Raw genomic sequence first — 52,288 nt, 5'->3', positions numbered from 1 at the left:
CCAAGTCAACAATTTATTTAAAAAAAAACGTAACACCAGAGTAGGTCCCCTAGTTGGCGATCGCGTGATCCCATCCCATGCGGGGCTTCGCAACGCCGCGTCCCACCTTGTGGGAACATTACTCCGTATGAATGGAGATCCAACATTAGCTCTACGACTATCGGAGTAAGGTATCGTGGAACAAGATTACTCCATATTAATTTAAGATTTTAAATCGAGATATAACACTAAATCCAGATTTAAGATTTGGTCGAAGTCGCCCTTAGTATTTTATTAAAAGTCTGTATTTACATGATTTTTGTCGATGTGTTTATCGGTGGTTTCGAACGTTAATAGGATCTTTTTTTTAATTATCTTAGTCTATCTTACGGAACACCTCCTATACTTACTATACCTTTGTACAGTGTGCACTGTGCCTAACTCTATTTGAATAAGGCGTGAGTATGAATGTTGATCATCTTGATAAACGGCCTTAAAAATAAAGCAGCATTATGCTCCTGGACTTGGTCCTTTCGACTCGCCAGTAATTAATAAGAAGTCGTTATTACACAGCTCAAGAACAAGTGGGACTGATTTGGCGGCTTTTTGCCTTTGAGCTTTGTTGTGTACAAACGAGACTTGCGCATAGCGAACCGACTTTTTCTTTTTAATTTCAATGAAAACTCGCATGAGCACGGACCAGTCTTAAAAACATGACATTCTTTCTCGCCATTAAAGGGGTGGGTTCCCGGAATATGCGTCCGAGGAATGCAGCTGGCGGACCACTTCATTAGGGTTCCCGCACGAATCCTGAGGAACCATAAAATTTATCATGAAAAGTTTCGGTAATACTGAATCCTATGTATTTGTAAAGTGTTATTAATTTTAGAACGTTCTTTCAGTTTCTTCACTAGGTTAAAAGTGTGTATTTATTAATAGTTTTTAACGACCCACTTCTACGCAACGTACGAAATAGCTGAAATACTGAAACGTCGACGTAAATTACGGGACATTCTAGCTGGATAAAAGTGCGTGTCTCAACACTCTCCACTAAACGTTTTACGATGCGTACACTATTCCGATTTAAACATGATTTGTGCTCGGCGGGGAAGAACGTGGCCGGTCAGGCTTCCCACGGCCGGGCAACTTATTAGCTTTTATTCTTCTTGTTTCACTATTATCGAAATAGCATCTCTCAATGTGGTTCAGAGGTTGAGTGACTCACGCGAATACCATCCCCGCGGAGCGCTTTGAAGCCAAACGACGAACTAGCAAAAAGAAATTGCTAACCGGGAATAATTCATGCCGTGTGCTTAGCGCTTTACATTGAATGCTTTCGAATCGCACTACAATGAGTACGCAGCATTCTGTTTTTCATGTTTCTTTTTCTCATTTCGCCGTTTCCTTTTCTGGCCTTTTGCCACATGTTTTATTGATGGCCAGTTCATTGATATTGCTGGCTCGTTCACTGGTGGGTGAGTGGCCACTTACGTGTACCTTATAAGGCCTAGCCTTGGCCATATGGGGAGCCGGGAGCGCCGCATGCATTCATGCGCGAGTGGAATCAGATCGAGATAGTGTGGACGTTGAGGGCTGCATTTCTTATTTATTTGCGTTTTTTTCCGTACGTTTCCAATAAGGACGCGGTTGTATTATTTAGTTCTTATGTCATTTATTGCTTTGGCATTCCTATCGCCAAACCATCCGGTTCGATCACAACTAGTTACAACCAAGAAAATATGTATATTGCGTAATAAACTGAATGAATAAGTAACTTGGTAGATGTATTAAAGAATATTAAATATTCAAACAAAATATTATTTTCGAGTATCCTTAACCTTGTTTGCGCTACTTTATCTCGAGAATGCCGCCCACTCTCGACAAGGTTGCCTTCGTTTGTTGGTAAGTTGATAAAAACGGGTCGTCACATTCAGATGTATGGCCCGACGGTGCGGCGACGGGGCGGCGGCTGGTGACCATCTCTAGCTAACAAAAATTAGGTTTCAGAATGCTTCTGCGGTAACCACGACTTTATATCGTGGTATTAAACGTACCGATAGCATAACAGGTCCCGTTTATATGTTTTTGTGTAGCTGGAGTGACCCTGCGCTTGCGCAACAGCGACCGGTCGTCGGCGCCAGCGCCACACTCCGCGGACACCAGTATCATGAGCCAATTTAACTTTAATGTAGCCTCAGACTTTTTTGTACACCGTATCTGTTAATTGATGCTCTTAGGCGAAGGAATGGAATCTTTAAGAATACATTCCGAGTCGAAAAGCTTGTTGAGGCAGATAGTGACGTTACATAAAAATCTAACGTTTACTCGAGTAGCTTCGAGTTGACGAAAAAATTGGCGCCTTGTTATTATGCCAAAGTACAAAATTGTATAGCTATTTAAAAATCTGACCGTATTTAGATCTAACCTGCCACGCCTATACCGTCAATGAAATACCAAGGAAATCTACAACAGTATTGGTTCATTATTGTAGAGTGTAGGTAAGGTACCTAATGTCACTTTACTAATTAACTTTAATGGAGACAGGAAATAGGATAACTGGATCGGGAAAACAACTTTATTTTTATAGAAATAGAAGTGAAATAAAATATGGCATCGTTAGTTACTGCGCTACTAATGGTACTATTGAGAGGGGGGATGTTTTCAAGGAAAATTATCTGTTATTTTTTAATTCGAATGGAAAATTTACAAACAAGCTCTACACCTACAGACGGAATTCTGATTAGGGGAATTGAGCTTGAGGGGTTTTTAGTAAGCTCCTTATTCATTAATGAAGTATTTATTTCTAAGGAGGGGAGAGAAGTAACGAAAAAAGTGGTTGGACGCCTCACAAGACAAATAATGAACTATCAAAACACTGGAATTATAACTTAAACCCGACACAAATTCTACAGTACAAACAAATAAACTAAATAGCGTCTCTACAAGACTATTTGATCAAGTTGCGCTAAAAAAACACTCCATAACTTCGTGATAAGTGATAAATAAGCAAATCTACTACTGTAGTACTGTATTATTTACTAAGTAGTAAGTAAGTACTCATAAATATTTAAAAAGCTGCTTTCCAGTCGGCGCCTCTGTACAAGCGAGGCGAGATCACCACGAGCACTCTCTGTGAAATAGTACGCAATAAAACGAACCTTCTACGTAGGCAACTAGGCACTTAAGTAATACAATTGAGGGATTTTCATTCGTACAATCCTTCATTATGGATATATCCTAAATTTTTGTGCCAATATACCCGAATGTAAAACTTGTAATAGTGGCCGGACCTATTTTCATCCTTCGGTAGGCATTCAGGATAAGGGGGACATCTGCTCCGCGAATCAAACCCGGGGATGTCGGCTCTTTAGTCAGGTTTAGTCTATTTGTACTAACCACTATATTGTTTATTTAAAAATATCCGTCATTGGCTAAGTATCTGCGTCGTCTTGGACCAGGTGCTTCTGTTTCGATTTGTTCAATACAATACTGTATTCGTGGGCTGGTATCACACATTCATACAATCTTTATTTCTCAATACTTAGCTAAATGCTTCCAATCGTTTAGATCGTTAGGAGGAAAGAGACATCTCCAGACAATCGCCAGAGCCATTTCCTCTTTACTTAGATCATACACAGTTGAACCAAAACTTCGGCAGCTTAAAGCACTAGTTTCCTCACAGTACAGTGCGCTCGTGTGCGCTTACAACCATCCCGGCGTTGTATTCTCATTATTATTTCACTGGCCGGCGCGTAGTACACTAGACTACTACACTGCTGCAACCTTACCCTTGTTTCTCCAAAATGGACTTTAAATGTATGGGATTAAAGCTGTGAGCACAGCACAGTTAAGTTGGCTGGAAGGTATATACTACGCACGTGTTACTCAGCTGGAGAGGAATAGTAGCCTCTTCCCCGGGCCATAGAGATGCGATAGATTGAATATCGATGTTAAAAATGTTGAAAAACTTTTCTTTCACTCGCTTTTCGCTTTGTACTCACGTGATAAGTCGCGAGACATATCGCCGATTTTGAATGAGTACAATGCTGAATGCACCTAGGGTACACATCTAGGATCTAGATGTGCAGGTTTCTTCACGATATTTTCCTTCACTGTGAGCGAGGTATTCATTGTACTTAAATTCTAAAGAACTCATTGGTACATGTCAGCGCCGGGATTCGAACCCGAATCTCTGACGTGAGAGGCGGGCGCTTACCCGAGCTTACCACAGCTCGCGATCACACTAAAGTATGAGTTACATAGCAACAACAAAGTCAACCTGAAATATACAGCGGGGGCGGGGCGGGGTACAAGTCCCCCCCGCTCCCCGCTCCTGCACTACATCAATATAGTCTGAGCTACAATAACAAAAGAAAGTGTAATCGTTACAGCCTATCGCAGGGCTCCCTGCCCTACGCGCTGCACGTGCCTCGCGGCCAAGGCTGATCTGTGAAAGCTCCGTGTAGCGACACCCACGCACCCACACAGCCGCACCCACACTTACACACTTAACAGCTGAGGCACTCCACGCCCGAGCTGCTACAACAAGCCAATATGCTCCTAAATTAGTAGAGTTTAAGAGCTGTTGTAACAGCCGTAGGGTCCGCAGGGATTCCACAGGCTGGTTGCCAGGTCCGAGCGCGGGTGTGTGCGTGACTACACACTTGACACGTCTGTGTTGGTAGCTCACGACTTGTTTGGTGAACAAATTCTGAGAAACACGCTAATGTCAGAGGGTTTACTATACGATACGCTCGCCTCTACATGTGTTAAGTTGGTCGTCTTGAGTCTTGAGCTCGAGTCATTGTACTAATCTTGAAGCTCAACACTTTCGTACGTAAACAAGCGCTGTATTGCTAAGGCTTCGTTTGAGTCGATCAATCAATGTCGATGCTGTGCGTTTATGATATATAAACAGAACAAACGCTTTAAACGTTTTCTCTACACGAAGGGGAAGACAGAGGATGAGAATTCCCAAGTAAGGAAGTCGAAGCTCAGATACCTACTATATTAGCTAGAAAATAAACTCCGACAAAAGATTCTCCGGCATATTGAGAATATTGAGACATAATATAACAATTTAGATATAGGTTATTTTACTTGAACATGCTCAATTTGCTTGGAAAATTACTAGACGTCTTGAAACCCTCTAAATAATAAAATAAGATGCTTCTTAAACAATAAAAAAGGCTATGATGAAAAAACAGTATAATCTCTTAAAAGAATAGCAAATGAGAAGCTTAAAAACAAATTATAAGTGTATTACTTATATAGACATAGGTAGATAGAAATAAAAGAAAATAAGATAAATAAATGAAAACAATATAATGTACATAATATTATAAACGTAGTAGACATAATAAATAATAAGTACTTTACAAATATCAGAAGAAAAATGTAAGTAGCTAACTAGGTATAATGAACTCTGAATTAAATTTGCTGATCATCCAGTGATCTTTGTAGTAATCTTTCGGCTTAGGTAAATAATAAATAAATTATAATTTATCCGTTTATATTTTCTGAAAGAAATAAGTGTGTTTTCCCTACTCTTAGTAGCTGCTATGCGGTTACATACCTCTAAGAAAAACAACCCTCTAAGACCAGGAAAAGTAGCCGCAAAAATTCCACAACCACCAGGCTACGGGGAGCTGCTGCTTCTAAGACCTGGGTTCTTGTTATGGGTCATTCCTAAATGGTTTTAGGAAGGGGATAGGGAGGGGTAGGCCGCTCTTACCTTGCATCTGGGTCACGGGGCCATCATCTCCGGCTGTCGCGACCTGACCCATATTCTCCCATGCAAATATAAGTCGTATTTATTTCGCTCAGTACTTTTTGGGTCTTAATGGATGAAGTCATAGAAGAAGATAATTTAAGTACCTTAAAAATATATAATAAAATCCGTAATTTAATTTATGTACTTGCAACAACTCGTTATTTAATTCCAGTGTATTATATGTACATGTGCATTACACCCACGGATTTTACGCTAGCTATAATTATTTGGCTCGCAAAAGTAAATATATGGGGAACCGGTGTGACTTGAATTTGGCTAGCCTGAAGCGTGAATCCAAATTATTTGTATAATAAATATTAAAAGGATCTCAGGAATCGATCGGGTAAATTATTTCTGTGAAATAATACATAAATAAGAATGTTTCCTGATCAAAATGCGGTACTCCGCGAGGGAAAATTGTGCTGAGTTCCATAGAATTGAGCTTTCATATTAAACCATTATGTATACATGTACAATATACATATGTACGGTGGCCTGCGCCTAAAAGTATACAGGCGGAGTTTTTAAAATAGCAATCCCTGATGATGAAGGGACCAGCTACATCTGTTATAAATCCGGGGATGTGTTGTGTGTGATGTGTGTAGCAGTGGTGTTAATGTGGATGTGCTTGAGAAGCATGTGAGCTTGAGATCGTTATTTTAAAAACTCCGCCTGTATACTTTTAGGCGCAGGCCACCGTACATACATTTTTACTCCAAACATATCGCAGGGGGTGCACATAAGGAGCCTCTAAATCCTTTCGCCACAGTGATAAACCCGACTATAGTATAGCTTTTGAGTTTGTCACCGACATTGGGAAACTAAGAAACATAACTTTTGTACAAAAGTTGTTCTTACTTTAAACTTACAGTTACAGTCTTTGTTAAATAACCACTGTTCTATCGAATATGATTAAAAAGATTTAACATTGGTAAAAAGAATAAAGCTATGTACCTTGTATCACTCTCGTGTTTCGTTATTATCTGTATAAGGCTTCAGGGCACAAATAGAAATAGAAGCCAGACGGCTGACCTTTGAACATTTCTGTAATTATTACATCAGAGCATTTTCTGAGGCCAACCAAATCAAAGTTGTTTTTAATGTACTTCGAAAAAAGGAGGAGGTTCATGTGTAAATATGTATTTTCTTAAACATATTGTCATTAGTAAATATGAAACAATTTATTCATGCCAAGTAAAATTATACAACTAAGTATTCATAAATATACAATTTAAATCTACTTATACGAAACTACCTAGTATATATTTTACAAATAAAGAAATAAATAAAAATAATTAATAAATTATATACCTACCTACGAATTTATCTAATCCGTTACAATTTATATTGTAACATTATTTAATGGGCAAGACTTTATTGAAATTAAATTTGTAAAATTTATATCGAAATAACTATGTAAGTTATTATGTGTATTATGTTTATGTTTATAATGTGTGAGTCACGGATTTCCTGCAACAGATTCTCCATTACGCAGACTATCCAGTACTAAATAAAGGATGCTAAATAAGCATAATTAATCTATGCCGATTCTGGCCTCGCAACTAAACGACAAATACTTCAGAGGTTCTCAACATTTTAAAAGTTTTATATCGGGTACAACGTAGAGTAGTAGGTACAACTACTATACTTTATCGCATGGTATATCGTTTTTATGTAACAGTAACAGTAAAAAATACATTTATCATAAAAATTATAGTCGATAGTAATAATAGTACTTAATGTATAATCATGTTAAATCATGTATCTTCATAAAATACATAATTTTGAACTTATCACACTTCATTTAGTTATGCAAAATGTATAAGTAAATGCTAGTTTATTTAATTTAAAAAATAATACTTAGTTTACGAGTACCAAATACAGCGTAAGAATAGAACCTTACAGTGTGATGGTGTATACTTTTGTAAAATTGAGTGTTTTATCTTATCAATAAAAGTCTTTGAATTTGAAGGGCTAGTACGGGTGCGCATTTAAGGCGTTACAAGAGTTTTGCATCGCGCAGCCTCAGCCTCAGCGAGCGTGACGGAGAACTTTTTTCATGTCTTTAAATGTGCCCCGTGCTAGCCCTTCTGAGTCTGAATCTATAATCTCTATCTATAATCATCTCTACAATGTGTTTTTTTTCAAACCCGACAAACTTTAAGGGTGTATTCTACGAGTGATTTTATCGCGAAAACCCCCCATATGTGGGGTCAAATCTCAATATTCTAGAAATGGCGGCCATTTTAAAGTTTTAGATCCTTAGTTTTCATAAAAATCATATCTCGAGATTCAAACGGCTTACGGACATGAAATAAAATGCTATTATCCGCAAAAAGTCATTTCTATCGAATAAATATATGCAAAACTGCTAAAAAGTTACATAAAATAAGTTACAAGCACCTACCCCGACCCCACATATGGGGGTGTTTTCTCGATGAAATCACTCGTAGAATACACCCTTAAAGTTTGTCGGGTTCGAAAAAAAACACATTGTATAATAATCATCATAATCTGTATCTATTATAGCACGAGGGTTGCGTACGCGCAGACGATTAGTGGCGAGTCAGGGATTAACGACACCGCGCTCCGCCGCACTTCTGATACGTGGGGACTCGCCTGGACATTTGTGCAGTTGTAAATACGACTGGGCCACTCCTTCATGTATTAGTATTATTTAATTATTTATTGTACAAAGTATATAGGTACTTACAAAGGCGAACCTAGCAGAGCGGTGGTAGCTCAGTCGGGTAAGCGCCCGCTTCTCACGCAAGAGATGCGGGTTCGAATCCCGGCGCTGACATGTACCAATGAGTTCTTTTAACTTAAGTACAATGTATACCATCGCTCTTACGGTGAAGGAAAACATCGTGAAGAAACCTGCATATATAGATTTAGCACATCTAGATATGTGAACCCACCAACCCGCAGTGGACCAGCGTGATGGGAAATGGTCCAAGCTTAGGAAGGCAGTTTAGACCTTGGGGATATGCACAAAGGTTCCACTCGAGAGAGCCAGGTGCAGGTGCTAACACCCCCACAGAGAATAGAATAGAATAGAAGGCGAACCTAATGCTAATAGCATTCTCTACCAGTTAACCTAGGTTATATGGTGATGTTGAAAAAGTGATTGGTAGTGATTGGCTTGAAAGATAGAAGATGGTCTATATTGAAAAGCTGAAATATTAACAAAATATACTTAAACAATATAAATATTACATACACAAAATACCTACATAATTAAACACATGTACTGTAGCTCAGTGGGGAATTTGGATATTATTCACACACAATATTCTATGTACTTTAAATAAAACACTCATTGGTTCCCCCTATAAAGTAATTAACCCATAAACATCTATAAAACTAGATGTGCAGGTTTACTCACGATGTTTTCCTTCACCGTAAGAGTACCTTATTTATAAAGAACTAGCTGTTCCCGCGAGCTTCGGTATACCAAATCTCATTCAAATCTGTTCAGTAGTTTTGGCGTGAAAGAGTAACAGACAGACAGACAGACAAGCAGACACAGTTACTTTCGCATTTATAATATTAGTTAGGAAGATAGCATTAGGATTAATTGGTACATGGCTGGACTCGAACCCACGACATAGTCGAGATCGTTACACCTAAACTACTACGGTTCTATACATACTTATATACTTAGGTAGGTCCTTATACTTCAATCCAAGAAAGGAAAAGGTTTAGTACGTTGAATTATTTATTTAATTAGATTAGAAAAGTTCAGACCCGACCAACATTTCATTAAAGATTTTATTATTCACTCTCTCTACCCACTATGTGTTTATTAATTTAATGTGATTAGCCCGCCATAAACAATGGGGATCAATAAGGAAACGCCCCAGGTTATCTAGGACTTGGCAAGACCTAGGTCCAGACTAGCCTCATTAGTTGTGACACGATGCTCGAACAATAAACAGAATTAATTGCACTCTACAGATAGACGGATCAAAGAGAAGTAAACTTTCTACGAATAGATGTGAGACTATTTACATTGTTTGCGAACTATATTGTTTTGATTCTTTATTTTTTTAACACATACTCGTGATTATTAAAATACTAATTAGGGTTTTCAGCTATCGAAGACTTGTATTGATTATTAGGACCACCATTTATTGAAATACATTACTGTTCCCTTAAATAGATTACTGCGTAATTGTCCGTTTATATATAAAATGACCGATAAGTACGTACACTCACGGGCAATGAAAAAGTTCCATTGAGAAAATCAGCAAATTATTCCTTAACGGAAAAAAACTAACTTAATGTCGCCTTCTGCAATATTTAAGTACATTTAACGATGGATCAGTATATTACCAACTAAAAACGTTAATAATTTGTTCAAATTTCTTATTAAATCATTAAAAAATAGGGCTTATTTGGTGGCTGAATTTTGTAAGTGGAACTGTTTCTTTGCCCGTGAATGTACGTACTTATCGGTCATTTTATATCTAAACGGACAATTACGCAGTAAGTAGTTACTTGAAACTGGCCATAATAAGATTTAAAATCTAGTTATTACACAAACCGTAAGACCGTACGTGTACCCTCTGATCATAATACTGTATTATTTATTGTAAATTTATTATTAATACATTGTATTTTTGCGTCTTAAGGCGAGTGTCGTGTCTGCAGCTAGCTCGCCTCGACTCTCGCCTGGCGGTCGGCAAGATTGTAGTATTTTACTCACATGACATTTGTCCCAATCAATTTGTGGGTGAGCGTGGCTCAAGAATTTGGCAGCGATGTTCCTGCAATATATTACCACTCCGATCCAAAAACAAGCAATAGACGGCATGGAAAACGCAATCATTAATCTTAGGAACGGATGGCTTAAAGTAACATTGATTACGTATTTTGTGTAACGAATTGAATCCACGTTACTTAGCCATTTGTTAACGTATAAATAATTGTATTTGTTTCAGAGGATTTTTTTTTTATTGTAGTGAGAATCTTTTACGGCACCTGAAGCATTGCGCATTGTCTAGTTCAGCGGACACAGGTGAACGTGCAACAAATTAAGAGCTTCAAATGTAATATAAGCTGTTCCTAGAGCAAATTCCGTTTCGTCTGGCTTCACAAGTTGCAATTAAAATAACTAGTAATGAGTGACACATTCCTGCTGAGCGGCGAACTGCGCGTCAGGGGATTAACGGACGTACAAACAAAAATAGGGTTGTAGGAATTTGCTCTTTAGCCTGGTTAAGTTAGTGGTTGTTTAGTTTAGCAGGAGTCTGCGCGCAAATAGCCTGTGTAAAACAAATAGTGCAGTGCGATGCATGTTCTAATGAGCTGGCACGGGGCTCTTTGAGCCGGTGTCTATTTCAGTCGGAAGACACGTTACTTTGTCTTCTGGGAAAAATAAATCTTCACACCAGCCGGGCTCTGTTTACTACACCGATGTAGGTATACATATTTTACAGTACACAGCGCGATAATGTGTTGCTACTTTCGCCAAACATCTAGACGTAACTGTTCTATTAACAACAGCCAGCTAAAATTATGTGCGAAAACATGTTGGCATTCACAACAAGACCGGACGGAAAAATGTAATTGCGAGCATTATTTGGCTAACAAATAGAACTGAGTGAGTGCGTGGGCCGACCCCGAAATAGTTCACAGCCCAGACCGACCAACATGCGCTAGGGTACTGCTGCTGCTGGTTGGTAGGCCGCGTATTAATAATTCACTGAAATGTTGAGTGTCTATCCACTGAAATTTATCTCTCTATGGCTGGGAGTCGCTGTGGAAAAAGTTAGTTGCTGAATAACTGGGACATACAAGTTAGAAGCATAGAGGAATTCGAAAACTACCCGAATACGAGCCGAATACCTATACAACTTTTTATTACTAGCATTTAAATTAAAATGCCCAATTCTGTTGTATTTAGGTATGCTTCACGTAAACTGAGCTGTACCAGCTTTGCAATGACAATTTTGTCTAAGCTGAAAAGGATTCATCAACATTAATGCATCCCCGGTCTTTGAATCCAACGAAAGATTATACACTCGATCGCGGGTCTCGCGAGAAATGAAAAAGTTTCAGTGACATAATATAGAACGGCAATGACAGGTGGATCTTTTTCATTGCTCGCGAGTAGGTAAAAAAATAAAATATTCCTTTACGGAGAGATGTATTTTTTTACTAAAATATTTGCTTTATTATAGTTGTGTTTGTTCGTTAATTTGTGTAGTTATTATCGTTGGGAGCGTGGGATGCCAGACGTCTGCAGCGACAACCGATTATCCCACCGACTGTATAATAGACACGACAAGCCAGGCACATGCCTGAAATACAGCTAAAAATACGGAAACTTTGTCATAACATAAACAAATATATTGCGAGCTTTGCTATGCGGCTATTCCATAATACTTTATCTCATTTGAATTCCTCGATAAAATTAGCCAGTAAGTATCATGCTTCCGCCTCAATACGATTTTTACACTATATAATCTCTTGATTCAGACATAATAACTTACACTATTTCGTATTGTATGGCATATTTATACACTTATACACTATATTTTATTTATAACTTAAAACAGTTCAAGAAAATAAATAAATAAATAAAGAAAAAATCATCCCAGTGGAAAGTAAGAAGTTGTAAACTCGAAATCGACCCATAGATAAATCACGCCACTTCGACTTATAAATAATTTTTGAATACCTAGTTTACAAACTGTACATTGTAACAACACAACATCATTAACATGGGTTCATGTTCATGAATGATTTGATGACGCCATGTATTTGGCCAGTGGCATGAGTCGCGTACAAACAAAGTACGCGGACGCATTAAATATAGGCACATTTACACAATACATAATGAATGATATATACATAATATGCTGTATGTAGAGTTATCTATACCTACCGCGGGTCACGCGCCGCTGACTGCCGAATCAAAAACCTCATTAAGACATATCTGTGCACAAAATCTGCACATTTATAAACCTGTGACTATTTTATTGCCATAACCTTCTTTCGCCTAGCAACACTTTACGTACCTACTTGTAAATTGATTAAAATATGCCACATTATAAAGCTACATATGCGATTGTCTACGCCTTATACACGTGTTTTATATTGCTAGCGCATGAAAACTTAAAAAAACAAATAGTAAGCGTATAAAATCGATAATTTCGGTTGGAGGTAGTAAGTATGATATGCAATCAAATGATTACGAAATATGTCACATAGGTACCTATTTATATGCAAAAAATACGTAGGTAAACATAAATAACATAAAGCGTTTACCGTAGTTGTACACTGTACAGGTACAGGCGAATACATTGTAAAATATGACAGAGTTAGTGAGGCTTGGTCCGGCGCTGCGCCGGCGCAGGCGCGGTGAACGGCCGTGACCCTACAAAAGAGTTCAACGCGGACGCAATCTCGGGAAAAATCAAGTTCTACGCCCGGTTACTATTGCTATTAATGCCGGAGAGATCGCCTCCGACTGTTTTGATGAAATAATGTCCGTATTTATATAACACGTTTTTAACGTTCTTTCTTTCATGTTTGTCAGTTCGATGGAAACACTTTTTAAAATCGATTTCAAGAAATTGATGAACAAAAGAGTTCAACGCGCAAAATATCTCGGAAATTATTAAGTTTTTTGGCTGGAAATAATTTAATATACATTTTAATTATTTAAGCATAACAGTTGTGTGAAGGATATTTTTTAAAGCGATAACGCTCATTCAATGAACTTCACTGAATCAAATACATACTAATAAACTAAACAAGAACAACTAACACTTAAAGGTCTAAAAGCTTTTCGGCATTTTATAAGTCTCCGCCAAAAGTACCGTTTATTGTAAAGGAATACTTTTGGGAAACAATGTACATTTTTTACAGTACTTGTAAGCTACCGGCTTTTACGGTGGTCTCTTAACATTGGGGATAATCTTAAGTGACTATTGTTAGTGCTTTTAGTTCTTAGTTGGCGGTAGGTAGCGTTTTCAACAAACGATAACGATTTCATGAAACTCTACATGTATTGCATTGTGGGAATTTGCCGTTTTTGTTACTTTTAAAAGTGTTTCAGATGATACAGAGATAGGTGCTTTTTATTGTGTCTTTAGTGTTAACTGCTATGGGTCCATTAAAAGTATAAAAGGGGACAGACATTATTCAACTAAATGCGTTTATACCATTTAATTTGAATCCCGGTCTAGAAGGGATGAATTAAGCATGAAGTTTGACAGTATATCTGCCTGTTATAATTATAAAATAGTTAGGTGGTAGAAGGTGCCTATTTTCAAAAACGATGAACCTATATATATATTAATGTTTTTATAATTATTAAGAAGCATGCATAATTCGCTTCTTAATTTTATCTAGGAGTTTGGTATTATGTATGTGGTTTTGTGTAACTTTGGATAAACGTTAAACGTGCATGCCAACTATTATGTTGATCAACAATTAAAAATATGTACTTAAATACATCATCAGACTGATGTCAGGGCATCTCGAATTCAGCCAATAATCCTACATAATAATAATAGTATCGTGACGTCACAGAAATACATGTAGTAGAGCCTCGGAACCGGTTCCGAGGCGAGCTCGAGTGAGATCGGGGAAACCCTGAGCATGTAACCAGTATACAGCGCTGTTACCACTCCCTGCAGCCTGCAGATCAAATTATTGAGTGGAAATGATTGCGCTTTGCGGTAGCTCGGTCTCACATTGGATGTGGCCGTTAATCTGGTTGGCAACATTCGGTAGCAGGAAATAGCGTGTAAGTGAAAGATGGAGCTCGAATTGGTGTCGATGTGCGGTTGAACGCACGCGCAGTGGATCCCGCGGCGCGAGTGTCCGGTTTCAGTCTGGCACTGCCTCCGCGCCGACTGCATTACTATTTATTTATGTATCGGGACGCGGGCGCGCTTACTACGTGATTAATCTCCCCTCCCCCCCTGCGGCGTACGACGGCCGCCCCCCGGCCAGCGCCCCCCCCCGCCCCCGCACGGCGGGTTTCCTCGTCCCCGCGCCTCACGGCCACTCGCTACGCACGCTAGTGAGCCGGCTCAGTCGCGCCGCGACCGTCGCTCGCCACACAACTCCGGGCGTACACTATCCGTGAACATTCTCCACAGTTTACACTGTTACCCTTTGATTCTTGACCGCAGTGAAGTTCGACGCGAGTGATTCTTTTTTTAAATTTCCTCAGCTGAAAGTTCGTGGACTTTTGAGTGTTTTGAGAGGAGCTGCCGGATTGCATGAGGTGTCGGAGCGAGCTGCGATCCCCGGCGATGCACTCATTGTGACGGTCCACCGACAGTGACACGAAACGTAAGAATAAGAATCTCTTCATTGTAGAGCTCGCGTGCCTCGCCTTCCTATTTGCATGGCGCATACGAGTGGGTTTTATTTTCGTCTCGGCCGGTATGTGTGAGTGCGCACACAGGGAGGTGTGGTTGTGTGTGTGTGTCTGCGTGTATGTGAGCGGTCCTGCTTTATTTAGGTTGTTTCTGAGCGGCGGCGGCGCTCCCGCTCTACCTGAGACGACGTGTCACTGCAATAAGCCTTTTCCTCAATCACTAACATTCAGTTTTCACAATCTATCTATTGATTACTCTTGATACTTGGCACAGCTTTAGTAAACAACTCAAAGCATGTTTCATGTGTTGCGTACCTACCAACTGTATCTACTTGGTTATGGCAATCCAGCATAGAATGTATAGGTGGATACTTTTTTGCGATAGTGTTTCAGAACATTAATAGCTTGAATGTTACGTCATTGAGTTCGCCGACGCGACGGTCCGGGATTCGGTTCCGGGCTGAGCAGATGGGTATTCTTGGGCCTTTCGGTCCGAGTTGCTGATGCTCTGATGCGTGACCGAATTATGGTAATGGATTCACAAATTATTACGCTATCAATATGGACGAATATATGTAATGGAGATAAAAATCAGGCGAACTTATTACCTATGTACCTGTACTGGTGGTCGAAGGTAGGTACCTACCTAAAAAAATTGATAATAGCTATTTTTCTACGAGAGAATCCAAATAGCTTTACTTATAAATAATAAACCTCCTTTACTTTGATCTTTCATAAGAAAATTTACTTAGGAATTCAAAGAAAAGGAGATGAGATTTAAATATAAATCCTCGATAGGCTTTATTGAAATCATGTTTTTACAAATAGAGAAGAAATATTAAACGTGGATTCTGGCATTATAGAAGAATTCTGAAAACCTACCTAAGCTTATTATTTTTATATACGCTGCGAATAACATGTCTTGTGATAATGTCAAATGGTTGCCCAAAATGTTGATGCAAAATGGAAATCAGTAATTTCATTTGGCGCCCCAACATGGGCCTTGCATTTTTTTAAAGCGAAAATAAGTTCATATCAATGCGTTCCAATAATCCAAACAATATACCTAAATTAATATGTTTTAGTAATGAGTAAATGCATTTACTAGACTAGACATAGGCTTTCTAAATAAATATACATATATTCTGAGGAACTACAAACGCTCCATAAAAAAATCTAGGCCTTATAACATTGGCGTTGGCGCCCAGACAAGGGGCTATTTATATTAGGCTGTCTCTTAGTTACTCTCACCTAAGATAAAAATGTTTGCGGAACATTTTAAAAAGTCGTTTTGTATTTGTATTTCCATCGGTATTTTCCATACGAGTGACTCTTTATTGGGTCAATAGTTTCCAACATACAATTTAAGCCAAAACGTGGTCATATTTCATTATCTAGTATCTAAGAAATTAAATAAATAGGCCTACACTGTATCTACTCTATATTTCGTGTACACAATTTATATGTCAAAGGTTATCATTGCTGCTCAAGGAATTATTTATAGACACTACAATAATATCTATCAGCAAGACTTGATGAAAACATCTTAGGGATTTCATCTAGCTTTGTACTGGTCAAGACTGGATTAAGTAATCGCCCGGGGCTTTCAGTAACAAAGACGTTGGATGTCTAATATGATTCACTGTAGCTAAAGTTGGGATCTTTGTGTACCTAAGTAATCGTCTTCCATACAACTGTTCTGTTATTACAGCAAAGTGTTGTCACTTTTAGCTGAACAATTTACTTGGAATCAAAGTTTAATTCAGTTCCTCAGTCACTGTTTCTTTTGAGGCAGCAGACATGCCGTAAATCTACTACTAATCTGTTGGGTCATTAAAAACTTCATTACACGTCTTTCCGTCGTTTATTCCACTTAAACACTTATTACAAACCACTTGTTTGTATTAAGCTTTTGGTTGACATGCCTACCGACTAATTCTTTACATAACTCAGTATCCAGTACACATTAACAAGCTTGTTTTCTAATTAAGGCCGCCAACGTAGAGATAAATTAACTTATCACACTACCGGCCTCTGCGCTGCAAGCTTTGATGTATTTAGAACGTTACAATAATAAATTCAATAAATGGGTACCATTGGTTCGGTCAGATAAAGTGGTAGTCGCAAATAATACAAAACAAAGATATCTCTCTTGTGTCATCGGGGCTGTGTGTGGTGAGTGAGGGCACGCACACACCCGCAGCGCTTGTGTGTGTGTGCGTGTGAGTGTTATCAGGGAGCTGCCGCTACCGCCTCGTACACATATCTCTACAACAGCTGTGTTAGCCTTGATAACGAGCGATACCTACACCAACCTGTCTCACCTACTGAACCACCGCCCACACGACAACACTTATTAAATTAATTAACGGAACATAGCCTCCAAATTATACGTGAATTGGTTTTCTCACCAGTGATGCGGTTCCAATAACGATAAGTCAATATTTAAAAACGTAGACACGTGTTGTGTAACATTACAGTTGAATGTTCTGCACGAAGTTGCGTTTTTGACTCCATGTTTTGCTTTACCGTAGACGACCTCCCACATTATACGTAAATGTTTGCATTAGATAGCTGAAAAGAGATACAAAACTATAATACGAGACAGTATTCATGTTACTGCACACACAGAGACGTTTGAGTTGAGTCAGCGCTTTGAGGACAGCTTTCTGTGAAGCGAGGGAAAGAGTTTTGCGCCTCTGACGTCACTCGCTCTTGAGGCTCGCTTGTAGCTACTTAGAGCTTCACGATCTGCTAAATAGTTCCCGCATGAATAACGTTGTTTACATGCAGAGCTGTTCCTCTTCTCACTTTCACAGTTTAAAAGCGTTTCAATGTACAACTGAGCTAATGAAACAAAGGCTATTTCCACTTGAAACAACAATAATGTCCGTGGAAGAATTTGCATAAAATACGTTCATTCCTTTGCCCACATAGAGAAGTAACTAATGCTGTTTCTGGGTAGTGCACACAATGGGTTGGCAACAGTGGCACGAGTTGTTTATTGAATACGCGGCCTACGATTTGATTAGCAACTAAATAAACAAACGTTGTGCATCGAATCGGGACAGCCTTGTTGCTGTGTTTGAACAATAGACTGGAGTTCACTACACAATCACACAAACATAATCTTCCAAATGGCACCAGACAATTCAATGCATCCGAATTTAAATTCGGGAAGTAAACAATCTGTGATAGGTTACTTTAGTGAGGCAATCACATTGAGCCAAGCTATTTTGCGACCTCAGTTAATGCTTGCTAGCTGATATAAGTAGGTACAATACGTTCATAGCAAAACACCACTACTGTGTTAGTTCATATATAGCAAAGGTCTCCCTTCTGGCTCTTCTCAATAGCACTTTGAACTCTGCAAAAGTTCCTCTGCCAGGGAAAAGTCTACTAAAAGTAAGTTCTTACAGCTACCTGATAACAGCCTAGCTAGCAATTTTTGTAAGATACGCAAACTCATCTGAAACCAGAAATAAGCAGTCTGATATTTATAATGTGAAAGAACATACCCACCTATTGAAGTGTTTGAATGAGGCCGTAATGGCTGCAGCGCTTCGGCTTGATAACGGTTTTTACTGCACAGTTCATTGTTGCTAATTGATTCAGCTGTGGCAGAGAATGGCATTACATTAAACGATATTCACTTAATTAGGTAGATGCTATAGAGGCGGACAAATCTATAGTAAAAGGAATCATTTTCGCATGCGTTGATGTAAGGTGTAAAGAATGTCAATAAATATACGCTACATTGATGTCTAGATACAATCAATGAGTCCCTCGACTTCGCTGCGCCGGAGTCACTTACATCACGACTTTCGCATCCACTGCATAGACATGCACAGGTCCATTTCAACGAAGGTTGTGGCGTTACTCTTAACACGAGAGTGGTAAAGATCGAAATCGATTGTTGAGTGTGGCACGCTAAAATATGTAGCCTGTATGGACTTGTGAAACGACTTATGCAAGTATACGATACGCTATTACGATACAGCCTTTAATATAGCATGAAATACATGGCTGCTTGCAGACGATTTAGTCGTATGACTTTTAAAGATGTGGTCGACGTCCAAATGATTTATAAACCTCTAAATCTTGTGATATAAACATGCTAAATCGAAGCTGTAAATACCTATGTACCTAGTTGTAAAAATATTCAAAAAGTGCCTGCACTAATCTTATCGGTATTATAGTGTAGAGCGTTGCTGATAGTATTATCAGAGAGCTGAAAATCCAGTGCATTTATAACACAGAGATCCGGAATATAGATATTTTACGTTCCTCATTAGTTAAGTTAAATTCATGTATACAATTTAGCTTTTGAAGTATTTTTTACGAAACAGTTACTACTGGAACAAAATAAAAAATAGATGAAGATTGACAGCTTCAAATGAGTAAATGGGTGTAAAATAAGCCTATTTGGAAAAAGGGTAAAATTACTTTCTCATAATTTCCAAGAAAAACTTTTTGAAGTTTTCTTTAGGTACGACTGAAAGCTGGAAATGTGCTTACTTAAAAATTTAAATGGAAAATTTAAATTCGTCTAACTATTTAGAATTCTACTTGTTTTGGGCAGTTGCTTCTTGGCAACAGGGTTGTTGAAATAATGTTTCCATCATTCTCTTTTGTTTATTCTTACAATTATTTTATACGTAAAAAAACTTCAATAAAGAAAGATAGCCCTGAATTTTACTTCTTGTAAACACCTTACAATGCAAAGTGTGTAACTAAATAAATAAATAAATAAATATGTGGGGACATCTTCACACACGGCCATCCGACCCCAAGCTAGGCAGAACCTGTGTTATGGGTATCGGACAGCTGATATATCTACACAAAAGTCACAAATATATAGATAGATAGATACTAAATATAAATATCAACACCCAAGACCCGAGTACAAATATTTGTCTTCAAACAAATATCTGCCCCAGCCGGGAATCGAACCCGGGACCTTCGGCATAGCAGTCAAGGCAACTAACCACTACTAACTATATGAAACTGTATTAGCTAAGCTTTGATAGCAGTAACAGCTTCCTATGTTGGTGCACATGATATCCTTAGTAACTTTTCACCAAAGAGTGCACCTCTTTGGTGAAAAGTTACTCCTGCAAAGGTTACATGAAGACTCTATGTTTCGCATGGCCATGTTGGCAGCACTGGGCGGCCTCGTCCGCACGTGCACACGTGTGACGTCACGCACGCACCACTCGACCCAGCCGCAGCCGTTCAAGTTCAATGTTTTAATTTTACAATACCACGATATTGCTGTAATGCTCACCGATCGATGAATGGATCGGGCCTTTTATCAGATTATACTGTTCTGTTTGTTTTCGGTAAATGGTCGTATCTATGAGATAGCGCGGCGATTACAATGCGACGTAGATAACGTACCTGCCCTGTGTACGTAAAATTAACATAATTTCAAGACACCTAAGTGATAAACACATAATGCTGAAACATGTATTTCGAAAGAATGCGTGTGAAATTAGGTTTATGCGAATGATTCGAACTAACGTTATCTAGAAGTTAATTGCACAAAACTCAGAAGAATCTACCGGAGATCTCACAAAGCACAACATCCAACCAGTTCCTTGGAACACCAGGATACATATAGCGATGTATCAACATTTCAACATCCATGTAATCTGTTCGGGGAACTGGCCACAATCGCCGGTTTCCCTTAAAGGGGGTTCTCTGAACGCCTGCGCTGGACTGTACACAGTCGGTGGCTCGTGCTATGCACTCGTGTCTCGGTTGTAAAGTTCATCAAGAAACATCCGCATTGTACCTATACTCTTACTGTATGTTTGCAGAATTTGAGTGTTGAGTGCAGCGCTTTAATAGGCTGAAGTTGAGTAGGACTTGGTTCATGCTTAGATAGCTTAATTTAAGGGAGAAGCTGGGCTTTTTTATCAAAACCTTCATGAATTTAGTAGCTAGCTTTCATACAATGTCATTTCGTGATTCGTCTTTAATAGTATTTATTTTTAGTAAGCAACGCAACTTATATTTGCGTCTCTACATACATACATACATACATATACTCACGCCTGTCTCCCAGAGGGGTAGGCAGAGACTATGGATCTCCACGTGCCACGATCCTGACATACTTCTTTCGCTTCCTCAACATTCATTAGTCTCTTCATACACGCACGTCGGTTTCGGAAACTCCTAATTTGGCTCTTCTTGAGTATGTCGCCTATCTGGTCGACATACTTTCGCCTAGGACGTCCTCTACCGACACAACCATTCATCTCTGCACAGTAAATTTCTTTCGTCAGTCTTCTTTCATCCATCCTTTCAATGTGACCAAACCATCTCAACATTCCTTTTTCAATTTTGGTCACTACGTCTTCTTTTACTCCAACTCGCGTCTCTATCAGCGAGTTATTTTAAACAAAATCAAACCTCCGATCATAACTTTACATAACTTTCAGTGAAAGTGCGGTAGATAATGCAATATGAAACTCACATTAGGACACCTGCGACTATAATTGCTAGATAAGACAAACAGCTGAAACATGATGACATGTCACATGTAAAGAAAATGAAAATAGTATGTTCAATGGCTGATAAACATCATACCAACGCGATAAATGATGTGGCAAACACCGACTGAATGAAAGCACCTACGTGATGTTATTGAATATTACATTAGATACCCACCTACTAAATTAAAGATTGTATTGATAATTAAGTGTGTTGATTAAGTAGAGTACCTATTGAACGTGGTTTCGTAAATGATAATGCCAATTGGAAAGGAGACGCTCAGTCTACAGTACAATAAAACAAATAAAGATATCACTGCCCCTGGCAAGGTTTTCGATACACTTTACTGATTCTTATTATATAGATAGTGGTACGGTATTATAAAATATTATAAAAGATGATAACGAAATACGCAAATAGTACCTATACCTATATTTTCTTGGAAAATTTACTTAAGTATATTTTTTATTCGATGTTTAGTTTTGTATCAACACCAACATTCAAGGCTTAGATAAGAACCTGCTAAGAACATTATTTTATAAATAAGAATAACTTAATAAATATATAAGATATAACCGTTATTTAAGATATTGAAATACAAAAAGAAATAACACCCACGAACGTGTGTTTATTTATTTTGTTTACCACAAAACAAAATAATATGAAGCTCTTGGCAACCGATGGTCTATAAAGGCTATCTCGTGTTATTGCTTAAAGTTAATTTTGTTAACCTCGATTACTTATATTTTTATTATGTTATTATATAAGTATAATAAAAACAACTTCGGATCCCTAGTAACATAATACCAAAACAAGATAACGAATTGGCAAAATATTAAACGGTTTTCGATAAGGAAGTCATATGACTATGCGACCCCAATGCGTTTATTATTTGTTGTGGAGACAAACTGTTTTACAAACATGAGAGTATCGATCTATTATCGTAGATCGTAGATAACCTCAAAGAGAAGCCTTGATACTAGCATCCTTAATTCACTGACAGCATTTAAATGTAGAGGTCGACTCGCCCATAACTTAGCGTTCATCATAAGAATAGGAACAGTATGTATCTGCCGTAGTAAATATAAGGAGGCAGCAGTATCACACGTACTATAATTCATAGAGCGTCCTTAGCGTCACACACACACTGACACGTGTCTTTAATAGTAAGGTTTATAACTATTGTAATGAAGCGCGGGCGTTCATTTTGGCGCTGCGGTTAGTTGAAGCTGAACAATTTATATGCGATGCACCTTGCTGTTCCCTTATGTTTACTACAGTTGTACCTGTTTAGCATACAATCGCTGGGTAAAACCTACTCGGTGTTAGTCACGCGGTCAAGCACTGCCTGTTTGCATTCAGCCAAGGCCCAGACCGCCTACGCCAGGCAGATAAAAACACTGCTAATATGGACGTCTTTACAAACAACTACGTGAGATACCGCACATAAAAACCCCTTGATAAACAAGAAACCTATTACGAATTTATAGTATAATAAATAAATAAATCATAAAAGGGGCAAGCGACAAAGATCCCATGTAGTAGGTATAGACTATAGATATTCACTGTATGGAAGTAAAAATCTACGACCTAACCGGTACTTGTATTTATCTGAAGAATTAAACGGCTTATGAGATCAGGAAACCCGATCCTATTGTCTTGCTAACCTGTTGGTGCCCTCTTACAAATTGCTCTCCATAGAGTAAACGTAGTGCCTTATTTTTTTTGTAGTAATTTCCATGACGCAATTCTTTTCTGATTATTACGTAAATGCTTATAATTACAATGGAATAAGACTAATAGACTTATATACCCAATAACTTTCATCCAGTTACAGACATTATGTATGTAAGATACAAACAGTATTGTGTCAGTTTCTTATAGGTAGATATGGCTGACTTGACTTGACAAGTATACCTATATACCTAAGCAAATCGTACGCAAGTGGTCTACAATCTACTATACAAATACCAAAAGGATATACTTGGCGCAGATCCGCATTTATGAAAGTGGCTCGTACGTACAAGTCGTACTACGAACTACGGAGGCGGCTGCCAATTCGGAGACTTCCAAAAATCCTTTAGCGACTCCAAGTGAATCTGTCACTATGCGGGGCGGGTGCCGAGTGATCATTCATTAATTATCGCGTCATTACCTAGAATAGAGTATAGAGAAGTTATTTGGCAAGATCACTGATTGATCGCGGTGCACTGACGCAATGCTCTAGTCACAGTAATTGAGGAAGGAAGTGTGAGAATGTGCGATCTCTTTGTGCCAAGATTCTTTCTTTATGAACTCGTAGTCGTGTAATAATAGCAAGGAAAGTTAATTACCCGTGCATTTTATTTATTACCAATTAAATTTCAATATTTAAGTAACTAAGAAGAACATGTTAGCGATTCCTGAAATAACAGCCTGTGTTAATTTGGACGCCCATATTTCTGTGCTTAGTAATATTAAACGAACCCGAGCATATATTTACATAGTGGCCTACAGACTACCTTCCGATGTCAACAGAATCGATATTGCTGACATCTAATATTAGGAAGACTTAGCAGTAGATTGGCGACGTGCAGAAGTGGCACATATTCTCAAGTAGCTATATGGATGACATGCTCAAGTCTGCTAACTGAAAATTCTATAAAGTATAACTTTTCTCGAGTTCTTCAAGATGATTCTACTAACTTTACTGCAACTCTAGCTCAGCTATTGCACGAGACACATACATTTTGCAACTTTGTAAGTTTATTTAAATTTGTACATCGTACATATTTAAATGTCTAGGTACCTAAGACCTAAGTACTTACATTGTGTTCTAGTAACTTATATTTTGTTTGTATAAATTTCTGGAACATATCATTCGCTTAATTCTAGGAAGTGTAGAAGAGCTAACAATGCAAATGAATGCCGACACAGTTCGGCTCTGCGCTGCAATAAATATTTAGTATAAATTATCTTTCATTTGGCACTCTTTCACTAAAACTGAATAGCATACTAGGTACAGTCTATAGGTCATACGCTTACCGAAATAACTATGTTTTTTGCGAGACACTGAGCACTACCGTCCAAGAGTTTGTCAAAAGGTTTACAACCTTGGTTGAGTGGCTCGGTAAAGGCCAAAATTAAGAGTTTATTTCAGTAAAACTGTTAGTTCAGTAGCCTGTGAAGTGGGAAAGATGTTCACGGATGAACAGTTTGATTGGCGACGGGGTTCAGTGAGAATGGCTTCGACCCACGGCAGTGGGCTTGCACGCCTCAACAGACTCTACCTTACACCTTCATGTGTCATCATCAATGCACTTAAATAATATAATAAAGCAAAAGAGATATAAAATTATAAGTAAGTAATTACAATATTTATATTAAGCTATGGATATTTTGATTGGTCTATCTCATGATGACTAAGACTTGCGGTTTCCCAGCCGTTCCCATAATGGAGCGATCAGCAAGATCGCAGAAAACCAAGCGCCGCCGCCGCTGAGAACACTTTTATTTGGGTTCCGCTCATCTTGCATAATCTTTATTGACCAAAACTCATTTCGCATAATCGGTCTAAACTTTTTTGGCCGAACCATCACTTTGCCAAGACTTATGTGGCATAAGGCTCGTTTCGTCTAAAACTCTTTAGGCACAATCTTTAAACACCTAAGTTTCGTTTGCTCAAATTTATGTTCGTCTATACCTATGTATAATCTTGTTTCTCCTAATGTTATCTTAATAAATAATATATTAAGTATGTAGTAAATGTACAAATTGTGGTATTTTTCTCCTACATCCCGAAAATTACGATATTGTATGATCAAAAAATCGAAAGTTAACGACCAATATAATTATTACAAACCCCATGAGATCGAAACATAAAAATAGGTGCGACGACGAGCAAAGCGAGGAGGAGCGTGTTAGGTGCACATGTTCATCAAAACCAAAGCGGAGCGCAGCGAAGCGGAGCGGAGCGTTTTCCAAACAGCGGAAACAATACAAGGCACCAGTTTGCGCTATGTAGGGAGACGCTCCGTCAAAGTTAAAGCCAAACGAATATTATTACTTTGTATAAACCTAATAAACCTATGCCATAGCATTATTAGGCTATTCAAGATTTGACCATACCATTATTAGGCTAAACAATGTTATGCGAAATAACTTTTTACTAAACGAGATTTATGCCATACGATTTTCGGCGTAACGAGACTTTGACCAAACGTTACTATGCAATACGAGATTAGGCAAATAAATCTTATGCCAAAAAAGGTAGAACCCTTTTATTTATATAACCGTCATTACATTGTGAACGTTATGTTATTACAAAATCATTAGGTAAAACACGAGTAGCGGTTTCGATAAACGTAACTGCTGATAAACCGCAAACTGGAAATAGTTATCGATTACGCCGGCTGAAATGGCGGATTATTAAAAAAGTTTCCGATAAAACTGTTGCACAGGATGGCGGAATTCAAATTTGCCGGTTTGCGAAACCGTCCTGCTAACGAGCGCCACCGCAGCAGTCGCAGTCTGACGAATGTTTATTATATTATTACCTATGTATGTCTTAAAAAAATAAACTCTCAACAAGTAAATAATAATAATTTACAGATTAGTACCTAGGTAATATAGGAAACTATCAAATGATTAAAAACTAGTTGTAGGCTTGTGGGTAACATAACTGAAACTTAAAAGAATGTTTCATAACGATTTAGAGAGCTGTCAAACCGCAAAGCAATAGCAAACTGTAAATTACCCCATGTATTTTCGAGTAGGTTTAATCATCAAATTAATTACGTAGGTATTCCAGAATGTCACCTATTTGTGTTGGCATTAAACTGTCCATGCCATTAGGTTTGCATATCTGTGCATGTGTGCGTGGGCGATACAGATGGAACGGGTTACCCCTCATGTTATATTTACACGTGACCGCTGTATTATTAGCGTATTCAATAAGGCCATGTCTCCTCTTTACAGTGCCCCAGAGTGGTTTAAAACTGGCCAGCTTCGATCGTTCCAAATTTGAAACTGTGCTGTTTAGTTTTTAATAAATGAAACATGTACATAGGTATTGCCAGTATCATTTGTCTCGTTTTTGTAACGGCTTTTCAATATAATTATATTAAGTACTTAGTAGAGGTGGTTTATAATATTGTGTTCGATGTTATTAGAAAGGAATCATGATGATATCATAATCTAATTGAACAATCGTATAAAAATACTACTGTATAATATTATATTAAAACTTAAGTATTATCTTATCTGAAAATCGAGCAATAATAACTTACTAATTGTGTTTACACAGTATATTAATTATCTAGCTGGCGGTCATTATTTCTGCTTAATAATGAATTTTAATAAAGCCCCAATTTGCTCTTAGCTTTATCGCCCACTGACCATTAGTTCAATTACTTCTATCAAGCGTTAACTTCGCAAACAACTTTTGTCCAAAACCTGTAACTTTCAGTTTATGATAACAAAACAATTTAGAGTTTTATAGGTTCTGTTGACATGAAATTTACATAGTTTAAGAAGCTGACGATAGGTAGAGCAGACTTACAGAAGCCGATTCGAACGGAGGCTTCTACTCCTACTTCCAGAGTTAAGAAAACTTTCACCAAACATTGTTCTTCCCTAGTTCTGCGACTAATGACTGTAATGAGCCAAACACAAAAATAGTCAATGGCCACGCGTCATAGCCATTTTATTTTCAGAAAATTACCACCCTTATTAAAATCGGCGCCGCCGGTGGCTGGCGGTTGTTTCGTAACCCCAAAACTGGTAAACAAAGAACTGTACGATTGTAATTCCAAGTCAGTGTTGTGTAGTACGTGTATGTGCCGGCTTACGAATATAGCTGGTGCGAGTGAAACAATGTGGCGTGGGCGGTGTAGTGGCTGTCCGAACATTTAGCGAGTAAATATAAAGAATGATTGTAATGTGGCAAGCGCCGGCGCGGCGGCGGCGTGGGCGCAGGCAGATCAACTCCGCGCAGAGTTTCACTAAATCACACTCTTGTTGTAAGAGTTCGTATGTAACTGTTTTACAAGCATAATCGACCACAGTCTTTGTTCAACTGATACAATAAATAACAATAAAAAGCGACTGGTGTCGATATAACCAATCCATTATTCGACACTGCACAGAACAACTGGTAGATGAAATAAAATTAGGTGCTATTAGACGTGACTGGGCCATGAATGGATGTAGGGGTAAAACCGGCAATTACTGGTTTCAAATTAGCAATTATCCGAATGTAATTGAGCATTCTATCTGTGGTCAAAGGTGCTGCAGTGTAATTAAAACGGCTACACTTTACCGCAAACAAGTATAAAGTAGTTAAGTTGCCGGGCGGTTTACGTAATGAAGTCGCGTGATCGTCGCTCCATTCACTGTCTCTAGCCGAAGCCACACAACCCACACCTGCATCACATGCGCCGTGCTACATACACCACACACGGCACATAAACACCGGCCATGTTTAGTTACACTGAGTCCAATTCCAATGTACCGGGTGGCCATAACTTACGCTTAATTTACTCAAATAAGTGGCAATTCAGAAGTCTCAAGTCTCACTTACGTCAGCCTTCCTTATCGAGAGCGTTGTTTAGCAAACATTGCTGAATTTACTTAGCTGTACGCATCGCATACTCGGTGGTTTTAGATTACGCGGAACGTAGCAAAACAACTTTGTGTAAGAGCCTCTGTTTGCGTCAAACTTAGGTATATGTAATTATGCAAGTCAGCTGTGGCTCTGGTACAGAGCGGCGGTCAGTCTTCTGCGGTTGACCCAGCCAAGGCCGGATGTCGGAAGACATTAACGTTTACTTAGTTGGTCTGCCAGCCTCCGGTTTCAGCTGGTTAGATTACAACTGGATGCGTTATAAATCTAAATATACGGATAGTGAATAGAAAAGATATTATGTATCATGACTTTGATGATTCCATCCTACTCCATTTACATAGTTACAGCTCAGTCTCGCCTCACATTTGGCCTCCCAACTCGCACTCACGGACCGGGATTAGTCGATTCGCTCTCGAGTCACATAGTAAAGCACATAAGACCTGCTAATGTGCAAACGGTGGCCATCGCATTCACGCGCAAATCCTGTTTTAGGTCGTCGGTAATTATTTACTCTCTAAGACAGGCTTATGTAACACTGTTTGTTGGTTGAGCGTTTATAGCTACATGTTTTTAAGTTACCTTTATGAATCGAATTTAATGTCGAACTCTCTTGGCTGGCCTAAGATATTTTTGCCACTAGCCAGTAGAATCTGGACGCGGAAGGCCGAAGGCAACATCTTTCAGTAGCAGTCTGTTGACCGATAATGATACCAGCTACTTTCCGCATCAACGTATATTTAGGCCTTACGTCAGACTACCGAGAACCTGGACACTCCTCGACACGACCCATTAAGCCCAACTAGAGTAAACACATCTGTTGTGTTGACAGTCCATACCCTTAATTTGCGTCACGTAATGTAACGTGAAGCCGGCATTCAGTCGTGAATACACACGTGATAATTGATTTCCATACTGTTTTCGTTGTTGAGTAAATCGTAAAAAAGTTTCGAGGCACTCGGGGATACGAGTGACAGTGCCAAAGTGAAGAATGCTGTAATCCGGCCTTGATAGAGTGGGTGTAGAGGTAATGATAAAAGCAGCAATGTTTCTTATTCACTCCATTTCGCTTACTCGCTGTTTTATTTTTGTACATTTACTTTTTATAATACCTCGTAGTCAATCTTCATATTTTTATGCTAAAACGTCCATGCCTTACGCAATACAAAAAAGAATCAATGAATATGGACTGAAGACTTCCATAAAGGGCACGGAATGCACAACGAGTACTCGCAATGTCCTGCTTTTATGCACAAAAAGTGCAAGACTCGCGTCGCTATGTGAAGGGTTGATTCTGAACGTTGGACCGCAAAAACTGGTGGTCCAACGCTGGACAGGTGTGGGGAACAGGTGCGGCGACGGCCTCAGTGGCAGGGCCGGGCTGCGTGTCCGGTATCCCCCATTCTGACAGTAATTAGGGGGTTGCTCTATTGTCACAGGTCACGCTCTGACGGCGGCGGCGGGGGCGATTACTGTCCTTGGTATTGCCAATAAAGTTCGCAGGACATAGTCTACACAGATAGGCTATGTGTTTATGTATCGTTTTACATTGCGTGTAAAGCTCAAGTTATTGCCACCGATGAGGTGTCTAATACTAAGAGTACCTAGTAGGGAAAAGGATTACGCAGGTAGGTAGACACTTCGATGCTTATTTCACTGTCAATTTAGTCAGCTATGGTCGTTAAACAAACGCTCACTAACGTAGTTGATACAATGAATAACATTATAATTCTCGCCTCTAAACGCTCGTAGCTGTCTCAGGCACATGTTGTGAAGCTTGTAATTTAGTATGTGGAGTTTATAATGAGGTGTTTAAGTTACAGTAGTGCCCCCGGCGGAGATAATAGTAGTTAGACGGCGCTATCTTACACCCACATTAATTTTAATAGCAAACTACCTATGGATAGTAGGGAGACCTTGGAAACAGCCTGCCTAAGGTAGCTTTTTAATAAAATTGATAAGCATACATTATATACTACATAAATACAGCCCTTACAGCATTTTATCAAGATGATTTATTAGAATTTTCTTTTATAAATACACCTAAACACACCAATATAAAATGCAAAAGTAGGTAAGGTAGAGCAAGAAATACAAAGTAGATACCTAATCGTATCTTGATAGCGCATGATATTATACAGCCACGGGCATTATGCAAACCAAATGTGATTCAGGTTTTACATATTAGATAAACTCGGTTCGTCCAAAACATAATTTGCAAGATTGCGTAACACATTTCATAATTAATATGCTTACTTATACTATGCGATAGAGCTACTATTTGCAGCCGTACATTACTTATTTACGTATTTAACACACACACTCACGCCTTGTACTAATGTACTCCCTTGCAGGGTAGGCAGAGGTGCATTGCTGCACCTACTTTTCGCCAGAGTGTTATGTTAGTCCCAATGTAATAGGGGGCGGGCCTATTGCCATTTTACAGGCACATCCAAGACCCGAGAACAAATATCTGTGTTTAAACAAATATCTGCCCCAGCCGGGAATCGAACCCGGGACCTTCGGCTCAGTAGTCAGGGTCACTAACCACTACGTTATTCGGTCGTCGTATTTACGTATTTATGATTATGAATACTTTTTATCGTCGTAAACCAATAACTTCGCATATTCAAGAAACCAAAGATTTGCGGCCGATTTCGAAAACTATACGGATGAAGTGACAATCCCAACATTCACTACAGTGGAAAGAACAGACTTTTACACTGGAAACTTCAAATAAGTTACTTTTCTTAACAATACAAAATAATATAAACCGCTTTACTATTCCCCGCAACCAGCAATCTCCCACATTAACAAACCAGTAGCGCAGTGCCGAAATGAATCGGAGTACTCCGTGTTTTGAAGTTCCCCGGGCGCCCGCCCAAGACGGCTGGGCGGGCGGCGGCAAGACTGGGTGGGGTGGTCCGGGCGGGAGCGCCGCCGCGTGAATGGCGACGCCAAGGTCACGGCCAGCGGAAGTGGGTTACGGACGGCGCCCTATCGACCGAGCCCGCGCGCCCGCCACCACCCTCGACACGTAAATACATCGCTCACCGACGGTTTATACTTTATACCCCATTCCGACCCTGCCTACTTAGATAACGAGTGTTTATAACTAACTAGGTATGTGTTGCTTTGGTTAGTAATGACTTGAAACTGGATAGTTGGCCCTATTAATATGTACAACAAGTTGTCAGACCGCAAAATTCATACCGGTGTTTTGCAATGCGATAAAAGGAAAACCCGAGTTAAAACTCAACACTTAAAACCATTGCATATTACTTAATTTGAAAGGAAGTGTGCGAGTTATCTCATCTGAACTTTAGCTACACTTTCGTCTGCGGCTGATTGGATCATCGTTACCAGATTGAAAGGTGACATTCCACTTCATGTAGTCGTAGAAACGATAAGCCGAGTTCTTTCAACACATCTGTCGGCTCGAGCGACCTTGCCAAGGCCAGCACCAGCTGTTATTAAAAAGCGTGAAAAAGAAACTCAATAAAACCTGAAACGTTTTATTAATAGTTCGTGGCCAGTTATGTTTTGCGGATTTTTTCTTTGAAAGTTGACGTTTTACGTGAATTTAAACGTGAGTTTGTGGTTGGTCGCCGTTCAATAGAATTCCGCCATTGCGCCAACGCAACAGTGACGTAAGCCGTGTACAAGAACGAAACAACGCAAATTTAGCCGCCATTCATCGCAAGTTTTTGCCACTCGCTCGTCAAAGCAGCGGCCTTGCTGTGTGCGGCCGGCTTGTTTATACAGACTGCAGCGGAAACAGGCATTTACTCAACCGTAATAAGGCTCAACTAATATAAAAAGGCACACAAATATCGTAGCACTAGATGTTATGTATGTTGTGTAGGATGTAGGAATGCCTCTCGCTCGCTTGATTGACATCCGACAACGATTCAAATTTAGACCGTTCACGTTCTAAAATTATTTCTCCATTCACATACACAGGCATTCAGTTTTCAGGTTTTCAGGCATTTATGTGTTTATTCGTCAATGAACACTCCAAGACATCGGTCGCTTACCTGAAATTACTGAAGGTTATTATGTTTACAAACTTCTATCTAACTAGTTAACACTTTCAGGTTACATCCTGAAATAAAATTACCTACTCAGGTCATTTCATAACTAACTATAATATTGCAATGTACCTCATATTAATATCAACCTACCTATTTAACCCTCTTACCAAACGTCTGAAACAATTAGTGCCAGCATCGCAAACCTTTCAGGTTTCAGAGTTGGGTATTTTTACGTGACAATGCTAATGCCTGGGCAGTAATATACGGGTTTAGACTTGTCAGCACGAGCTCGGCTAGCTAATTGCCATGAATTTTTAACCGACTTAGTCACTGCCTTCTTTGGCGCTGTGACTCACTGGCCGTTTCGCTCAGATTTTAGAATAAAATAACCGCACAAAGCATTGTTAATGGTGGCTTGCCCAAAAACTGACTGGTTCTCCTCTAACTTGCCCAAAATATGCTTTAAAGGACAAATAGCTCATAAGCGTAGGCACAAACTGTCTTCTTGGTCGGCGTATAATTAGGTAGGGGTTTTTATTTTAAAGAGGCTTCTTGCCTAATGACTTAACAGTAGCCTGGGAGTCTGGGTTTTACAGTCCAATTATGGAAAGTCGTAAAAAGTTGTTGTTTTCGTGCTGTTTCACAAGGTAGCAGTTTTCTGTTTAGTTTTAGAAAGCCTTTTTATTGCAATCGCTTGAGGACTTGGTTAACGGTTAGTGTGTTTGTGTTAGTTGTGGAGGTTCGGGAACCACCGGGAGGTCGTGACTGAGGTATCAATACGACAAAAGAGTTTCTATTTACGCAGGTGCGTTGGGCTGGTCTTTGTTCTTGAAATTATCGCCCCGACGGCGGTGGCGCGGGCGCGGCGGTGGAATGCCGTCCACTGTCCACTCGCCGTGTGTTTGCTTGTCTTGTATCAAGACGAGTTTGTTCAGTGTTTTTACGCGATAACATGCGTCCACTCGGGTATCTATAGGTAGTATAGGCAGCGGTGATTATTTAATAATTAAATGAACAGGTCTGCTTTCTGCGAAGTGTGAGTAGGTGCTCTTATTAAGGCTGGCTCGAGTGATCCAATAGTCCAGAGACCAGATGGAGTGAACGCTTTCCAAAATTCGCTTGTCAGAGTTGAAAATAACATCCAGTTATTTTATATAGGTAGTATGCATTCATTCGGATTAACGCAATATGATTACGTTCATTGTTAGTAACTTTTAACAAGAATCGTAAAAATAACACAGCGACCGAAATGATTGATTAAATGGTGAAAGTAAACTCGTGTAGAGTTACTAAAAAGCGAATAAAGTTATAGGTAGATAGGTAGGTATGCTTAGCATGAAACAGATAAGTTAAGTTCAGACTAATTGAACCGATTGGTATCTCCCAAACAAATGGGAAACCTTGAAAAGGCACGTGTCAGGTCGTTTAGTACAAAACACTAATGAGTGTATTGAAATTCAATACCCACGTAATAGCTACCACTATTATATTTGAACTAATATCAGTGCGATATCTAAATGTTTGTGGTTAGTGGCGAACATTTTTACCGAATTACGCATTATAATAAAGGATTGTCTACGAACAGAATTGTGTAAACAATAGGTTATTTTTAGCAGTTACGCCTGCGCTCTACAATCTTAGTGTAATTATGTAAATATAGGCATGTAGGTAGGTACTTAACTTACATACTAGAGTATAGTATAAATAAGTTGTAAATGAATATTGTCCGAGGACCCCTCACACACAGATGTTGTGGTGTAATAGTAATAAGTGCTCAGTAAACACTAATTATAGCTATCAAGTAACGAGTGACTGGCTGACTACGACTAGTCATGCCACAATTATTGTGAAGTCAGTCGAGAGAACTATACTAGAGTACGAGTGGCTAAGCAGTACCTAGTATGGTTGATCTAGGGAATTTTGTGCTAAGAATACACCTAATAGGTGCCTATTATAAGAAGGTATACCTACGTGGCTCATCTTCTCGTTTCATTTATTAATCTCAATTAAATTTACATAAGGTACACCATAGATATTTCTACATAAACCATATTTAAGGTAGTAGGTAACCAAACTACCTGCTAACATACGTTATCGAGTGGGTTGATCAAAATGATCAACAATTGATCAACAACAAAACTTGAAACTCGGTTATAACTTATTTTTTGCTACCTAAAATGTAAATATAGATTTTTATGCCGCGGAGTCCCTAACATTTTAAGATCTTTGAAATTCTCCATCTATTAACATAATATTATCAGGGTGTCCACTCAGAATGCTCCAAAAAATTCCCTGACTTTTCCCTGACTTTCCCTGACCGTTTCAAAAAATTTCCATGACCGAAGATCAAAATATAAACCTAATTTAAGTAATTTGAACACGAAAGCTTCATTTCAAAGTTTTGTGTTCATTTGTTTGGCACTTATTCAAACTTGACTGTGTAAAAAAATTATACAAAGTCCCCAAAAATTGTATATTAAGAGGGAAGTACTTTATAGCACTTGCTCGTCCATACAAAAAGAGAAAACGTTGGTCTACTTCTAAATATTATCCAATCTCCATGATTTTTTAGGATATTGGCGACACAATAAATAATTTATAGTTTTTCACCTCAAGTAACGCAATTTTTGTGATCAAAACTGTGCCGAATGACGCCATTGTTGAATAAAAACAATGTTTTTTTTAATGATACCCTAGAATATATTATGCTGAAGCGATTTACATCACAATCAAAAAGATTTGTTGATATTTACATACTTGGTGAATAACGATTTCAGCACCCATTTATCTCTATAGAACCCGAGCCCCGGGGCATGAGTGCACAAACGATAGCAAATGTTTTCCTCATTACCTATTTCTCAAGGTTCCCTCTTAAGCCTTAGGAGGCGATTCTGAACAACTTTCTAAAAAAAAAACCTAAAAAAACGCATCCGCCTTGCAGCTTGCAGCAAGTTGCTATACTGCCTAGTTTCATCATCATCATCATCATCATCATCATCATCATCATCATCATCATCAGCCAATAATCATCGACTGCTGGACATAGGCCTCTCCCAAGGAGCGCCACAACACTCGGTCCTCGGCCTTCCTCATCCAACCACTACCCGCCACCCGCCTAAGGTCGTCATTCCAGCGGGCAGGAGGGCGTCCCACGCTGCGTTTGCCTGTTCGTGGTCTCCACTCGAGAACTCGTCTACTCCAACGGTTATCGGTTTTTCGGCAGATATGACCAGCCCACTGCCACTTCAGCTTGCATATTTTGACAGCTATGTCGGTAACCTTAGTCCTCTGACGGATAACCTCATTTCTGATACGATCCATCAGAGAAACCCCAAGCATAGCTCTCTCCATAGCAGGCTAGTGACTAGTCTGCCTAGTTTAAGTCTGACTAAAATTTTACTGATTACCATCGAAGTAGATATTGAAACCGAAATTGAAACAGAACCAATTTTTTGTTGTATGGCACTCCTTTGCCTGACAAAGTTGTTAGTTGTGTAAGTATTTTTTATGAAATTTGATTAAACATGCAGTACAAAATAGAATGAAATTCGTTTTGCTCTGCTAAAACGAATTTCAAAACATGCAGTACAAAATAGAATGAAATTCGTTTTGCTCTGCTAAATTAGTAAAAAAATAAGTTATAGATTAATAGATGCTGCGCGGAGGCAGCGTATGCGGTCTCGCTGAGGTAAAACAGTTCAATAGCTAAAGCGTCCAGTAACGTTTTTATGAATAAGGGAAAGTTAATTAAAAAAACTTAATTAGTAAGGATCAGTCAAAAAGAGATTTTATTTTATGACTTACTTATTTCACGTAAAAAAGAAGTATTACTAGTAAAGAAAAGTACCAAAATTATGCTAGAAAAGGGTCATTTTTCCCTGACTTTCCAGGTGGCCCATCAATTTCACTGACTTTCCATGACCACCTAGAGCTTCCCTGACTTTTCCCTGACTTTCCCTGACTTTCCAGATAGTGGACACCCTGATTATGTGAGTTTCAAACACAACTGAAACACCATCTGTTTAAAATGCAGCGGAATACGGAATATCGTGTGAAGTCATGTAGCCGCTGCCGCTGCAGCTGGGTTGGTTGATGTTCGTTTGTTTGTGATGTGTCGGTTGCATGTTGCAGTCTGGTTGGTTTGTTTTTCAAACCTACATCTGTTCGCTTGCTGGATAGGATAATTAACTTTTAGATTTTAGATACAATGCTCAATGCTAGCCTTATTGACCACACTCATCCCCATCTTATTGTAAACGACTCAGGAATCCATATTGCAAGTAAGAAAAGAGGACAGAGAAAAAATAATAATTTGAAGCATTGCCTGGTATTGTAAACTACAACAAAATGTCTAACCAGTTCATTCTCTATCCTTCCAGCGCGTCCGATGATCTCAGCCAGCCTGCCCGGCGAGGCTCTGGGCCCGCTCAGCCACCTGTACCCGGCCGCGGGCATGACGCCCGAGTTCCTGGCGCCGCCGCCGCGGCCGTACGCGCGCTACCCGCCGCGCCGCCGCGACCTGCCGCCGCCGTCCGCCGCGCCCGCCTACCCGCCCGTGCCCGGAGCCTACGCTCCTTTCCTGCCGCAATATGCGCCGTATTTGTATAGACCACGCGCGCCGCCGCCGCAACAATCCTACCCTATACGGCCGCGACCAACCTCAGGCTTTGTCCCGCCCGCTCCGGCGCCTAGATCACCCCCGCCGGCTCCGATCCTCCCTCCGCCGATGCCCGAGCCCCCTGCATCTCCTGACAGGGGATCGCCCGCTCCGTACTTCTGCAGGGGAGCGTTGATTCGTCTAGAAGACGGTTCGTTGAGGCGGGTGGAGGAGATGAGGACGGAAGACTTCGTGGCGAGCGCGGACCGCAGTGGCGACCTGCAGCTCACGCAGTGCACGCTACTGCGCCTCGAGGAGCGCGCTGAGAGACTGTCGCTCACGCTCACGTATGACAAGAACCGGTCACAGGTGCGTTGTTTACACCTTTGAGTAGAATAAAATTATATCTATTTAAGCTTTTCATAACAGATTACCTGCTAACTTATTGAAACACTCCTAGATTAAATCAAAATTAAGGGTTTCTGCCCTGCAACTACTGTCTTATCATCATCACTGTCACACATAATGGTTACCATGAATCATAATGTATTCCACTAAAACCAGAGCTCATCTGGGAAGCCACCGCACCGGTTTTTGCAGCAGTGCAATCAAGCTACTATGATATTAAACCGATTGGACCTTACTTTCGAACCACTTACAGACTCGCAAACTAAACCAACCCCTATTCCAATTCCAGGTGGAGCTAGAATCAACAGTAGAGCACCCATTCTTCGTGTACGGGCGCGGCTGGGCGTCGTGCCGGCCCGAGCGCACGCTTCGGCGCTACGGGCTCAGGGTGCAGCGGCTGCAAGTGGGCGACGTGTGCGTGTCGCTGGTGGCTCGCCAGCACGCGCCCCCGGCCCCCGCCCCCGCCCCCGCGCCCCCGCAGACGCACCCCGAGAACCTCAGCGTCAAGGAGACCAACAAGCGGCGCTGGTCCGCCCCCGATATAACTGATGAAGACCGACCGCCCGCCAAGAAACGCTGATTCTGTTGCCGTCTTTCATTTGTTTGAGTTCTGCCGTCTCAAAAGTGTGTTTAGTGCGAACCCAGTGAGTTGAAACGGTGTTAGCTTAATGTAATTGGGGAACTCTAGGTGCTTTTACTGTCGGGTGCTTCTGTCGTGTGCGGACGTTGTTGTAAATATGTATAGGTATGTATGTATATGATACTTAGGTACAAGTTTAACTTACACTCCATGACTTTACTTAATGTGTCACAAAGTGCAGACGAATGCATAACGTAGCGAGTTTAAATTTAAATAGGTCGGCGTATCGTGCACTCATGTCGGACCGACGTTAAATTGGAATCAAAGAAAAAGTATATTTTACATATTTGTACATGCGATAAAAGAGATATTTAATGAAGCACAAAATAACAATATGGTGAAGTCTCTGCCAGATCATGATTTAGGTTAGATATTGTGATAACCAATGAGATTTTAGTGGCCAGGGTCTGAGGCGGGTGGCAATGCATATTTTAGACAAAAATTTAAAGGTACAATGAATTTAAGGTAGGTAATGACGGGCTGATGTGCTGACATGCTTGGACTGACTGACGGGCGGACGGCCGCTCGACTGTGACTGCCTGCTTCCACTAAATATTCAACACTTTGGTATCAACAATGGCATTTATCGATGTCACTATTCCATTCATTAATTAAAAGTATACCACCCGCTTATCTTCTCGACACGATAATAATCTAATTCAGTTTTACACAAAGATGCCAGCCGTATTCACGGCTAAAATGTGTGGTATTTTAGTAGAAACAGGCACTATAGTTTCAGTCTGGTAGCAGCTGCCAGGTCCCAGTGGTTGTGACTGCGACATATCCATCGTCTCATTATATAATTATGTATATATCATACAAACCATTACATGCATACAAGTGAATCATACAGAGATCTGTGTAGTTTAAAATGCGAGCCGTAACTTCGCTAACGTGTGTGGCTTATTCTTCCGATAATTAATTAATATGTATTATAAAAATGTTGATATGTATTGTAAAATATTTAATATCTATTCCCGTATTCATATATCATGCCAGGGCTTGTAGGAAGTTTGTATATCAGTTCGAAACATGTGAAGTTTTACTCTTTAAAAGTCGAAACTCATATGGTTCGTGCAATGCTAATACACAACCTTCTTTTAAACCCCTATTTATTTATATGAATAAGGGGCTATTGTATAAAAAATCATGTTATTAGATGTCATTTCTATTGGTTTTTGACGTCCATGTGTGATACACATAACTTTTCTATGAGAAAATGTATACATAATAAACACACAGTCTGTGATATTTTGTAGTAATTGGTCGGAGGTTGAGGTATTGCTTGATTGAAGGAGATAAATATGTATATGTTTAGAGTAAGAAGCGCGGTAGGAACCTATAGTTGTTGTATACCCTGTATATTGCTGAAGAAAGAGAACTAACGACAAACGTAGAATCTGTGATTAATATACATATAACGTTACAACAAATACAAAGGCCATATCATATTCAAATTAATTTTATATTTAAGAAAGATCACCTGTTCTTCCTGCTTTGAAAATTTCTCCAAAACGTCATAGCATAATAACAAGAGAGTGTAATAAGTAAATTCTTCCGAATTTTAATGCGAAATGCCACGAGCGTCCTTCCATGAAGTTAGATAAACTTTGTAGGGGTTATTGTGTAATAATAATAAGCTAAGGCCCCAGGGACTACTGTGTAATATGTCATAGCTCCTGGGTTTACTGTGTAATATATCATAGCTTCTGGAGTTACTGTGTAATATAACATAACTTTAAAGGGTTACTGTGTAATATGACATAGACCCAGGGGTCAGTGTGTAATAGTCTCTTGCTGCTGGCGCCGCCCGAGCCCGGAGTGGGCGGAGACGGAATTAGTTCATTGTACCGCTAACTGTTATTGTACTTGTTAATCGTAATAAGTAGACGATCATCGATCACTTGTAAAAATGCTAATAATTTGTTGTATAATGTATGTAATTCTAGTTTTATCGTGTTTATATTATTATTTTTAATTGTAATGAAAGATCTCATTTTTAATCGGTATTTCTAACAAGGCGCTTTCATTAGATCATGACTAAGCCTACCTCACAATGTAAGACTTATGCTCCTGTTGGCAACACTGCCGGCCGCGGCTCTTCCGCTTCCGGTCGCCATCTTGGGGCTCGTCGCAAACAAGTCTAATCAAGATCTCAATTTGATGAAAATAAACATTTGAAAAGACTGGGTCGCTTTACTGAATGTCGTGGGATAGTAGTTTCTTCGAGGATATTACTTAAATGATGAGATAGGAGCATTTATATAGGGACAGGCGCGCTCGACGCGTTGCAATCAACCGATAGTGAGCTCTAAAGGAAATGATTTAGTACAAAATTTGCAAAAAGTATTATTTCCCGAAATTCAAATTCGAATAGTATTAATTTAATTTTCAATTTGACGGTGCTATCATTTGAATAATTTGAGAAGTGTTTTTAAATTGTGGTGCCGGCACAATCAATATTTTTTTCAATATATTTTGTATCTTACTAAAACATTATTCAATTAAAACACCTACCCAATAGATTTCAAATGTGTCTTCTAAATAATAAAAAAGGTAAATTTAACCATAAATAATACTATAAAATATGGAGTCTACAAAATATTATTTAATAAATAGTTTTCATTCACTAGTGCCAGTATCACCTCAATCGCTTAACTGACAATACAATACAGAGATATATAAAAAAATATTAAAGTATGTGCAAAAGTATCCCTCAGCTTAAATAGGAATAAAAGTTAACTTAATTAAATGAATATACGTTATAAATGTTGCGCAAGTAGGTAACTAAGCAAAAGAGGTCCATTTTAAACTTCCGAGTAGCCAATGAACTGGCCAGTAATATTCAATCTAAATATTTATAAAAAATATAAAACTATTCAAACACAATACATACATATTCTAAATGCACAGACCAAAAAGCTAAAATGTATAAAAACCTTCTACTGCTGACAAAATGATTGTGCCATTTGTATGTAGAAAGTACTCAATATTTTTAGGTCTTCAAGTCATTGAATGAAGTTTATGTTTAATACATAACGAGTTTAAATAAATAGAAATACATACAGTTACGAAACATCATTTCAATATGTATAATTTCATTACAATATTGTGAAGAACCACTTCAATAGGGCTGTTTTATTCGCAAGGAATTAGGAATCAGAAAATGTTGTCACTTATTTCATAAGTAAATAATTATATTAAAATGTTATATAATGATGATATATGACAAAGTATGGCAGATATATAAATATTATATGTATATTTTATTATATAGCGGAATGAGTACTATTTCTGACTAATGTAAATGGAGAAAAATGTTATAAATCGAGATATGTTAAAATAAGTTAACTGTTTGTAAAAAGAAGAGAAATATGTTTAATTGAATATTTGCTAAAAAAAAAACATGTGTTTTATTGTTCGCCATTACATACTATTTAATTTCTTAAAGAATTTGAGACATAATGACCAGTGCAATTTACGAATTTAAATTATTATAATAATGTATTCCAAAACAAACTAAATTATTTGCACTCAAAATTACATCACAAGTATATCCATTAAAGAGCTGCTTATATTCCATTCCACGGGGAAAGACAACTGACATTCAAATAAGGGTAGTTTTTGTTTGTATCAGGTGTCTTTTACCGTGGAATGGGATATAGACGCAAATATTAAGCGCAAAATACACACCTCCTAACTCCACTTCCACAACTATATAAAAACTTAGTTACAACTGAGTGCAATACATACTAGCACCACCGTTCCTGTTCACACACTTCATATATCGCTGTTGAGGTCGAGCACCACCTTCTCCCCGGGCTTGAACGCCGGCATGCCGAGGTAGGGGCACGTGGCGCAGCGGAACGCATCGCCCAGGTAACACTGGAAATGAGGAGACAAGTGATGGTCAGAAACAGTCAGTTCAGGGTGTTGCAAAAAGGGTATGTATACTAAGCTGAAACCTACGTAAGCAGCATGTTATATCTTAGGCCGAAAATGAAATCGAAAATCGCAAAATGTAGTAGAAAAGCTGGCGCAATGGAACGCATTAAGAAAGAAAGAAAGAAAGAAAAGGATTTTATTTAGTGCTGCACAAATACACCGAAATACAATAAAACAATACAATTTAAATATAAAATTAATAACACAAAAAAATGACATAAAAATAAAAACTAAACTAAATTCCTAAAAAATAAAAATAAAAAATAACTTGAATATTGGCCAGCCTGTGTAGATGGTGCATCAGCGCAGCGCCAAAAAGGCCCCGAGCTCAGCAATTGCTGCAAGTACAAAATGTACCTGCAGCGCTGATTTTCAGCAGGGACCCTTATATGTGACTCACGGAAACTACAATCGAGACTTTAACCTAATATATAATACATGTAATAAATAAATAAATAAGAAACAGTCATTAAGTAACGAATACTATACATACCTACATAGACAAATAACATAATACAATACAAGTATAATAATACATAATACAATAAATACAATATAAGTCATATCATCATCAAGTGCTGAAATTTTAAAAAGATTTTTGCATATCCAGCAGGTAACCTTTAAGTTGGCACTTAAAGGTATTTATGTACCTACCATGTAGCCTTTTTAAAGGAGGGGGGAGGTCATTCCAGCACTTGGACGCCGCGTATCTGAAACTGCCTCGAAAGGCGGCTGATCGATGCGGTGGCACGGACAAGCGGACCTTATACTTGTATGAATTGAACGACCATTGCAGTTTTTCATACAAGTATTTTGGGGTCTCACGCTTGACCACTCCAAACAACAACGTAGCAAGGTGCAATCGTCTTCGTGCCGCCATTTTGAGCAGATTAGCGTTGTTCAGATATGGCGTCACGTGCGTCCTGGGGGGGATACGGAAGCAGAAGCGCGCACACGCATTCTGAACTCTCTGCACCAGCCGTTCAGATCTACCGAGGAGGCACCCACCGTAGACAACGTCGCAGTAGTTCAGTCTGGACAACACCAGTGACTCACACAGTTTGATCCGCATTTCGACACTGAGGTAGTCCCGTATTCTGTACAGTACTTTGAGCCGGTAGAAACAGCTACCTACCACCCCTATAATATGGTCCTCGAATTTCAACTGTCCATCCATTAGTAAACCCAAGTTCCTAGCTTGAGCAACCCGCTCTATGGGCACATTACGTACCTGGATAGTATTAGCCGACAGTTGCTCAATCGTTCTCGTTCGCTGGAGACTTGTTCCGAAGACCAGGAACTTGGATTTACCTGGATTTAGCAGTAAGCAATTCTTTTCGGACCATTGCACAACCCTTTCCAGATCAGCATTTATCCTCCGCGTGGTCTCCAAAATATTTTGAGGATCACACGAAAGATAAAGCTGCAGGTCATCGGCATAGAGGTGATAGCCACAATGTTCCACCGACGATAAAATGTCAGCACTGTACAGAATAAATAAAAGTGGTCCCAATATTGAGCCCTGCGGGACTCCTCTGGTCAGCGGACGCGGTGTGGATAGTATAGTGCTGCCATCTGCCTTACGTAGACCTACAACCTGTGAGCGGTTTGATAGATAGCTACCAAACCACTGCACTGATGCCTCATCGATCCCATAGTACGTCATTTTAGATAATAGAAGGGACACATTCAAGCAGTCGAAGGCCCTGGAGAAGTCGAGGAGGACAAGTATTGTACTCCGACCTTTCTCCTGTTCCGCAAGCACATTGTCCACTACATCTAGCAGCGCTGTGGCTGTGCTGCGACCGCTGCGGAAGCCGGACTGCAAACTCGGAAGTATTCCCGCAGCCTCCAGGTACCGCGACAGCTGATCATGTACTACCCTTTCTATTATCTTCGACATACACGGCAGGATACTTACCGGTCTTAGGTCAGAGAGTTGCGAAGGATTCGGCTTCTTTGGGAAAGGGGAGACTTTGGCAATCTTCCAATCGTCGGGAAATGTCTTTGTCAGTATGCTTTTGTTAACTATAGTCAAAATTATGTCAATAGTTCGTGTCAATGTCATTTCTACCATGTCTATCGAAATCAAGTCCATTCCCTTGGCCGCTGTTTTAATTCGTATCACTGCTTTGTGAACTTGTTCCGCTGTTACAGTCGTAAGTCCAAATGTCTTGTCTGAGTGTCTGTTTGTGGTAAAGTATGCTAAGTCTGATGCAGATACATCGTTATTACCTGGTACGTCTAGAAAGTGTCTATTAATTTCGTCCGGATCATTGTAATGTGTCGGAATATCATTGTCCTGTTTAGTCGGTAGTACAGTCTTTTTTAAGTTTTTCCACAATGTCTTAGAGTCATTAGCGTATTTATTGACATTCTGTTCAAAAAACACTTTTTTTTCAAAATATAACGCAACATTTACTTGGTGTTTTAAGTCTTTATAGTACTGTCTCTTTGCGTCAGTTTTAGTCTTTCTGTAAGCGTCGTAAGCGTCGTCACGTAACTGCATCATGAATTTTATATTGTCAGTGATCCATGGATGTGGTGTCTCTCTCACTACGATCGTCTTTTCTGGCGCGTGCAGGTCAAAGAGACTTATGATCGATTGATTGAGACACCTCACCATTTCACTAACATCGTCCATTCTGTTTATTTTGTCCCAGTCAATCAAATCTAAGTCTTTATTAAACTGTTCAATGTCTATATCCCTAATTGGTCTGTAAGTAATAGTTCTAGGTTTGGTCTTTGTCTTTTTAATGTCAAGAGTTATAGTAACAAAAGCATGTCGTCCCAAGGGTCGCTTGTATGTTACATTAACATCTCGCACCTTAGCGTCTGTACATATTAGGTCAATTGTCGTCTGGCTGGTTTCTGTAAAATGCGTGGGCTCCCGTACGTGTTGTGTTAAATTAAGCGTATGTAGAAAAGTTTCAAGTGACTTAAAAGATGCACAGTTAGTCTTTGAAAAGTCTATGTTAAAGTCACCTAATAAAACAATCCTGTCATAGTCATTAAAAGAAGTCATGGAGTCTGTAATTGCGTCTAGAAATAAGTCAACGTTTACCCAGTCTGGTCTGTAAGCTGTGCCTATTATTATCTTTTTCCCGTTTACATTCATTTTAATCCACATTTGCTCGACGGTAGTAGCGGGGGGGTGTGGTAGGGTGCGGGCGGAGAGGCCCTGCCGCACAAAGAATCCCACGCCTCCGCCCCGCGAGCGCAGTCGCCTCGGCCGCGCCACGTGACGCAGTCGATAGCCGGCTACTCGCGGAGCGCGGCCCTCCTCGCCGTCACGCAACCACGTCTCATTTATCGCCACCACGTCTGCTAAAGAGTTGTGTATAGTCACAGTCAGTTCGTCGTGTCCAGTACCAAGAGAACCTGCATTAAACAGACCAACCTTAAAGTAATTAGTTTTAATCATGAGTAGTTATATATGATAAGAAGTGCCAATGCAAGGAATACGAAGGAAATGTGAAGGGATAAAGGCAAACACGTAAGTAAACAATCGCTAACCTATGCCTAAACCTTTCAGCTAATAAATATGATATATTCAGACTACAATAACAATAAACCGATACAAATAATATGTTGAAAGTGCAATAATAGTTTCGTAACCAAATAAAAGTGATACAATAATTTATAAACCTATACCTATATTTGTCGTTCCAGCGAGTACACAACGAGGTTTGCAGCCAGCAGCCTGAACCCGAGGCCATTCCACCCGCCCCACCGATGCTCCACTGCCTCTTTATGTGTCTGACTAATAGAGTGATCATAAATTTAAGGTAAGCTAATACATTATTTACACAACCTGTATACAAATTATTGGGACAAAAATTGCAAATTTGCTCTGACTCAATATTATTTTTTTTACATTTCAGATTATCCATAACAACACTGAGGCAACAGACCATGACCATTAGATAACACGAACACATACAGAAGAAAATAATATAACAGAAGAATAATTTACAAAGTGGAGCGAACTGGTTCCTCTCCAAAAATATTAATCAGGTCGTTTGCGCATCTGATTCTAGAAGCCGGTTTGCCTTCGGCTTGGCGTACAAACACACGACCATCTTTTGTCCATACGAATCGCCACGAAAACCGCTTACACAGATCTCTAGCTTTACCAAACAGTTGCCTATTTAGCTTTGTAAGTCTCTCATTTAAGTAGAACCTCTTTGGTTCTCCTTCGAGGCCCATGTCGGCAGTGGTGAGGCCGCGGCGCACGCGCATGGCGCGCAGCAGCTCGTCCCGGGTGGCGCGGCGCGCGAGGCGCACGACGAGGGGCCGCGCGCGCGCCGCCGCCGCCGCCGCGCCCTCCGCCGCTCCCGCTGCAGGCCGCAGCGCGCCCACCCGCACGGCGCTCACGATGTCGCGCTCGTCGACGGTCATGCCCAGCTTCAACGCAATCACTGACACGAGATGGATTGGGTTCTCGGATTTAGTCTCGGGTATGTGAGATATTTGGATGTCATTACCCAGTAAATCTTGATCGCGATCGTGCAATTCCATTTTTAAATCCTCTATGGCTTGCTCGAGGCTTTCTATCGCAGGTGATTTATTGCTGGAGTAATTGGTCTCCATGGCTTCCACTCTCTTTTCCATGTCCTCCAGTCGTTTATTGCATGCAAAGATTGCGGCCTTGAAACTAGAGATTTCTTCTCTTAATTCCTTAAATTCGCCGCTCACTCCCCGTATCTCGTTACTGCAATGCGTTTTGAGAGATCCCAATTCCTCTCTGAACGATCTTATCTCCAGCGCAAGGTCAACGTGGAACTCTAAAGTTGCATTATTTGCCGTGCTATTCATTACAGCCTCATCTCCCGCCTCGCCGTGAGCACCTGTTATAATCTCGCCAGATGCGGATAACGTCGCAGGAATTGGGTTAATTAAATTTGTATTGCATGAAACTGCAGCTCCTTTCACTGGTGTGTCGTCATAGTTGCTTTGCCTACGCTTGCGCTTACAGCTGAGGCAAGCCCAGTCAGCGGCAACCACGACTCCTTCCAGCACTCCCGCGCATTCCCGGTGAAATGTTCCGGAGCAAATTCCGCAAACAACGCCATCTATGGCCGAGTGGAACTTTCCGCAGTTAGTGCACTTGTTAGCCATGATATTCTGTAATGTAGTGCAACTTCAAAGTTCTCAGGTAGTCTACTAGATGGCGCTTTTGTTTGACAAGTGACAGCAAATAGGGAGACAGCTGTCTAACAACAGCTGATTTTTAAACAGCTGACCGCTTTTGTAAACAAAAACACGGGGTAGGACTACCAAAATACACTGGCCACCAATCTAATTTTCACTGAATTTGCACTTAAAACACAGTTTTATCTCAATGTATATAGTGAATAAGTCGTGTTATATGTTATAGTTTAACTTCCCGCTAAGTATATTAAAGGATTTTTACTTTTAACACTGTTTTTTATTTAAATTCTTAACACAGATTTGACTAGCAACTGCCTCGAATCGCGTCCGTGACGTCACTCCAGGTAACACTTGAATATGAATGGATAGAATTGATGGTTAGTATGAAAAAAGGTGTACGTAAAGGATTGAAGTAGAAATGACTAGCCATATCAACTGTACCTTGGACGGTCAGTGACTGATCTGACTGACTATTCCTCTCATCACAGCGACATACTCTAGTTCAGCTCTAGTGTTTATCACAGACACCACCACCAACCAGGTCATAATTATAGTCTGAAGATATTAAACAAGGAACACTTTAAGCTTCCCCAACTATTCTATTCTATTATATTCTCTGTGGGGGTGTAAGTACCTGCAACTGGCTCTCTCGAGTGGAACCTTTGTGCATTTCCCCAAGGTCTAAACTGCCTTCTTAAGCTTGGACCATTTCCCACCACGCCGCACACACCACCACCAACCAGGTCATAATTATAGTCTGAAGATATTAAACAAGGAACACTTTAAGATTCCCAAAGTATTGATTCCAATGTAAAAGATACATACACTGCCGCAGGAAGACTTGGGTGTCTCCTTGGTCTGCCCCGCCAGCTCTTCGGCAAGCCCGCAGGAGCAGTCCGCACAGGCTTTTCTCTTACCCGTGGTGGCACATACTGGAATATAACAAAATATGTATATGTCATTTACTAATTTTACTCAATGCTGGTTGTAGGAACATCAAGTTCACCATTCATCCTACACCCTATACTTACAGTAACAGCTTGAGAACTTAATTCATATAATATTAGGATTGAAAGGCTATAAAATGAGTAGTATCATTAACTCATTAAAGGGCCAATTATTATCCCATTGAAGACTAAGAAAATATTGAGGATAAACTGGTACTTAATTGTATATTTTAAATGTACTGGCAATCATAATGTGGGCAACTTGTATACTTGCTATCTTTATTTATACCTACATACGTTACAAAATCAAAAAAATTGGCACCACCATTACAATCATGAATCAGCTACCACTTGAAACACAAAACCTCAACCTTCAGATAAAAAGGCGATTTGTTAATAGTAGTTGGAACACAAAACCTCAAACATTATGTACAAAAATTTATAAACATGATTCATAAACAAGTTCAAGATAACATCTGATATAACCTCCTCCTATCATGCAATCTTTAAACTTGTTAAAATTGGATACTTTTTCAGAATTTGGTTAAATATTAATAAAGATAAATAAGTTTGTAATAAATTTAACTTAAAGACTCAAACATTTAAAAAAATTACCCTTACAGGGTAGGCAGAAGTCACACTTGTCACAAACAAGCAACATTGGTTATGATTAGGATTGCTGTAATATATTTTTTATATGTGTGAAAACAGAACCTGTCTTTTCTTTCTTTTATTATATTAAACAAATATGTCTTGTGATCATAATTCAAACTTATCATGAATAGCCGTGCCGCATACAAAACCTACTTATTGATAAATTACCTCTTAAAGATTGTTCATCTGGTTTCTTGAGGTCATCTTCATCAAGGAGTTGGTCTGAGTCAATGATGTCATCATCTTTGCCTCCACTCCATGCTGCTTCTACTGTCTCATCTAGCTTCCATACACCGGAGTTGCCACCGAGTTTTAGTGGGGCTTTGGAACCAACCTGGAACCATTAACATTACCAGCTTGTATTTTTGTAAATTTAACATTAAAATTTACTTACATAAGTTTACACTCTACTTCCCTCTATACTTAAAATGTTGTAGCAAAATGCTCATACCTCAAAGTTTGGTTTCTCTGCTGTGTAAACATCTCCAACTTTTGTAACATTCAAAAACCCATTCAATTTGAGAGAGCTGGATAGTTCTGTGGTATCTTTTAGTATCACTGTACCGTTTGGCTTGAGGAGTTTCACGATTATAGATAACAGACTATCACTGTGTGTTATTGAATGAGGATGAGTCCAATTTGATATGATCACGTTAAATGTGGAGTGTGGACGTGACGCTGAAAGAAATCAAAACTTTAGATAAGTATAACTTTTGAGGTTACTCAAACTTCAATGAAAAACTTTTACTTAAGTATAATAACTGATATTGAAGTGTTACAAAATGTTGTGGTGAAAACTTACATTCAGTCAGCATTTCCGAGTTTTCTAGAGCCACTGAACCATTACCACAGGCACCTTGAAGGTCTTTCACAATGTTACCCAGCGCTTCTTGATCGGTCTTGTTCCAGATTACGAGGACGTGGTCTCCACTCTTTACTTTATCCATTGTGAATCTATAGAGCGCGTACTTTTATGTTAACTTCTATTCTTGTCGACTTTTCAAACGTGATTGACTAAAATCCGCTGGAATCGCAGAGCGCAATTTCATGAAATAATACAGAAACGTCAAACAAAAGTGTCATCATGACATGTCATTATGAAATTACGTTATTTTAATCGTAACGTTTTTTTTTCATTCTGATATAAAAATTAGTTTACTGCAAAAAATACTTTACTAGACATTATTACACCCTAGAAAAAACAATAAAATTTACCTACAAAGAACACTAACTATAATTTCGAGCTACGCCCTCTGAAACAATGAATAATTATAAATATGATGTTGTTTGTTGTAAGAAAAGGAACGTAACATTCACTCTGTTGTGTTGTTTTGATTTTGATAGTGAAATTGTTAAATCATTTTTAACATGATCGGAGAAGTATTTCTTTCTGGATTATGTGCATCAATTGGTAGCACTTTAGGTAAATTAGCTGGAACAGAAGCAGTTGTGGTAATTTTTTTCTTCTAAACTTATAATAACCTCAATATATACTGTATTTAAGAAATATACACCTTATGTTCATATGAAATAAGTTCATTTTCGTTTAACAATAATTACTGTCATTGTAGTGTGTGCTCTTTCTTTTCTCTTCACATGCAATGGACAAGTATTTAGCAGCCAAACTGTTTTTCTAGGGTAATAGCTACGTGATATGGATTGGACTTCTGTTAGCAATGGTGCTAGTCAATACTTGGGGCTGCCGATATTACTTGAGATCCTTAGATGCAGCGAGTAACACTGTGATTCCCACAGTCATCTCCTCAGCGGTTAATTACATAATTTCTGTAAGTACCAACTTACCTACCTGCCTGGCATCTAGGTACCTAGGTACATATTACTTACTTTTTTATTAGGACCTACGGCAGCGGTCTGAGATTGTAAGAGGTTGTTCTCTAAACTCCGTAGCGCTGCGCTTACCATGACTATCCCTTTGAAGGTAAAGCGTACCGATTGCTTAAGGTCTCGTTTGTTCGTCCATTCGATTTCTGTTGTGACCCCCCAGTAATCTGTGTTTCCAGGGTGTCATCGGTATGTCATTATTCGGAGAAGCGGTGTCGCTGCGCTGGTGGGCCGGCGCCTCACTCATTACTATAGGCCTCGGCATGGTGGCCACTCCAGAGAAGAAACGGACGGAATAACTACTATCAATCTAGTTAGTGAAGTAGAAATTTAATATTGTCTCCGAACGAGGCGCCAGTGTTTAATCGAGGGCCACTTTACCGATTACGAATTACTTCGGCGGGCTGGGGCTGTATGCTGATCCCACATTGTTCTAAATTTTAAAATCATTGATCCAAGGGTAAATTTCAGTGCTAAACTCGACTGAAGTGCCACCACCGGTACCAGTGGCGGATTAACCTATAAGCACGACAAGCACGTGCTTGGGGCCTCGGGCCTCCAGGGGCCCCCATCCTCTGCTGCTGTTTCATTTTGTACCTAGATTTTATTCATCCACAATATGTCCGATGTAATGAGTTTGCTCTGATTAAAGGGCCTCACGCGTAAGTAGGTATCACCACAGTTTTGCCTGCGCAGGCCGGCTTAAACACGGAATACCGTGCGTGTGGTTGGTAAAGGGCCAACCCACGCGTTAGTATTACCACAGTTTTACCTGCGCAGGCCGTACTGTACATGAAATACTGTGCGAATGGGTGGTTAAACTGTATACCGCGCCAACCCCGAAGCACGGCTTGCGCATTTTTCGACATGTTTGAAATTTTAATAATTTTGCCATTCATTAGTCTTCTCTTAAATCCTTGAGTAGTTTAACATGTGAATGATTTTTTCAATTTTAGGTATAGCAATTTTTTTGTCCACTTCGATCGTGTACGGTTTGATTTTTGGGAATAGCAGGCAACTAGACTTTTCTCTAGTGAAAAAAATCTAGTTATTTGCAAACATTGAAAATATACCAGTAGAAGAAATAGTTCCTCATTGGGAAGGGAAACATTGTTTCCAGTTTCCACGCCGACGATTTTGACATAAATGAGGCTTGCGCGTACTTAACTGTGCCGTGGGCCGTGTGATAGCTCGGTGTACCTGCGCAGTTGTAGGGTAAAGGCGGGATAGATGTCCCAGCGGGACAGGCGCCCCATTTTTAAAAAACCTAACTTCGCAATTAAGAAACTAGACGCCGCAAGCCACCCGCACCTCGGGTAGCCAGGCACCGTCGAGCGGTGACGTCGCATTTCGCTCGTGTGTAAATTCATATCCGCGGCGAACTTAATGAACGCGTCAAAAAATTAAAGGTGCATATTTGCTGTTGTATAACTTTATAAATATATGTTATCTCCGTCATATTTTTATCACGTCAGTATATTGTTTCATAAAGTATACCTACATTCTGATCTAAATAGTGGCTCATTTATTTTTATTTAATTAAAAAAATACGGGGGTATCTATCCCTGTCAAAAAGGATAGTTGCCCTGATTTTTTACGGTATAGGTGCCCCTAGGGGCATCTATTCTTCCATACATCCCGTATACCCAGATTGTATTATAAGTGCTTTGAATATACATATTAGTGATGTAACGAATATTCGCATTCGCATTCGCATTTGCGAATATTCGCACTTTTTTGGATATTCGCATTCGCATTCGCATTCGCAAAATTTTGTGCGAATGTTTTGCGAATATCAGTACTTATTAGAAAAAAGTATTTTAAAATAATGGTAGGTTAACAATATCAAAATTCATTCGTCTATAACCTT

General features: G+C 39.4%; 3 protein-coding genes across 3 annotated transcripts; 2 read left to right on the top strand and 1 right to left on the bottom strand.

Annotated features, from left to right (window-relative positions):
• The first annotated feature begins 14,782 nt into the window (after positions 1-14,782).
• On the top strand, positions 14,783-38,519 carry LOC119692964 (ataxin-1). Its single transcript, XM_038114685.2, has 3 exons — positions 14,783-15,070; positions 36,611-37,197; positions 37,526-38,519. Exons 2-3 carry the CDS (start codon positions 36,619-36,621, stop codon positions 37,814-37,816), a joined length of 870 nt encoding a protein of 289 aa, XP_037970613.2. The 5' UTR covers positions 14,783-15,070; positions 36,611-36,618; the 3' UTR covers positions 37,817-38,519.
• A 1,945-nt stretch (positions 38,520-40,464) lies between these two features.
• On the bottom strand, positions 40,465-49,643 carry LOC105393981 (anamorsin homolog). The gene is made up of 5 exons (XM_011565810.3): positions 49,379-49,643; positions 49,028-49,254; positions 48,745-48,910; positions 47,801-47,907; positions 40,465-41,761 (listed from the first exon to the last, which is right to left on the bottom strand). The coding sequence occupies exons 1-5, from the start codon at positions 49,521-49,523 to the stop codon at positions 41,657-41,659; spliced, it is 750 nt and encodes a 249-aa protein (XP_011564112.3). The 5' UTR covers positions 49,524-49,643; the 3' UTR covers positions 40,465-41,656.
• Positions 49,644-49,871: 228 nt separating this feature from the next.
• On the top strand, positions 49,872-50,916 carry LOC105393979. Its single transcript, XM_011565809.3, has 3 exons — positions 49,872-50,028; positions 50,214-50,363; positions 50,598-50,916. Exons 1-3 carry the CDS (start codon positions 49,945-49,947, stop codon positions 50,715-50,717), a joined length of 354 nt encoding a protein of 117 aa, XP_011564111.1. The 5' UTR covers positions 49,872-49,944; the 3' UTR covers positions 50,718-50,916.
• Positions 50,917-52,288: the final 1,372 nt, after the last annotated feature.

Source organism: Plutella xylostella, chromosome 29, assembly GCF_932276165.1.
Source record: "Plutella xylostella chromosome 29, ilPluXylo3.1, whole genome shotgun sequence".
Taxonomy (NCBI): Eukaryota; Metazoa; Arthropoda; class Insecta; order Lepidoptera; family Plutellidae; genus Plutella; species Plutella xylostella.
Note: the sequence above shows the minus strand (reverse complement) of the source record. Positions and strands in the feature narration are given on the sequence as shown.

Coding starts and splice junctions, on each gene's coding strand:
- LOC105393979 (XM_011565809.3), top strand. CDS start 49,945: ATGATCGGAGAAGTATTTCTTTCTGGATTATGTGCATCAATTGGTAGC. Junction 50,029..50,213: donor CTGGAACAGAAGCAGTTGTG/GTAATTTTTTTC, acceptor CTGTTTTTCTAG/GGTAATAGCTACGTGATATG. Junction 50,364..50,597: donor CGGTTAATTACATAATTTCT/GTAAGTACCAAC, acceptor CTGTGTTTCCAG/GGTGTCATCGGTATGTCATT.
- LOC119692964 (XM_038114685.2), top strand. CDS start 36,619: ATGATCTCAGCCAGCCTGCCCGGCGAGGCTCTGGGCCCGCTCAGCCAC. Junction 37,198..37,525: donor ATGACAAGAACCGGTCACAG/GTGCGTTGTTTA, acceptor TTCCAATTCCAG/GTGGAGCTAGAATCAACAGT.
- LOC105393981 (XM_011565810.3), bottom strand. CDS start 49,523: ATGGATAAAGTAAAGAGTGGAGACCACGTCCTCGTAATCTGGAACAAG. Junction 49,255..49,378: donor CTCGGAAATGCTGACTGAAT/GTAAGTTTTCAC, acceptor GATTTCTTTCAG/CGTCACGTCCACACTCCACA. Junction 48,911..49,027: donor CAGAGAAACCAAACTTTGAG/GTATGAGCATTT, acceptor TAATGGTTCCAG/GTTGGTTCCAAAGCCCCACT.